General features: G+C 30.4%; 2 protein-coding genes across 2 annotated transcripts; both read right to left on the reverse strand.

The window, feature by feature from the left end:
* Window positions 1-8,608: 8,608 nt before the first annotated feature.
* On the reverse strand, window positions 8,609-30,261 carry LOC129988412 (pancreatic alpha-amylase-like). Its single transcript, XM_056096636.1, has 7 exons — window positions 30,035-30,261; window positions 20,382-20,551; window positions 19,305-19,494; window positions 15,749-16,067; window positions 13,258-13,636; window positions 10,251-10,569; window positions 8,609-8,977 (listed from the first exon to the last, which is right to left on the reverse strand). The coding sequence occupies exons 1-7, from the start codon at window positions 30,221-30,223 to the stop codon at window positions 8,966-8,968; spliced, it is 1,578 nt and encodes a 525-aa protein (XP_055952611.1). The 5' UTR covers window positions 30,224-30,261; the 3' UTR covers window positions 8,609-8,965.
* A 6,437-nt stretch (window positions 30,262-36,698) lies between these two features.
* On the reverse strand, window positions 36,699-50,293 carry LOC129989285 (uncharacterized). The gene is made up of 6 exons (XM_056097720.1): window positions 49,981-50,293; window positions 43,572-43,637; window positions 42,969-43,054; window positions 41,566-41,683; window positions 40,240-40,298; window positions 36,699-37,941 (listed from the first exon to the last, which is right to left on the reverse strand). The coding sequence occupies exons 1-6, from the start codon at window positions 50,188-50,190 to the stop codon at window positions 37,836-37,838; spliced, it is 645 nt and encodes a 214-aa protein (XP_055953695.1). The 5' UTR covers window positions 50,191-50,293; the 3' UTR covers window positions 36,699-37,835.
* Window positions 50,294-72,089: the final 21,796 nt, after the last annotated feature.

The following is a 72,089-nucleotide window of genomic DNA, read 5'->3' on the forward strand; positions in this document are numbered from 1 at the left end:
TGTCAACTCTTCAAAGTGTAAAAGTAATTAAATAGTGAATTATTTAGAAATAATAGAAATTTTGTCATCTTTTAGAGTAAATTCGGTGCAAATTATATTAAAGGAAATATTTTTATACATATAAAAATTCAAAAAATTTATGTTTTCAATTATATCAGTTGAATTTCAAAATTATTTTTCCTTTAATTTTTTTTTTTTTTTAATTTTTCAATGTTCAATAAATAATTAAATAAGCGCAGACGGTTTTGAAATAATACTCGTTCAGAAAGCTTAGACTTGACTTCAATCACTCTATTTTTATATTTTTAATTGCTTTTTGAAAAAAAAATAGAACTGTTGCCAGAATGTATCAACAGAATTCTATAAAAAAAATAAAAGAAAAATATAAAGGAAACAACATATCAAGAATAACTAATTATTTAATATATTTTAATTTGTTTATTTATGAAAAATTAACTATGGCAGTTAATTTTCTCAAAACATCCTTTAAAACCTTTTATTACACATGACTATTTCTGTACAAAATTTAAATTACTTATACCATATATTAATAGCAATGAAGAAAATTAACTATCAGCTTATTTAAAAATATTTTCTTCAATTCATATTTTCATTTTAATTTAAAAACCTTTCAGATGGTAAAATAATTTTGTATATTATAATATTGTATATAGAAGTAATTCTTGCATTAAAACTGTTAAACCTAGATGTTTAATACTTTTAACATTAAACGTTCATATTATGTTTCATTTTAAAAAAACGTTTTTTTCTCTTGAAGAATGCTTGGTACATCAGTTAGTTTACTATAGGGCTTGACATAACATGGATTTCTGGTAAATAAAATGTTGATTACGATGAATAATATAAATTGATAAAAAAAATTAACGGAAAAAAATGTTTATCTTAGAGAAAAACTAAATTTTATTTCAAAACAATATAAAAATTGGCTTTAATTTTCATCCTTTAGAATAGGATTTTTTTTCCCCCTTCTTCTTCTTTTCAATTGGAGGTAGAATTAAGGAAAAAATAATTTTGAGCGATAAATCGCCAATAAATGGTAGCCCTTCCCTGTCAATAGTTGTAAGTTTCTTCTTGATTAAACCGCATCATTCGGGTGAACGAATAAGATCACTTACAAAGGACTCTGCGGATCGAATTGACAGATTGAGCGGGCCCTTCGCAGACACAAACACACCCGCCGCAGACGATCCGTTCGGGGGCGGGTTGGTGGGGTAGAATTAGGACATCGCGTGCTACTTTGCAATAAATTAAAAAATTATCGTTTGCACGAGATAATAAAAAGATTTGTCAAACATGCTACGAAACAAGTGACAAGTAATTCATCATTATTCTGAAATATTTTTTCCCCTTCTTTTTATGACAGTAGTTGTTTCTTCTTATTTTGTTTGTTTTCTCCTCTGGTCCATTAGACTCATGTTAATTAATGACAGATTAATTTAACGTCAAATATTGACTGTGTCTAAGTTCATAAGTAACTGGCATTTCAGACTATTTTTCACTGGTATTGCCAGTGGCGTTACCAGAGGTGTTTTGATGGCAAGATCGATAGTAATTTTTTATTTTATTATTATTATTTTGCTTATGTTACATTAAAAAAACATTAAATATGAAGAAAAATTTTTGAAAAAAAAATTACTCTGCTCTTACCAATTGTGTTGAATTTTTTTTTTATATAAAAGTACAAAATGATTTCATTCCCTAAAGACTGCCTCAAGAATAGTTTTAACTCTTTTTAAAAGTCCGCTTTAAAGATTCTGTTAACCAGTTAGTTGTTTTTAACGAGTATACTCGTCATGGTAAAAGTAGAACATTTTGCGATATGACGAGTTTATTCGTCAGAAATAATAAGTAGTGACTATTTGCAGTTTGAATTAGAATTTTAGTAAACACTCTAACATATTCGTAAATTTCAAGATGTTTGAAATATTTTGAGGTCAAATCGAAATCAAAGGAACAAATAAAAGATTATTATATGCTGTACCATGCGTTGCTCAATACTATTCTTTAAAAGCAAATTGATTTAATAAATTAATTTTTTATGTTTCTTTTTGTTCACATACAAAAAATGTACGTTAGTTTAGTTAAATAAATAAATGTAATTATTGAATTAAAAAAAAGTCATTTCATTACAACATAATTTCATATTACACATACTCTGTGTTTGGCGAGTATACTTGTCATCGCTAAATTTTTAAAACACAATTTAGATCCGCATTTTTCGAAGAGGTCGGAACAGTTAACAGGTTAAAGACCATTTATACATCGTTAACATTTATTCATTTGAGGCTCATTGATTCGTAATATGGAAATATTAATGTATTTTATTTATACAACGAAAAGCTTCAGTTATATGTAGTTTTCAATACTGCAGATTAGAATCTCCTTAAATCTGAGAGATCACTTTTGAAGAGTATGTGAAATATCATACTCTGAAATCGTGACTTCAGAATTGTTAACAATCGTGGAGCAGAAAACAAATTAACTATTGTTAGTTTAAATGTTGAGGATGAAACGGTGTAGAAGTTATTCAATCGTACTTTAAAATACCAGGGAACTATTTATTTATTTATTTTTGTTCAAATATTTTTGAAAAAATATTCAAGGTTCTTAATAATAATCTACGCATCGGATGGCGTTTAAATATTTAACTAAACATCTATTTGCATGGACATAACTCATACAATATGTACAAATGGTACGCAATAAAGCCATGGTTTTTCTCAATTTTAAAATAAAATATTAAAATCAAATTGTTTTTAATATTATTGCAATAATATATTAGTATCATTTTCAAATGTTTATTATTTTTCATGAATGTTTATTAATATATAGCATTAAATTAATTAAAATTTTGATTTGCAGTTTTAGGTAGTTTCCTATAGCAAGACTAGCTATTGCAATGGTTCTCATGACAAGACTCCAGGAAAATTTCTTCAGTTCTTCATCGATCATGGTCTCTAAAACCACCCTTCGTTCAAAAGTTATATATACATAACATGGGCAAAGCGTTATACGCTTATTATCTTATGAACAGGGTTTAGTTTAGTTATATTAACATCCCGTTGTAAAGCTAGGGCTATTTTGGGACGAACTCGTATCAGATGACGAGGAAGACACCTGAGCTGGCAACCCCCTCTCAACACCACACCAAACCAGCAGGAAAACGTTTGGTACTGACGGATTTAACGTGTAACAGACCCCCTTACATGACGGTTTTTCGGTGGAATCGGGTCTCGAACCTGACACCCTACGGATCACGAGCCGAGACCTTACCACCAGGCCACCGCGGCTCTTATGAACAGGATAATTAGGTAAATTCTGTTTGTATTTTAACTGACTTGGAATATGTTGTTAGAAATATAAAATTCTCAGACGAATTCGTAAATGGCCCATCTAGCCACGACCTCCGTAATACAAGGCCTCACAACTCCCAACGCGTTCAGCCCGTGACGTCACGAGTTAGGATGAATTTTCAGGAAAATTCTAAAGGCAGCTGGTGTAAAAGAGTGCGGTTAGTCACGGTAGATGTTGGCGTAGCGAAGTGCGGGTATTGTGTTACTGGTTTTATTTAAAAGTTTTCTGATCTTTTTTTCATATTAATTTTAATTTATTGTAATAAAGATGCCTAGTGCGTGCTGTGTTCCTAATTGTAAAAGTAATTACACGAAAAATAGCCCCAATATTTCAGTACTTTCGTTTCCAAGAAATGAAAACACTAGAAGAGCATGGATCTCTGCAATAAAGCGGGACAATTTCGTGCCAACTAAATATAGTAAGGTAAGTTTCATTCTTTTTTGTACAATTTTTAGTTAATTAATTCTCTTGAACTGTGAAACATTTAAAATTATGTATAACTTCCATTTCTGTCATTTTGTTTTCTCTACATTTAGTTGCTTATGCTTCCAATTACTTTGGTATTGTTTGCTTGAGCTAAATAAAAAATTTCTTTGTTTTATTGTTACTTCTCATAGTCTTTTTTTTAATTTGTTCTTAATATTTAAAATGTTTTGTTTCTGTATCTTTTTAATTATACTTCATATATATTTTTTTAAAATTTGACTTAAGCCTAATATTTGTTTCATATATGTAGGTCTGTGCTAAACATTTTCCAGAAAATCTTTAGAATCGTTAGAGAAATCGTTAGAGAAGCATTTAATACCAGTACTTATTCAAGTACCAATGGAGTATAAAAGGTAAGTTTTTTTTAGAAATATGTAATAATTATCACCAAAATCTTACAAAGTACTTAAGTGATTTACTGTTATTATACTCTTATAAAAAAAGTTTAAAATCATCTAATGAATAATAAAACTTTATTATTTTTATCTTTATTATTTAAAACTTTATTATTTAGTTTTTTATTATATATATCATGACTATAGATTGTAGCAAATTAAATTTATATTTTGTTCTAAAATATTATGTAAAAAAGTTAGATATAGTTGTAAAACAATATGAATTGCATGCTCATATAGGTTTAGAAAATGGGGGTAAACTTTCTTTCTCGCAAGAACATATTTTAAATGCAGTGCTCTATAATTTTACAGTATTTAAAAAAATATGCGACGAATATGAGTCTGAATTCCTAAAACTTCACGATCAAAGAAAAATAGTTTCTTGCCTTACATATTCTATTCTAGAAGAAAATAAATTCTGTGATAGTGGAGCATGTGATGAAGGTCATCAGTTTAATTCCATTATCTGGAAAGTTTGGTGCTCCACAAATATATTTTTAAATAATTATGTTAAGAAAAAAAAATGATAATTTAGCTAAAGCTTTAGTTCAGAAAAAAAACCTAGCTGTAAAGAGAGCAGAAAAAAGAAAGGAAAAAAAATTAAAAATTACTAACTTGAAAAAGAGGAGGGATGATAAAAATATTTAATATTAAATTTTCAAGCATAACAAGTAATATCAGTATAAATTGTTAATTGACTTTTATCACAATTGTTTCTTTTAATATTGTTATTAACTTTTATTTATAAATTTGTATTTTAACTTTATTTAATATTATAATTATTTTCATTTGTCTGTGTGAAATTTATAATAAAGTTAAGAAACAAAATGTATTTTGTTATTGTCTCTGAAAATAAAATGTTATGAATCAAATAGTGTGTGATTTTTTATTTGTGTTATCCTTTACTGTTACTTCAGATTAAGTATAAGTGCATTGAAATGTGAAATCAGATGTAATAAAAGCTAGTTTATTAAATTGTATGAATTACTAATATATTAAATGAAAACAATTCTTAATGTGAAAAAACAAGGTGTGAAAGTAATTCTTTTTTATCAACAGAATTAGTTGGTGTAAAATTTAAATCTGATATTAAATACATTAATGTTTTATTTGAAAGCTTTAAAATCATTAAGCTTTAAAAAGTCTTAATGATTAATTTAATTTCAAGCTTTAAAAAATATTTTCAAGGAAAAAATAAAACAATTTTTAACAGCTTTTAATAAAATAAAATAAAAACTATTAAAACAAGAAAACTAACAATACCTCAATGTATATATCTAAAAAATTCACATCTTCGAAAGTTTGAATGTTATTAAATGGTCACTACGCTATAGAGGACTTTTAAGATTTTCTATCATGCCGTTTCTTTTATTCACACGGGAAAAAATAAATCTTGAATTTTATGCAAGATTCATGTCTTAATATTAGGAATAGTAAGTTATTTTTAAGTGAATTTAAAATATACCTACACATCAAGGAAGAAAGCAGGATTCTGCTCACGGCAGGCAATCATCCTAATTGTGTGACGTCACAAACTAGTTGTGAGGCCTTGTATTACGGAGGTCGTGATCTAGCTCAAAGCGGTTGGAAATGGTGAGTGGTTGAAATTTTCATTTTGCTATAACTTTCTTAGTACTGAAGATAGAAAAATAAATCCAATTAGCCAAATTAGCGTCTCATTAACATCTTTTGACGTACATTTAGAATAACTTTTGTATTTAAAGTTTTTCGATCTTAGTAGTTAGAGGCTGAAAAGTGATTTTCAAGTACTCATTTTGACTGTTTCTAACATCGTCAATTTATGTAGCCAGATATTAACTTAGATGTAAAGGAATCTACCTTTGCCTTCCCTCTTGCCGAGAGGACTTTTTCTTTCTTTATAAGTTGTTTTACGTCAGTCTTATGAAAGATGAATAAATAGTGCTTTATTATATGCTTGATAGAGCTTCATTCAGCTAGAATTCATTATGTTTCAATTCTTATAAGTATATCAAAGCAGCAAAGCTGAAAATGAATAGAATTCACTAGCTATAAATTTCCAGCCCGTGAAAATGCCTTATTATAAAATATTTCAAAAGATAAAAAGTTCTCAGCTTAGAGATCAGAATCGCTTGCCCGGGAAGATTCTTCATATATGTGTTCCAGATATAAGCAAATATCTAGTTTACCGAGTTTAAATTTTTGAGAACTAGTCAGTCCCATAAGCTGTCCTCTTCATCGGATCATGATCTAAAATTGCATTATGACAAACAACAATATACAAAGGTTAAACTTATTAACATTTAGTCCTGTAAAAACGACTATTAAATATATCAAATAAAAAGAAAGGATTAATTAGAAATTAAAAAAAAGGTTAAAATTAGAAATTAGTTTGATGACGTTTGAATAAAAAAAGACAAAAAATGTCATTCAACACTTTAACCCTTTCTAGGGCCATGGGAACTATGCTTCCCACCAAATTCGTCAATCTTTGCATGAAGTTATGTACGCTGCTATAACATCTAACAAATTTTTCAATAGAAAAGAAACTTGAATGCTTTAGTTCCTTATCTCACAAAAAATGGTATGCCTTTATTTGTTTCTTAACTATTAATTAACGAAATTAACTAATTAATCGAATTCAATTTATGTAATAAGCTAGATGAACCACTTTTCTTAAACAAATTTCAATCCTAAAATATATTTTAATGTACCATGACAAGATTAAAAAAAAAAAGTCTTTTAAGGGGTTAAAACACGACATAAAAGTCCGATTTGACAAAAAGAAAATATTTTTGAGATGTTTGTGAAATCTGAACAGTAGATTTAATTGAGATTACTTTAAAAATATTAATTTAACTACTTCTTTCCCAAATTCATCTTAGGCATTATATTATCAAATTGGTGGTAGTCTGCTTTCTTTAATCGCATTGGAGTTGATTTTTTTTCAAGATTTATGAACAGTTCCCAAAAGCGCGAAAATATTTTGAACATTCTTATGTGAATTCTTCATTGACGGTTTTATAAGATTTGAGTAAAGCATTTCTTATTCATTTATTATATCTTATAATGTATATCTCCTTTTTTTTTTAAGGAGTAAAACTCACGCAGCCTTATCCTATGCCATCCATCTTGTGCCAATTGCAGAATTTTCAATATTTGATAAGAAAAATTTCTCCGGTATCGAACGCAGTTCCCCCCTCCCATTTCGAAACAGGGCATACTTTATTATTCGAAACAAAATTAATTATCCTTTAAAAGTTGTCTTTAACTTACACAAAGAGCCGCCTTCCACTTTATCTTCATCTGGTCTCCAAAAGGGCCTTTCAAAGAGAGACAGAGAATCTTCAAGTTGATGAATTGCTTTTTAACGACCTGATTCACAGCTTTATTTAATTCAACGGTGAAAGGTTGGGATATCGCATACGTCTTCATTCATCCCACTTTAGCATTCTTTTCAGTTAAAAGAGCAATTAACTATTTGGTAATATGTTCCGTAAGGAAAATTTTTATTTAATAATAGCTTAACTACTTTTAATCAAGGGATTCTTTAATAGAGGGTTGCACAAAATGTTCTGCCATCTTTCGCCATAATTGGATTTAAAAAAATATCTTGACCTTTTGGCAATATCAATCCCTAAATAACCAAATTTTTAAATTAATTTTCTTATTATTAATTAAATTTAGATTAATCAATTTTCCGATTTTGGAATGCTTACTCTAAATTGGCATCATTTTCCTGTAATTCAGAATTATAAGACAGACCTGCATTACTTCCTTCATTCTTGAAGTTGTTTTAATTCAGTTTACTGTGATATCAGGTCTTACAGTCTGAGGCAATGATCTTTAAAGAATATTGCCTTCGCTTAATATGATTTTTTCCAGTCTCCATCCATATCTGGTGGTATAATAAATGCAAATGGCGCTGGGGTGTGACATTTTTCGCCCCCTCATCATATTTTGCTTTAAGAAAGGATGGTACTCATGTGCAGCTAAGATAAAGGACATAAGAGGCGACATCGAAAAGATCTTAATTTTTTGTAACATTTATTCATTTAAAAATAAAACTTCGTTTTATTTGCTTTATTAAGTGATTATTTTATTCATTTTAAAGAAAAATATGGAAAAAAAATCAAATTTCTATTACAAAATTTCAAATTTTAAGATAAAATTTTTAAAAATTGAATTATATTTTATAGAAATAAGAACAAATAAATATCTTAAATTTATAATGCAAATTATATTCTTAAATGAAATGGTCTTTTATTTGAAAATTGTACCACCCAAAACAATGTTCTATACCATTAGTGGTACATGTACTGTTATTTAAGAAATTCTAGTTTAATTGCATATAAAAAAAAGAAAGTATGGAATGCAGAGGCACATATTTTATTAATCTAAAAAAATAATAATAATTTTAAAAATAAAATTAATTTAATATAAATGTATGGAAATTCCAAGACAATATAATACAGACGATAAAATTTCATAAAGAATATATAAGACTTTTTTAAATGCTTATATGCCATCTTAAAACATATTTCAACACTAATTATTATTCAGTCATAAAGGTAAAATTGAAAATGTTTATTCAAAAAATATTATAAGATGTTTTTCAGTTCAATGTATTTAATACATAAGTGTGTTGCGTTCATATGTGTTGCACAAATACTGATCATTATCTCCTTCATTTGAAGCAGGTGGGAATTGTACATGATTTCCCAGAAGTCTCAAAGCTTTGCCTGCAACAGAAACAAAATTATTATATAACTCAAAGTTATACATAATTTTTTATCCAAAGAGAGCATCAAAATATTTGTACAGCTTTGTACATTGTACCTTTCTTTTGAAATGGTAATAGCCATTGTTATTCTGGAAGTCTTTGTAGAGTTTCTTTAAAAGTTTGAATATTTTAATGGAGAAATAGCTTTAATATAATTTATTGTAATCAATAGGAGAAGTCTCCCTTATACTTATACAAGTCGGATCGTTGAATCTAGACTACCAAATTAGGCATGTAGTTACTTCTTAATTAAGTTGTTCTTTAAGAAAAGATTTTTCAAAATTTTAGAATAAATTTTTAAGCAAAAATTTTTAAAATTTTAACTTCCTCTCTCAACTATTTCGAAGCATATTATTGCACAAAAACATTTTTACGCCCTTTTAAACTTTAAAAAAAAGTATCTTCCCCTTTTTAAACAATTTATCTGCTTTTTATTGATTTTTTTAAATGTATTTTAAGTATACTTTACAATAGTGTTTTAAAATGATTTTTTCTGCTTTTATGCAAATGTACGTTTCGACGATATTAAATACAATTTTTTAAAATGTTTTTATCAGTCTATGATTAAAAATAAAAGTTTTCATACCATTTTTAACCTAAAATTTTACTGTGCTATGATATTTTGGTTTATAGGCTAGAATTTCCTTTTAATATTTTTCAAAATGATGCTACCGCCGTGAAAGGAGTATAACTGAATGGTGAGAGCTTCGAGCAATTATTGTGAAGCAAACATACGCGCGTTCTGACAACGAATAAAATATCGACAAATAGAGATTTCATCTTTTTTGACTTGCTTGTTTCATCAGTTTATACGGATGGTGTTTCTAATCTTACATTTTCGTGCGGATTATGATTTGATTTTGCGCTTTCTTGTAAGGTGAATTTTGAAACTTTTTGAAAGAAATTAAACTTTTGCTTTAAATCTAGAATGTTATTCCAAAAATATACATTTATGGTAATTTCGTTTAGATCGCCATTACAATTTAAAATTACGTACAGAAGTATATAATAAATCATAATGATATATACCGCGTGACTTTGCTTTTAATTTCGTCTTGTCTTCGACAGTAAATAAAGCACCTTAATTTCTGAGCATGGCATTGCATTACTTTAGTCCTTATAATTTCATACCATAATAGTCCTTATAATTCCATACCATTTGACTATTAATACCATAATAGTCAAAGTAAGTTATTTGCAGACTAAATTTCTAAATAATTGAATTCAATTACCTCTATGTGAATTGCAATCATAGGATCTTCCCAAGAGTTGTCAACATGTATTTGTGCTCTGCCATCTCCGCCCACTTGTACTGATCTGCCAGTACATCGATTTCCATCCTTCTTACCGGATATGACGTCACAGTAGGTTCCTTGAGGAAGTCCTGTCTGCAAGGACTGATTCAACGTATGACCATCGTTATTGATAGCTATGAAGCCTTTGTTGCCCCGGCTGAAGGCTATTTGATTGTTGTCATTATCCCACCAATTTGCGACGCCATCGAATCCAACAACATTTCGGAACTTAACCATGTTGAAAATCTGCCGCCACCTGCAGTGAAAAGTTCTCTCAGCATCATTATAGAAGTACTTTTTTGAAGAAAATAAAGAAAAAAATAAGAAAAAAATTGAAATAATCTTTCATTAATTTCATGTTATCATGTGAGAACATTATTAAGTCATTGTTTTAATTAATTTAAGACATTTACCAGTTTAAACCGGTTTGAATCAATCATGTGACTATCAGATTACGCTTGCGTTAACTTTTAGAAAATCGATGGTGGGTCCCCCCCCCCACTCCCATTTCAAAATTGTTCGAGCTCCAAAACATTTTTTCCCAGCTAGAAAAATATAATTATTGTATAATTATTTTTTAAAATTCTAATTATATATTCTCGCCAAGTTGTAACTTTTTGTTCGCGATAGATTGCCAAATGTGATAGCCTTCTTTATCATTTTCTAATAACCTTAAATTCGAAAAATTGGTACCTCAAAAGTGATAAATAGTCAATTTTCTACCCGTGCACTTAGTGGGTTGAAAAAACCTCAAACCAAAACAACATCATATTCTCACATGAGAGCAAAAAATAAGTTTTGAATTTAAATTCGACAAGCTTATGGAAATGTTACTTTGAATAGTTTGAAGCTTCATGAGGAAATGATCATTTATTTATAAATCACGTTTATTGAATTGTCACATATGCAGAAAAGAAAACAATAACAAAAAGATGTCACAAATTTGAGCTGGATATGCAAACAGATTTGATCCTATTAAGGTAAGATATAATTTTTGGCAATAGAAAATTTTCCAATCGCTGCAGAACTACACTAATTTATGATCTGTAATTTGATCACAGATCAACCCGAAGTTTGAGTTTCCGTACTTTAGGTGGCTTTTCTACTCTCAAAAGCAAAAAATTATAGATTATTATCAATTCTAATTGAAAATTACAGATCAAATCATGAAGAAAGAAATTACAATCCCAAGAATTTGGAGATCTGTTAGAAATTCACACCTAATGCATGTCTGACGCTTCCATCGAATTACAGAATCCTTTATTGAATTTTAAAAAATAAATAAATAAAGACTAAAGTCAATTGGCCATATTAAAAATCTCGGGCATATATCAAATTCATTTATGGATTGAAGTAACAATATATTCGAAAACATGCGTCATCTAGTTAGGAAATTAAATATATTCTTAGATGAAGGAATTAAAATCAATAAAGCTAAATGAATGTAAAAAAAAATCATATTCATATTCCAATTTGAACGAAAGTGTCTTCAATATACACTGCCTATTCATCTATACGAAGATTTGAAAGATAGAGCGTGTTGAATTGATACCCCTAGTATTAGTCCTATATCATCATCAACGAATTAGAAAAGATCGATTAAGTTTTGGAAGAGCAAATAGCTCACATGATCTGTTGTTTATCGTTGCTCAGAAGTTTAAAAAACTAAAGCAGCTTAATGCAGTAAAGAAAGCTACTGAAAAACTCATAAACCTTGGAAACTGCATTCATTCTATCTCTGAAGCATTTACCTATCTACTGGTATGATGAAACCTTTAGAAGCTCCAAGAAGACAAAATATTCATGCGTTTATTTTAAGGTTTTACAGCTAAATATGATGGAGGAGGGCAAAATGCCTCAGAAGTTATATTAGGTGCTTGCATGCATTTTAATCAGCGACATCTATTGGCAAACATGCGAAGTATCGGTATAAATAACAATGATTTTGGGTTTTATCAATTTACTATTATTTTATAGTTATCGTTTTGAAAGTTTTCCATTTAGTATCATTGAGTTATTCAGTGAATAAAGACCCCAATCATGGAACCCTCTAAAGTGCATTTTCGACATTTATTGCTTTTTTTTGTTGTTGTTGTTTGATTTGAAGAAAATCTGCTGCCGAAGCCCATCAGACACTTTAAGAAACTTATGGCGATACTGCTCCGTCATATCCCAATTGGTTTCAACGATTTAAGAGTGGTGATTTCGATGTCAATGACAAAAAAACGGCCTGGATGACCAAAAAAACATTCAATGAATTTCAAGACATATTGGACGGAAATAGGAAAAAGTTCTAGGAAATGATTGAACACATTTTGATTGATATAGATTGTACCAATTTTTCACAATAAATACCTTTCTAAAGTAAAAAAAAAAAAAAAAAAAAAAAAAAAAAATGATCAAAATACATGCAAGTACTTAATACATTCTATGTGCGCTAATGTTTAAAACAGATTTTGAATTCTGAAATATATATATATGAAATGACATTTTAAACTCTTAATTTAAACCAAATTAATTTCCAAAGCTTTATCTTAATTTAGCCCATAGTAAAATATTCTCTTATTTCCTGATCGCATTCCAACTGAAACTGTGTACAAAGTACTACGCCATCAATATACGTATCGAGTGAAAGTGATACTTCCGTTGCCCTTCTCAAAGGTCAACACGTGTATTGAATTGGCGCGTGGCCGGAAATCCCATATTATATAAGACTAGTGATCATTTGTTTCGTCCCTTCTTCCCTTTTTGCCTTCTTTACTTCTCCTTTTGTTTCGTGATGTGGCGGACGTGCCTTGTCCGTGTCTCTGCTTGTAAATAATTATGCTTTCCAGGAATGGATATTAAAATTAAATTAAAAAATCCAAAGCGTCTTCTATGTCTTCAAACCTGCCTTCTACTTTTCCGAAATAACTTTACATATATACTTTCAACAAACACGAACCTGTGTTCACACACCCAGCCATCTCCACATGTCAAGTCAGGGTTTCTCTTCACACTTTTGATGTTGTAATTTCCATCATGCGGTGGTCCGATCCAGTCGTTGGCGTCCTTCCCATTGACGATGTGTTCTGTCCAGCTGAAGCTACTCATAACCCTAGTAACACCATAAGGCCAAGCAAGCATGAAAGCGACCGCCATTTTGTACATGCGAGATTGCCTGTGGGTGAGGATACTTCCATAACCCCCTGCTCCATGGCCTCGTTGATTGTCGTGGTTATCCACAAATGCAAGGGCGTTGTTTCCAGACTGGAAAGCCCAGCCTTCACCAAAATTGCGAAGATACTTCAGTTTCTGGTTGTTATTCTTCCTGATCACATTACCTGGAATTAAAGTGTTGCTATTATAAGACACAAAAATTCAGTTGCAAGTATCATTCACCGTTACGCATCAATTGCAGTTCATGAAAATTTTAGTTTAAATCAATATTACAAATTCAGATATCTACAGTCATGCCCATTGTAGATCATGTATCAAAGAAAAAGTCATTAACGTCGGCCTAGCTGAACATAAGTTTGGGTTTAACCTTATACTGTATTTCGTTAGGAATAATGTTAGGTCTGTTCATACTATCCAAACATTATGTGTCATTTAATCATACACTTTGCCCAGTTTAGTACTATACATCGTCTCCTACCAACTGGGCGCGGATTTCTTCGAGGCTAAATAGTACAAAAAATAGGCAAAATAGGCAATAGGCAAAATTTTAACACTGATTTAAGCACTATACGCGAAAATAGTTACACTAACAAATGTGACGGTTTGAGCCGTCCGTGCTAGTTAAGGAGGAATTATACAGATCATTTGGAATAAACACAACTTTTATTAGTGCATATTGTTACAAACCTGTAATTTTGCTTCCCAGTACGACTAGTGTCATCGTAGGAAAGACAGGATGTACGATCTGTCCTGTGCGTGCTGAGCGTCAATGAGCTCAGAGCTTGACGACTAACTTGGCGACTATTTGGCGACTTGGCGATGAATTTGGCGAGAAAATGGATTATACGGAAAGGTCGAGAAGTTTCACGATCCATCCAGTAGGAACCGAGATACACCCAGAGACGTCCTGATTAATCTGGAAGATTCTAGACCCGCCCCCCCCCGCAACTATAAAAGACAGGCACTCACCAGTTGCAAGGAGTGGTGTAAGTGAAGTCCTGTGAGAAGTAGCGAGTCGGAAGCTAAAGCGAGAAGTTCAGCCGTTGGAAAGACGGTAGAGCAAAGCTACCAGGAACCCCTCTCCTGCTGGATTCTGTCTATCCGATTCGTGTGCTGCTTTCTATTGAAGTGTGCTACTGTCATCTACTGTGTTCGTCTCTGCTGTATATAGTTGTCGTCTTTGTGCTGTCCTGTCATCGTGTAAATAAACGTCGGGTTTTTTTTTTTTTTTTTTTTTTTTTTTACTGCCGCCTGCTGCTTGAGCGTTCTCCACACCATATCACTTCCACTATCCAAACGAACCCGGAAATTTCGTAACAATATTCTCCTCTAATGTCAAATTCCGATCAATACCAGTATTTATGTCTGTTTAATTTCATGTTAATAAATATTCTTTATTTCAAATGCCAGTCTTTGATATTAAAGTTAACTATGCTACCCGCATCCAAAAAGCATTTTTAATTGAGTATCCTCCCAGTTTAGAAACATGAATTAGGATGCATCACAACACTTACAGGGATAGTGGTATCGCAAGAAATATCTGGTTTTAGTAGTCGGTTTGCCCTTAAGATTGTATGAATGAAAATTTGTTTTTTAGGTGCTGCTATATTTATATAAGAACACTATTTTGAATAGCAAACTCAACATCTTAAAATAGCAAATTTACTGTATGCTGTGCAATGGCTCTTCCTGAACCATCCCATACATGTTCAAAAGGATTCAGATCCGGAGACCTCGAAGTCTATCCAACACCGAATATTTTCTTTAAGGGAATCAATCAATTTTAGCTTTTTGCGGCCACGAATTATCGTCCATAAAATGACAGCCGGGCCAACAGCACCCCAGAACAACCTCACAAATGCATCAAGGACCTTATCTCTATAGCGATGTGCGGTGACAATACCCTCATTGAAGACGTGCAGTAATGTACAACTGCCCAACATTATACAAATCCTATCAATTTTACTGGTAGCAATTTAGAATTATTTTGAATATATTTAAGATTTTAATTTTGGATATGAATTTAGCATCATCCTATGTAGCCCAAACTTACCTGTAAAAATAGATAGAAGCAAAAATGATGCCTATACGTAGGTTTGTTTTTAATCTTGAGTTCGCATAAAAAACAAAAAACTGAGATATTAAAATAAATATCTCCATCAATATTGCTATTTTATTATTCATTTGATTCCCATCACGTCGTAAGAATATTGTAAAAATGTTCACTATAATTTAATTTCCTAAATATTAGACAATAACAGAAGTTAAAAGCATACCTAGATTCATGCCGTACTTGAACTCAGTGACTCTTCCAAATCCAACATACTCATCAGACTTAATGGCCTCCCCTCCTAAATCGATGACTTCTTGGTAAATGAAAGGTCTTTTGCCAGCCCCAAACGTTACTTCTTTCAAGTTGTTCAGCCTTCCATAAATGGCGGTCAGGTCTGCTGGCCACATGTGTTTTGCAGCGTCCACCCGAAAACCAGCCACACCGAAATCAATCAACTTGTTCATATATTCCACGATTTTGTTCCTCACGTGTTCATGGCCCAGGTCTAGATCAGCTAAACCCGATAGACGGCAGTTGCGCACCTGCAATAGTTAATAAATTAACGATCAGGTAAAACTATAATTTCAACAGAAAATGAATTTCAAATATGGATTATAATTTTAAAAAGTGCGTACGTAATACATCTTCTTCTGAAGCTGAGAGATTTATGTCATTACGATTCCAGCAACAATCTAAAGAAAACTAGAACTTCCACGGATAGAGAAGATATGTAATATCTATTAACCCTTTCTAAGGCCGTGGGAAGTATGCTTCCCACCAAATTTATCAATCTTTGTATGAATTTATGTAGGTTGGCATAAGTTCTGACAAATTTTTTTAGAAAGACAGAAACTCAAATGCTTGAGTTCTTTATCTTACACAAAATGATGCGTTTTGATTTGATACTTAATTATTAATTAACCAAATTAATTGATTAATCATATTAAATTTATCTAATAAGCTAAATAAATCCCTTTTCTTATTCTAATTTCAAGCCTAAAAATATTTTGACATAATATGATTTTTAAAAAATGACCCTTTAAAGGGTTAAAGTAAAAAAGTTGGTTTATATGATTCAAGTCCCAGTTTGAAGTTGCACGAGAATTACAGGGTCAAATTTTGTGATTTAAAATAATAATCAGATGCACTTAAATCGACATTTTGCTCTGAATAATGTGCTGATTTTTGTTGTTGTTGTTGTTTCTTCTGGCACTTGCCACGGACAAGCCCGCTGTTCAAAGACAGCCGATTTTAGCCTAAGGGGGAGCGCCTCTTGTTTTTATCGTAGAGCCAACTAGGGCCAAGAGTGCAACTTGACTACTCACGCATCACTCATTCGCTTGCACAACCCCTTTTTACAGGAGGGCACATTCATACATCTCACAGATAGAGCAGGAAGAACAACCATGCCCAAGCCGGGACTCGAACCCGGGATGCTCAGATCACGGGGAAGATGCGCTACCCCTATGCCAGGACGCCGGCTGATTTTTGTTAGTGTAATATAGAAGTCTTATGAAGACTTTCATGTCACATCAATCAAAGAACTAAGATTCAATGTGTAGCAAATGTACCGGATTTTCGTTTGAAGCAAGTCTTTAATTTTGACTCCCGAAATAAACCATCCATCGATACGGATGAGAAATCTCTTGTCCCAAAAATGCTAATCGCTAAAATTTGACTTGCATATTTATTCCTATAAGTTCGAAAAGTTAATAGAAATCCTCAAAATGCATTCACTTATTACTTTTTCGTATGCGAATTATAGAGATAAAATGCCGTTGTCCTGGTATAGGGATAGATTGTCTTCCCCTGATCTGGGCGTCCTGGGTTCGAGTCCCGGTTCGGGCATGGTTGTTCTTCATCTGTTCTATCTGCGAGATGTGTGAATGTGCCACCCTGTAAAAAGGGGTTGTGCAAGCGACTGTGATGCGTGAGTAGTAAAATCGTACTCTTGACCCCAGTTGGCGCTATTAAAAACAAGAGACGCTCTCTTCCGGCTTAAAATCACTGAATTCGAAATCAGCGGGCTTGCCCATGGCAAGTGCCATCAGAAACAACAACAAGAGATAAAATAATATCAAAAAATTCAAACTCGAGGTTTTGACCAATCTCAAACATTTCAAAGTTCTCTGAATCCGACAAATATTTTTGGCATTATGCCTGTCTGTGAACACTATAACTGAAAAATGCTCCAAACCAGACGGATGGGATTTGATATATGGGCTAAAAGCCAAATTTTTAGGTTTCTGTGAAATTCTGGATGAAATCCATTCACAGAAAATTTCACCATCTACTGTTCGTGTCAATAACCGTAGCCATCTTGGTAGATAAAATTTCGTACACAGGTTCGTACAGGTTTCGTACTCATCTAAAATACATATTCTTATCAACTTTTGTATCAAATCTGTCAAATGGTTGACTGTCTCTGTATTTTTGCATGCATCTAAACGCAGTGACTTAATTCAATGGAATCGAGTGTAATATCCTACGACTACAGCCATACTTCCGTCTCAAATAGGTCTCAAAAAGGCGTTCGAAATTCATATTCTCACTAAAGATTCAGTAAAAATGCTAGATTTAGGCAAAATATCTACATTTTATAACTATTGTTCACCAATGTCATGCGCCGGCGTCCTGGCATAGGGGTAGCGCATCTTCCCCGTGATCTGGGCGTCCCGGGTTCGAATCCTGGTTCGGGCATGGTTGTTCTTCTGTGACGTGTGTGAATGTGCCCTCCAGTAAAAAAGGGTTGTGCAAGCGAATGTGTGAGTTTCATCTTCTTCTGAGCTGGAAGTCAGACTTCTGTCCTCGGGTGCTCAGGGAGCTTTACTCTCAGAAGCTACTGCACCCCCTTTCCGTGATAAAGCGGATACGTCATCATCATCAATGCCATGCAAGGTAGTAGTGGTCTTATTGCAGGCCCATAATTTTATGCGGAAAGGAGGGAGATAAAAATTTTATTGGAGCGCATGCGCGATATTTTGGGGGAGATAACTTGTATTGATATATTATATGAATTATAAACAATGAGAATAATTACCGTTTTTTCTAGAACTTTCCTTTAATTCGTATATCACAGACAATGTGTTAGTCAAATTCTCCTAACGGGAACAAGTCTTTTAAAATAAATATCACAATTCCATTGTAAAGACAAGTGCGTAGTTGCAATATGGATCGCTTTTTTCATTTCATGATGTGTCCGCGTTACCACGGAAAGGGGGTGCAGTAGCTTCTGAGGGTAAAGAGCCCTGAGCACCCGAGGGCAGAAGTCTGACTTCTAGCTCATAAGAAGATGAAACTCACACATTCGCTTGCACAACCCCTTTTTACAGGGGGGCACATTCACACACCTCACAGAAGAAGAACAACCATGCCCGAACCAGGATTCGGGCCCGGAGCGCGCAGATCACGGGGAAGATGCTCTACCCCTATGCAAAGACGACGGCGCTATTTTCCTTTCTCGATTAGAATGGCATTGTTTTATCATTTTACTCCAAATATTTCTCTCGAAAAATATTTTATGATTGGCAGCATCGCAGAATTCACATCACCGGTAGGTATTGTGACAGGCTTAATAAACATTACACACAATTATTACAATCAATGATCCATCAAGCTGCTGACTAATTTCAACACTTTTTATGCTATTCTTATGAAAAATTCAGTTGCCTATCCACGTTGAAGATGCGTTTATTATCGATGGTTAAATTTAAAAAATGGGATACAGAAGAAAATATTACAAGATACAAAACAGAGAATCAACACATAAACGCACGTACTTGTATTTTGTTGTTATAGTCTTCAATGTCTCCGGATCCAGTAGGGCATTTCCCTTCTTTGTTGAAGTGTTCGGGACCGTAGGGAACACCGTCATACTTGGGAACGGAGGGGTCAAAATAACTTCCTGCTGTTCCATGACCTGCACCAATATGACCAGTCATGTGGTTTATGACAGCATCCACATAGATTCTGTACGAACAAAAAGATTCGTGAGACAAAATACAATTTCGTGAACTTAGGGAGAAATTTAAATTTAAAAAAATCCTTATCAATTAACAGGGCACCGATTATTAACCATTTCCTTGCGATTTCCAGAATAGATGGCATCCATGTGATTACATGGGTAGAAAGCACCGAATATAAACGGCATCCATTTGATAAAGCGTGTATGAGTGCCGGCTGCAGCCGACCGCATGATCGCCGACCCCACGATAGTGGGAGATTTTTTTTTGTTCGTATGTGTGCACATCTTGTTGGTGCATTCATACAAACATTGCACATTGGTGGTGGTCACCATCGTTTGTTTCTGTGATCATAAGCAAACATGCACACAATACGGTTTCGCAATGGGCACACTTCACGCTGTTGGATAAGTATCATTATCCAACAGTAAGCTCAAGATTGAGATCGGTATTCAAACTTTCAGTGGCTAAATTTAACCAAAGTCTAATAAACACATTTCTAGAAGCAATGGCACGTCTAGCATTACTCCACGGAGCGGACTACTATAACAAAAAGGACAACTAGATCACTCTGTAAGACTAATTGGCTAGATTATCGGTCTTCTAAGGTTCAAATATCGCATGAAAATTTAATTAATTTCCATAAATGAAGCATTGAGAATTAACAAGCGCCAATTTCAGGTAGACATATTATAAATATTAAAGGTATACCATTGGCGCATGTTATAATTCAGTATATCTCTGTACTGGCTCTTACTAAAGCTCTTCGGATTTAATCCGTCAGATTATTCATTTGTAATTATTGTGGAACCGAAGACAATTCATAAGAACAAAAAAAATTGCTATTTCTTTGTGAAATTTCATTGTGAAGAAGTTTTAAGTGTCAAGATTTACCTCACGCCAACATTGTTGCATCTTCTCACCATTTCCCTGAATTCATTCTCAGTTCCACTTCTGGTGAAGAGTTTGTAGCTCACCGGTTGGTAGCGCTCGAACCATGGCCTCTTCACGGCTTTGTTCCAAAACGGTTCCCAAACAACACCGTTCTCGTTTGGTGGCGAGATCTAAATAGTCGAAAGAAAAACTGTAGAGTTTTGTGCAATATAAAATGTTTTCACTATTAAACTGGAAGTCCATTTCTCTTCTGAAGAAGTTTACATGGAAAAAATACTGTAAACATCGAAAAATCAACTTCATATCACCATGTTTAAGACTTTTTTTTTATTTGTCAATTGATAATCGAAATGACCATAAGTGCAGAGATATTAATTCCAGTTTTGTCAGGGTATATGGACAGGATAATATAAAAACGCAAGTCCTACATGGTTAAAATTTGGCATAATGGTCTTCTACCAAAGTGTAGAACTCTATTCCGTTTTGGATGAAATAAATTCAAAGGGACAAATAGAGATGTATAATTTTAGTAGCTGTTTGTGTGTACTAAATCTTTTCTTAAATACATACTACAGATCCTTCACTATGCTTGATAAATAAATACTATTTTCCTAATCCAGATGGACTACAAGTGAAAAGTTCTTTACCAGGCTGAGCCATCCCGGAACATAGATCCTAGGAAATTCCACTAAAAACTGAGAAGAGTTCAGCCTATCCCGTGCAGTGAACAAATAAATGGATACTAAATAAATTTACTAATTCCATGGACTCGGATAACAAATGTTTATGAAAAAATATTTGAAAACAAATATAGGGTGGCCACTAACACGCTAGATGCCATTACTGGCATTTGATATTCGAGCCACGTATCTAATTAAATTATCCCTTTTTTACTGTTTCATTTCTATAACAGAGGAAAGATGATCTAATTAGATAGACGGTGCGACACCGTTCAGATAATACGAGATCATGCGGCAGTCAGTGTGTTAAATAATACGAGATGTTCTATTCGACCAAAAATTACCATATTCAATCTGTATAAGATTCTGTTCAACTAAATGGAATTATATTCTGTCTATTATTTAAAGCATGAAAATTCAATTCGTGCAAAGAAAAAAATTATTTGTTTTAATTTTTAGTACTAACTACTACATTGAAACTTGTAGCTCAATGAGTTAACCTTTCAAATGTTCAAAAGGAAAAGTCCTGTAATTGCATTTTTTTTATCACAAAGCACACTTCGACTTTGATTTGTCAAATTTGGAGTATTCTGCAATTCTTTAAAAGGGCAAATTAATGATGTTTCTCCTTTGTAAACAAACGTTTCATAACAAAAAAATCTAAGTGAATGAGATCCGGGGTGGTGGTTAACTGTGAGTGTATTAGGGTTAATTATTCTTTCGTTTGCAAAATATAGCACAGTTTATAAAAAATTCATTATGATCTTTCTTGGGCTTCTCTATATATGAAACGTTGACATACGTAGCACAGAAATCGATCTTATTATTTATTGCTGAATGGCAACAGTTATAATGTGAGCAAATCATTATATGAATGTTTCAGACTGCTTCATTGACTTGACGTTTCTACAGTTGCATTTCATTCAATATTTCGTTAATAAATGGAGCTGCTATATATTATAAGAAATGCTCTAAGAAAGCACGCCGTGCCACCAAAAACTCCATTCAGTCAGAGGAAGGAAGAAATCAAGAAACAGGCATCAAAGAAAAAGTTTATTTCAGCTCGAAAATAATCTTAACTGTAGCGAGATGGATAATCGTTTTGATTTATCGGCAGAAACTGATGGCCATATCTCCCAAATTTATTATTCCACAAAAAATGATTTTCACATTATCTTAAAACTAAAAAAATTAGCTTTTTAATGATAATCAATTTTATTTCTGTATAATTTTCTAAATTTTTATATGCAATACACAATCTGTAATTATAATAAATTGATAAGTTGAAACCAAATTTTACTGGTTTATGCTACTTAAAAAACAAGAACTTTCCCAGTAATCCACTACAAAGTAGGAAATCCAGTTTTCTGTTTATTCACTCATAATTGCGCTTCTTAAACGAAGCACCAAACATGATATATACGAGAATCTGTAACAGTTTTTAATTAACGTTTTGATGAAATTTAAATTCATCAATTATGACATTCAATCTCATTCTTTAAAGGTTAAGGTTTAAAAAAAAATACTTTCTGGTAAAAGTGAATTTTAGTGTGCACCCAGCTGCGCCAACAATGCCAAGTCGCCAATAAAGATGGCGGACAAAATAAACAAATACTTCCGCGGATTAGTTACGGTTACCATTTCCCGCCATCTAATTAGAAATTTTTACTGATAAGCATTTCTTTTCCATGCTGCCCGGTGCCTTCTACAGATACCTGCACCGGGCAGAATTTTTTAACTTAAAAAAACATCCTACGGCTTCGCTAGCAGCGGGAGCGGGAACCTAGTAGCTTCGCTAGCACATTGAACATAAAGACTGTGTGGACAACATAAACAGTACATAACCAAAAGAGAATAAAAAACGGAGAAATAAGCAATCGGAACATTCTCCATACAAAATTTCAAACAAACATATTTTTCCCAACTTCATCAACTCGTAAAAAAATATATTCCACTCACCCTTCATCCATTCTGCCGGTTCGATATCAAACCATTCTCAATACAAAATTTCAAAGCATCCTTTCCTAACTTCATCAACTCCTAATATATATATATATATATGCATATTTAACTCACCCTTCATCCTTTCTACAGGTTCGAAATACTCTAATAACATAACAAATTATGAAGGGAACCAACCGTTATAACACCAAAAGAATTACGAGAACTGCGAAGAATTCCATTGCAGCTGTCTTTTAAAGTGAGAATGCAGACGATTTTTTTAAAGCGCATACTGACAATTAAAAATTGCAAAAGAATAAATATTATCTGTTCGTATTCACATTAAAAAAAAGAAAGAAGAAAATAAATTTTAATTATAAGCTTAACTTTCTTTATTTAATAAATTTTAATTATAATAAAGAACAAAATTAAAATCTTTAATCGATATTTTTTTTAATATTTTTAATTTAACATTTTTCATAATGTAATTGTAGTTTATGTACAACTCAACCATTGCAAAAAGTAGTAAACAAAACAGAGTACGGTTGCTATAAGAGGGATCCGATGGGTTGCAATATTGGCGACAAACAGCTGGTGCACACTAATCTTCACTTAGGCCTACTTTCATTAGGCATTAACTCCGAAATAGGATTTTCACTTCCGCTTTTATTTTGTAGTCTGGCGCATGAGGCGATGGAAAGGCGAACCACTTTAAAACAAAGGCTTTTATGTCATGTCGATAAGAGGAATTGATACTCAAGGTTACAGCTAATATTGGCTTTTATATATGCACAGATAAAAACTGAAGTTACAACTTAATGGGTTAAAAAAGTTACAGTTAGAATGCTAGTGGATAAGAGATGGATAATCACCGAGATTCGAATCCAAGGTTTTATTGGTGGGGTTCGAATCCTTAGATCTCCACAGTAGTATATACACTTTTTAATTTGCATCCACAGTAAGTAGTTGCACAAGGATTCAATTAAATTCATTTTTAAGTAATATCAAATAACAAGGTAAAATTTAAGAAAAAAATACATTCCCTATTCATGGTTTAATGACCTAAAAAAAACTATAATCTCGGTAATCAACAAGCTGGTCGCTAGAAGCGGCTAGAATTGAATAATCCTAGTTCCTGTTATAAGCACCCAAACGAATTTCACTGTTCTGAGTGTAAGCTCATTAAACCACATGCATTAACTATGTTGAAGCAAAAATTTTAAAGAAAATTTAGTTAACTCTTTCGATTAAATGGCTAGGCCTATTTTATGTACATCACCTTAATGCACTTAATAGCAACTTTTTTTATATAAACCGAAAATTTATGCTTAGAATAGAGTGAAGTCTTGGTCTTCTTGTCTTCAAATCAGGTTATATTTGGAGGAGAAACGAATTTTTCACATTCGAACTCCATATACCTCACAATCAGCTTCTATAAAATTCATAACATAAAAAAACATTTCATAAAAGACAAGACGCTTAAAGATGCTGCCTTGAGTGAATACACCTTCATAGAACCCCTAATGCCATCAAGTGTAGATAAAAAACTCTATATAGATTTGGTACTGTTATGTGCCGATGGTATTCTAACCTCTCAATATATTTTATTCAATTTTGAATCTGATGATACTTTAAAGTACAGCAGTCGGTAAAAAAAGAAAAAAAAAGGGGGGGTTGGGTTAAAAAGGAATTACACAAGAAAGAAACTCAGAATAAATTTCCATAAAAATTAATATCTGGTATAACAGAAAACATATTCATATGTATAATTAATATATAAATTGCCACGCACTGAAAAAAATATTATAAAAACTTTAATTATTTTATTTATTTAAGTCACTCATATTTAAGGAAATTGTTATTTATAATTAAAGTAATCACATTTATTTTTACGCATTCCATTCTATGAAAATATTTTTTTTTATTTCTGCGTCATCGTACTATAAGTAAAAACATATTGCAAAATTTTACGTCATTGGATAAATAACATTAGTAAATGTAAAATGGTTTATTATTTATTTATTTATTATTTTACTTTCTAATGTATGAAATAAAAAAAATAATTTATAACAGTAAAAAAAATCGAATTCGAGATTTTAACGAATATCTATATTTTAGGACTCTCCGTGTTCAATACTTATGAAGCTCGTAAAATAAAAGCATTTTAATTAAAACTATTTGTAAAATGTTATTTTTAAATAATTACAAAGGGAAACAAAAGGAAAAATAAACTCAGAGTCGAACCCTGGTCTTGCGGATACGAAGCTAATGCTCTCCCGAGTGGGCCATCAGGACTTTCAGCAACATACGCAAATTATAAGTATATAAGCTATGCTCAAAGTTTGAGGGTCATTTTTCAAGAAACAGACTAGAAATATCCTAAAAGTACACTACTACTATCATACGAAATTTCACCTCGAGCTCAATTTTCCACAACACAAATTCGATTTTCGAATGCTTATTATGTCAGAAATTTATAGCTAAAATATCGCCAAAGATCACACAATGGATTCAATAAAAATTGTTAAATTCAATCTAAAGTTCAATAGATCAAAATTCTTACTCAAGATTCACAATTTTATACGGGGGAACAGGGAATAACACCTTTATTAGGGAGTAAAGAAATTACTAAAAGATCACGCATTGGTTTAAAATTATAGCAGGAAAAACATATTTACGAAAGCAATGACACTTATGAGCAACCTTTGTGGAAAAGCATATTTTGGAAATTTTTAGAAGCACAATATATACTATATACAACATTCAGACTAAATTATTTTGGTTCATAGGTTATAATCGATGTTTTTATATGGACAAGAACAGATCGTACATTTAATATAATCTTTTAATTCAAATAATTTGGTTCCTTAACTAGATCATAATCACTTATTACGGATATTTCGATAATGTGGACGTTAGCCAAGAGATTATCGGCAAGCAGTAAACAAAGCGAGCGATAGCTCACCAATGGCAGATAACAACTCGTTTTTTCTCTGAGTATTATGGTCCGTTAATTTGTTAGATGTGAAGCGGTTCTTGGCCATCCGCATTTTAGCAAATAGTTCTTCATTTTTTTTGCGCTCAGTGTAATGTGGTTTTGTGCTTCCGCTTTAATATAAAGTTCCATTCAATAATGATATTACTTTAAAAGATTGCTTATAAAATTGAGTAGCAAAACTTGAAATTACAAAAAAAAAAAAAAAAATGTGTGTGTGTGTGTGCTCGCGCGCGGCGATTCGATCAAAAGTTATGGTGGGAAAAATATTATCTCTTCATCTCTATTTCAATCCCGTTTAAAGAGTTGTATTAACGTCCCGTTTTAAAGCAACAATAAGGCTATTTTGGGACGGGCCTGGTAGAGCCGCGATCAGATGACGAGGACGACATCTAAGCTACGACCGCACTCTCCAAGCTTCCACATTACATTAGTGAGAGAACGTTTGGCCCCGACGGATTTAACATCCACCAGGGCCGCTCACACGACGGTTCTTCAGTGGAATCGAATCTCAAAACTGAAAACCTCCGATACTGAAGCCGAGACCTTACCACCAGGACCCCTAAGACTAAGAAATGTATGTGCCGAATTTCGTTCGAATTCTTCAAGGGGTATAAAATCGAATAAAGTTTAAAGTTTTTCAATATTACATATATAGAAAATATTAAAAAATGTCCCCAAAAAGTGGAATAAACTTTTATTTCCTTAAATTTTGCATCCTATGCATATACCTATAATTACGAAGTTTTATCAAATGAGGTTGGAAACTGTATGAAAATATTTTCGCTTCTAAGGAGGATGAAAGCAAAAAGCTAAAAAGAAAAAAAGAAGTACAATTTTTTTTTTTTATTTATTATTGATTTTTAGCTTTTGAATCTTTATTACAAAAATGTCCATAGAATGTTTCTCTTATTTTCATCTATACACAAATAAAGTCTCGTTTTTCTATCTACAAAATTTTCGGTGATAATCTTATTTCTAAATTAAGAGGAATCAGTCACAAATTTACATGAAAACATTTCTTTTAGAAATGAAAATTTATACAACGCAGAAAAACTACCAAATACAAATATTTGTTCTAGAAGCATAACCTTCAATGATCACGATATCAGAGAATTTTTCTAGTCACGTATAATTTGATTGATCAATATTTATTTGCAAAATCAACTTTATAAAGAGAATTGAAATGCAAGAAATTGATTTTTAAGACAGAAAAAGAGTAGAATACCAAAATAAATAAATAAATAAATTAGATTCTTTGTTCACAGTTGAATGCGTACTATTAAATTGATGCTTAATACCAATCAAGAGAAAAAATTACAAAATTCTTTATTCGTTCAGTGCAATTTCGGTATTGTCTATTTTATGTTTAGATAAATCACATATTGCACTTCATTATCTTCAGCTAAGAATCTTTCCAGGATCTGTCGTAATAAATGATATGAGAGGAGATTCTGAGAATTTCATTCTTTTTCAATACGGAATTACAAAATGATTCACTTTTCTTCAAGAAAAGAGAAACGGAACTCATAAAATTCAGATGTTTAATTCATTTTAATGGAATATTTCTTTAGTTTTCCTTGTAGTAATGCCCATACCAATGAATATACGAAATTAATATTTTTTCACTTAAATAAGAGTTGTGAAAGTGAAACTAATCGGTAAAATGAAATTACTAAAGATTATGTTAAGATTACAGGATTGTTTCAAAATAGGATTGAATAATATAGATTATTTTACGATTCCTAGAAAGAAAAACAGATAGTTGAAGAAAATAAATGTACTACTAAATATTAATAAATGATAATAAAGAGTAAGTAATATATTTTTTAATTTTTTGCTTTCTTTTCTGATGTTTTTAATTTTTCACAAATTATTATTATAATTTCGCATTTCCACTACTTTTTTTCCTTCATATTTCTCAGTTATTATTTTTTTTTCACTATTCATTCTTATAATTGCGTATTTTTATTCAAAATATTTCCAATTCGAAGTTCAGGAAATTACAGAAAAGAAAGCATTAAAGCGATAAATAAATTATGCATACCCTTTTTTCTCTTTAGTTTATTTCAATTCATAAATTTCTATTTGGCATAGACTATTTCTTGTTCTTAGCTTTTTAAAGCTATTTTTATTGTCACCTAGGGCCGAGACATAGCCTTAGAATTTGCCAATTTGAGGAATATGTCAAGGAATTCATGAACTCAAGGCTCTTAACCTCCGTACTGAACAGGTGATACGGATATTAGCATGGCATTGAGGTGACTTAATAAGTGGTTACGCTTAGTTAAGTGAAAGTTTTTCATAGAATAATACGCTGATTATAAACTATATTTCAAAAAAAATAAAAAAAAAATTAAAGAAGGCGCAGTTTTATATGGGTAATATAATCTGTCCAGAGTCAAATCGGTGTGGTAAAGTTATGATGAAAATGTAGACAGGAAAGAGATGATGAGATCTCTTGGCGTTCTTCGAAAACTTTGGATCTACTTCCTTAATGGGGATGTTGTCACTTATTTTTTTCGAAGAATCCTGTTAAAATTTCGGTAAAATCCTAGATGGGCCCACCTCTTGGCGACTTATTTGAAATCTCGCCAAGTTGACTACTAATTGAATATTTGTTATTATTTTTCAATTAAAAAACGATACTTGAAAGCCAGAAATAATAATAAATAAAACAAAATAAATAAATAATAATAAAATAAAAAATAAAATAAAATAAAAATAATAAAAAATAAAATAAAAATAAATTTTAAAAAAATCCGTCTAAAGACGTCTAAAAATCCGTTCAAAAAGACGCTAAGAGGTGGGATGTTCTAGGATCCACCCAAAATTTCTTGTAAAGTTCTCGCAGTTTTGCAAGGGTAAGATCTTTACAGATGTTATTACTCCTAACAAATCACGACATGTTACCGATTTACCAAACCGTCATATTTTGTAATCTTTCAAGTACAGTAACAAGAGACTTGGCAGCAGTCGCCAAAATAGGCGATGAATATGAGATTACAGGCTGGAGCATGGTTTTATAAAAAAGAAGCTTGTCATTTTGAGGGAATTTTGTCTTGAAATTTAGAATGGGTAAAGCCTGGCTTTAGCTCTTTGTAGTTGTTTTAAATTTTGGTAAAATACTTTAAATTAAAAGTTAAGTGCTTATCCAGGATGACACCCAGGTACATTGCATCAGTTCTCCATGGAATAACTTTTCGAAGCAATTTTAGTGTTGGTAGGAGGATTCTTTTTCAGGACATGTACACGGTAGTTTCAGAAGCAGAGACAAAAAACCACACATGTAAGGTAAAAATAGTCTGCTGTTAGTACTGCATAGTGATACATCTCATAACAGATGCATGTATCAGTATCCATAAAGAAGACGTTACTTCGCATACCGCATCATGCAAGGTTTACCAAAGAGAGCTGTGCGAAGAATAACAGTAGTTAGGTTTGGCGATAGGAAAAGTAAACAAATTGGCGAGATCCTGACCATCTACAGTAATGCAAGTATCCTCCACTTGTTTGACAAAAAAAATTTCAATTAATTTGAAACAACACAATGGTAAATATCGGAGCTAATTCATGATGACATGAAAAGCTACACAACAATTTTATTTCAGAATCTTTGCATATTGTCCTTTTTTTCTCTTGCGACACATCCAAGTCAATGCAATCAAGTCAATCTATTGTTGAATGTTAGATGACATGCGCATTTACACTTGTTATGTAACTAATGTAATCAAAGTGATTTGATAGCATTGCCAAACTCGATTAATCAAAATTGCTACCAATCATGTTACCGATGTACAGCTCCTATTTCCGATTCTTTCAGTACAATACTCATCTATCAAAAGTATAATTTTAATTCTCTAGCGTCATTTTAATGCCTTATACTAGCCTAATTAATATTTTTGAAATACAAAGTAATTATTCTAACTCAACCTATTAATATATAGCTAGAGAGACTGTATCGAATAATTGAGATTCTAAATTCTATGTTACGGGAACAAAAGAGTTAATTACTTTCTTTTTAATACTTTACTTACTTGTACACCACCATATCCAAATGGTCCAAGAAATTGCTCGCATTCATCAGCTATATCATTCCATTTCCACTCAAAAAGATGAACAATAGTTGTTCGTCCAGGCTGAAAATGCGGTTCATGATGAGAACTTTTGGCACTCTTCCCTAAAAACGAAAACACTAGAAGGAAGGCCACAAAATGAACCGCCATATTGCATCAACAAACGACGAATCATTGCCAAGGCGCATCTTAGGTACGATTTTGTAGTTTCATTTGAAAGGAAGTGACGTTCGATTTGGCGATCTTTAGTTGATATAAACAAGTGTGAATAGAAACTCTCAAACTGCTTCCATGCCAATTCTAGAACAGATGATACCCTTTTGGTTCAAGGTCAATATAAACACATGCCAATTTATTTTTGTGATTAAAACCATTTAAAAAGAGATCAAATGATTAGAAGTGAGCTTTGTTTGAATTTTGTTTCTAAACATCTTTATTGATTATATAAGATGAACTTATTAAAAAATCGATAATCGATCGCTGATATTTTATGTACTTAGTACAAATATCTTGATGACGACGATAAGAACTTTCATGTTTCAAAGTATGTTCATTCTCCCACAATAAGCTGTGCATCTGTTAGCTGATAAATTGTTTAGAATAAACTAGAAAATAAAAAACTTTTTTGAATATTGTTTGGCGTTTCGATAAATTTTGAAGCAGAACCATGAAACACTAAGAAGATAAAGAATACAAAAGTCAGCAAAAAAAAAAAAAAAAAAAAAGAGGATGAAAAAAAATGATAAAAAAAATTTTAACGGCGTGAAATAGTAGTACATTTGAGGAAAAAAAGGTGTCGAACTTTCCGTTGCCTTATGCATTATAGAACAAAAAAATGGTCCTTTTTATTATATATTATTCGTATATGAGAAAATATTAATATTCTGAGTTTAATATCGCATAAATAAAATCAGAAAAAAGGCGCATCGAATGCATTATGGAACTATAATCAATTAAATAGATTACATTTTTAAGACGAGATACTAATAAAGGTGCACCAAATGCATTATGAAACTATAATCAATGAAATAGATTATATTTTTAAGATGAGAAATCAGAAAAAAGGCGCATCGAATGCATTATGAAACTATAATCAATGAAATAGATTACATTTTTAAGATGAGAAATCAGAAAAAAGGCGCATCGAATGCATTATGAAACTATAATCAATTAAATAGATTACATTTTTAAGATGAGATACTAATAAAGGCGCATCGAATGCATTATGAAACTATAATCAATGAAATAGATTACATTTTTAAGATGAGATACTTACATGTTATAATTTCTTAATTGACCTGCTGTCATCTTGCACCATAAATTGTTTATCACAATTGAAATTTTTGTTTTCTTTTTTATGATGTGAGAACATGATGTTGTTTTGGTTTGGGGGGGGGGGAGGTTGGAGCCTTAAAATACGTAGGCAGAATAATAAAGAGTATGATTTGTTGGAACTCATAAATTATAGGATTTTTTTTTTCAGGATTATAAATATGAGAAAATATACCAAATCTCGAATATGTCCTATCAATTTCTGAATCAAAACCGCGTAACAGTTATATTTTTAAAAAAAACATCGTTGCAGAGTGATCATGGCGTGAAGTTCAATCCCTTTTTTTAAAAAATGATTTCAATCTTTCAATTTATCAAATGTATTTCATGGAAGGATCGATGATTTAAACATTCAATTTTTGCTCTCAGAACTCATATTGTGAAATAAAATTGTTCACACATGATAATTTGAAACTTGCGACAGCAGATTTCAATTTTTATTTATTCTTTGTCTTTTGTTTTTCAGATTTTATAATTCAATTTCTCAATTTTAAATATTATTTTATGTCGATTCAACGCATTATTACGTAAATAATAATAATAAAAAAACAGTAATGTTCTATAATTGTGTAATTCAATGATCGTCTGTGAAGTTCATTAGCAGTTTGAAAAACTGGCTCTCATCGAATTACGTGCATCTTTTATAATGTCGTGAAAAAAGATGAATACATACTCCGTAATAAACTAGACAATATAAACCGTTTGGTAGCCACACCAAGGCTATCTCAGTGCAGACCTCGTATATTTAAGGTATGATCAAATTAAGAGGTACTTACTACCAGAGCTTCCGAAATAGATCATTGCTAGATCCTTTGACCTGTAACAGCATATTTAACATACACTGCGACGAATCTTCATTGGAATTTCAGTACTCATTATTTTAATACTCCATTGTAAAGTTACGCCAAATCCATCATCAGATCCATTCACTGAGGCCAATCGAGAAAGCAGATGGGTTAGCAGCCAACTCACAAAACTGCAATAAATGCCATGTTCCTCTAAAATTAAGACCAATAATATTTTTTTTTCCTTCCAAAATATGGGTTTCAGGTTTTTCATAGGATGTTCAATTTTTTTTAAATTCAAAATTTATATTTGCTTATCCAAATATAAATTTCATTCATACAGCTGAAGAAAATAATCTATCCACTGTTGTGAAGATTCGAATTCTCCTGGCGATGTGTTTATAAGTGATTTTTACAAGGGAAAATGTTTGAATATGTTTTGTCAAAATCCATTCGCAGTCCCTCCCCTCCCCAACACAAGAAATAGAGGTTCCATACTTCATACTATTTAACTGAAATTTCTCTCGTCCACTGATGAGTTTAGTTTAGTTATATTAACGTCCCGTTTTAAAGCAACATTAGGACTATTTTGGACGGACCTCGTCATTTCGAACCGCGGTCAAATGACGAGGACGACACCTGAGATGGCACCCCCCTCTCCACACCAGCAGGAGGATGTTTGGCCCTGACGGATTTATCGTGCAACAGACCCCCTTACACGGCGGTTCTTCGGTGGAGTATTGTCTCGAACCTGAAACCCTACGGCTCACAAGCCGAGACCTTACCACCAGGCCACCACGGCCCCTCGTCCTCTGAATTATTGTACTAAAATCGGCATATTCATACTAGCTCACTTAGGGTCATTCGAAGATCCGATTTCCTCTTTTTGCAAATAGCTCTGAAATTCTAATCCAATAAATGTTCTATACAATTAAATTCGATGAAATATATTTTTTTAATTTTTTTTTTATTCATCTTTCCCGAGGATCAATATGTTAATTCTTTTTGAATATATCGAACACTGAAAATTATATTTAGAATCATCTGCCTCTGTTATTTATCAAATATGTACTACGCATTTAGATTGGTCATTGGGCAATAACTATTGCGTTCATTTATCTATTAATCTCAACTAGGACTTGTTTTGAGAATAAAGCTCATACTGTAAGCATCCTGAAAAATCGTGCTAGCACTGCTTTTTCGATAAGGCCTAATTTTTACAAAACCCCAGAATGTAGGATGTTTCGCCCCGATGGATTCATTGTACATCACACCCGATGTTTGGTGGAATCGAGTCTCGAACTCAACACCCGACCAGTCCTCACAAATACCATAAAGCTGTTTCGATCTTCTCTCGAATTTTCATTGATATATTACAAATCATCAGGATTAGAGAGTCGACACTCCCTAGGCAAACAATTGCATGCATCTTTTAAAACAATACAAAAAACAAGATATAATTATTCAAAATAATTTTTTTTAAATGATCTAAAATTTTTCAACTTAGGAAAAAAAATATATAGATTTGATATACAAGGTCTGCCTAAAAGTCATAAGACCTTTACTTATAAAAATATTCATATCAAGATATACCAATTTTAACAACACTTTTCTTCAAAATCTCCCCCGGTTCAGTTCAATTATATTAGCGCCCCGTTTTAAAGCAATAGGATTATTTTGAGACGGGCATCATAATTTTGAACCGTGGTCAGATGACGATGACACCTGAGCTGGCATCACCCATTCCTAACTTCCGCACCACACCGGCGGGAGCACGTTTAGTCTCGATAATTTAACAATTTAACGTGGACCAGACCCATTTACACGACGGTTCTTCGGTGGAATCGGATTTCGAAGTCGAGACCTTACCATCAGGCCACCATGGCCTCAAAATCTCCTTCGTACTATAGGGCTGTTATGCATTTCTCTCAAGGATTCTGCTGCTGTCGGGACCAGCGCTAGAATCTCAGTTTCAAATGCCGCGCAGTTTATCCGTCATATTTTATATAAGCAAATTACAGAAATTAATCTGAAAATAAGATAAATATTTTCTTATTGAAAGAAATCGACTTTTTAATTATGAAGTTATCAAAATAATTTAATTAAAAATATAGTAATAAGCTAGTAATAATAATTTTAAAATATCTTTAAAGTTAAAAATAAATCATCCGAAGTCATACGAATGAAGCCAATATACAATGAATAAAAATTAATTAAGAAAATTTAATTAAGTTTTTCAAAACATTGAAGTATTTAAGATAATGTTTGCTTTACGTATGTCTTTATTTTTGACGATATCCCTACCGATCTGAAATGTTGTTCCTTTTCAGGGGTATTTTTTAGCTAGAGGAAAGGCCAGACATCACACGAAATCATGTCGGAAAAAAAAAAATGTCGGGAACCAAACAAAGCACAGGTATCTTGTGTTTCGCAAAAACAAAAAAAAAAGTCAGCGTCAAATAAGAGGAATGGGCGGATGACTTATTACAATGGATTTGCCAATTGCCCAAAAATATGATCATTGTGTCTTAATACCACGGAGGTAATCCAGGGTTTCTTGAGTACTTCTTGGCGATGATTGTGCCAAATAGTGCATACCTACGACGAATCACACCACTGGAGTTAAAGATGATAGGCATGACTTTGACATTGCTGTAAACTTGATTCCCCCCCCTTCATATCTTGAGAACTTGAATACTTACATTGTGATAACTATAACATTGTTTCTGGATCGTATCCGTAAACCCAGAATTCATCGCCAATGATCACAGCGCTGAGGAAGTTAGAATCAGTGCCGACAGTTTCCAGAGTGTCTTGTGAGATTTCCAAATGGAGTTTCTTCTGCTCGATCATTAGCAGAATTTCGCTATGAAACTTCTGATGATCAAATCTCCTGATAAAATGGAGTGTGCGAATCCAGAGTTGATGTTCGAATCCAAAATTTGGTACAGAGCTCTAATGTCAAATTTCATTTAAGTCACTGCAGTTTTTAAATTACCACGTTTGCATGATTAAGGTCAACACTTGGATAGATTTGGTTCAAATTTTTATAAGGAATCTATGTTTAAGACACTAAATCTATGCAACCAAATTTTAACAATTTAGTTTTTCATGTTTTGTAGTTATTGAGTTCAATTCTATCCGAACAGCCAGAAAGTCGGTCTTTTTCTGAATAGATTTCATTCAAAATTTGAAAGCAATCTAGGAACTTGGCATAAAGACCATCTACCAAACTTCATCTGTCTAGATTCAAACGGTTTTGAATTATGTTCACAGATAGCTAGACGAATATAACTGTAAAAATGTTTTCAGAATTTAAAAATTCGTCAATCTCGCTTCCTTTTTTTTGATAATTATAACACTTTCCTTTACATATATAGTATCTGAAGGAGTAAAACGAGGGATATCAATGCACTCAGCAGGGTTTCACACATTATATGCGAAGACAAAATGTTATAGTCTCCATTCTTGTACTGCCTGGATATCCATGTATTTTAAAGTTTGTTAAATGAGAATAAAGTATTATTTCTATTTTCTACAAACACAGAAAAAATGCCAACCTCTTAATTTATTTAATAAAAATGCAATGTATACAGTTTTTTCATTATCATATTTTTTCTGTATTTTTATAAAAATTGAGTTAAGGGCTTTGTATGCATTTTAATTGTTTAGGCACAAAAGCAATGAAATTCTTGATTCAAATTTTCTCAAACATTAAAATTTTCATATGATTTTTATATTTTAAAAAGATATGAATGATTATATAAGTAAATTATCTTAAGCTTAATAACTCCTAGCATAAAGTTCACATAAAAGTAGAAATTCAGACTGCAGTTTCAAAGAATAGGAGAGAAGGCACTTTTCATTTTGTTCCTGGGCACCATTTTATGTAGGTACGCTTTTGTGTTTGATTCTATTGCAGTTAGAGGAATAATTATTATAAGTTTTAATACTTGCTGAAAATATAAAAACATTCATAGCCATATTCAGCCATTTCTCAACTAAAACTGCCAATGACAAATATAAGGGAACTTAAAAGACTGATATTTTATTTTCTATTTGTCAAGCAGCCTTTGCAAGGCTCATAAATGTATACAAAATAATCACAGTTAACCATACATGTTAAAAATAGAAATCAACTAATAAAATAGCATGCTAAAAACAGAATATCAAATATATATGCTTTACAAGTGGTATTGTTGGTTAATTTACATAATATTAACTATTTCTCTCCTTTATACATAATTTTATTTATTTAGTTATATTAATATTTAAGAAATTGCAATTCTATAATCTATCAAGTATTGCCATTTTATAAATAACTCTCCAACTTTTAAGGCATTCTTGCTAGTTATATAATTTTGTTGCATAAATTAATGTTATGTTCTTTTGTTGTCTCACAAGTTTCAAATTAATTAAAAAAATAATTGCAATATTATCAGATATTTTTCATCATTATTTATTCATAAATAAACAATAAATGCAAATAAATAAATAAATAAATTTTATCACAAAAGGACATTAAATATACAAGAAAATTATATTTTTCTAGGAGTCATATAACAAAACAATTTATGAAGTTTAACAAATTATCACTGTTTTGTTCGAACATGAGGAAAAGGAATAATTAATGACTTTTCAAGTAATATTGTAGTAACACATAATATGAAAATATAATTCAACTGTTTTACAGTCTTGTTAACATTAATATTAAAAATAATAAAAAAATTACAATAATTGCCGTTCGATTCAAGCAAATAATGTACAGCTGCTCATGTTTTATAATTTGATCAACTACAAAGGTAGAAATGTGAACAATTTGCACAAGAGAGATCTGCATAAAAATATGGATGCTTTAACAAATGGATTCTAGTAAAACACTTGAAATTTCATTTCTTAAAATATAAATATAGTAATCACAAAATATTAGAATATTCTGTTTAGGAGAATACAAACTTTGATTAAACAAAATATGAAAAGCTATAAAATATTAAGTTGCCGTTTTTTTTAAATTCATTCAGACTAAATTAACACTAGAATATTAGATGTCAAAATGTCAGGTCGATCTTTGATCATTTTAGAGTTAATCAAAAATGCATTGCATTATATATGAATAATATCCATAATCTTTCAATTGTCACAATTCCCTGTAATAAAAGAAATGCTAATTTCACAGAGAAAATAAAATAATTTAAAACATAAGAATTCAATAAGTTAAACAAAGTAAAAAAAATTCAAAATTCAATGCCAACTATAAAAATACAAAAATAATGTAGCATTGCTATAAAAATTGCACATCATCTTTTATTTAAAAATACTGTAGCCAAATAGCTATAATCAAAGGCATGTTGAGGTTAAGATAGAATAGCATTTTATAATTCAAGAGATGTATAAAAAAATATTTTTCATTAATTAATTCCCAGTTAGAACAAAAAAAATTAAAAATCGATTACAAATTATCATAAATTTTAGCCTAAATATTTATTAAATAGTTATTTGTTACATTATAAAAATTAAATATTTATAATATAACAAAAAAACAAATTTTCTGACTTTGAGAAGCTTATATATCTACAGGATAGTTACAAAAGAAAAAAAAAATCTTTGGAATAGCTAACAAGTTAATAATGGAAGCCATTATTATTTTACACAGGCAATATTCTACTTGATGTTCTTGTGACTGCAGAAGTGCATATTCTAGTAAAAAATTTCAAGCCAGTTTGACCTCCTGGAATATAACTGATCACATACCTACAAAAAAAAAAAAAAAAAATGCATTTACTGCTTATTTGACACACTAATTTAGAAAAAAAAATTTCACTGTTAAAAATAATAGCACCTTAGAATGTCAACCTATTAACAAATACTTTCAGGTTTGATGAGAAATGCAGTTTTTTTTTAATAGTGATGTGTTAATATTATTATTAAATTGCACAATTTAATGGTAATTTATTTTGAATGACGGAGAAAAGAAAAAAAAGCACCAGAAAATATAATCTGACTTTATGAGTTTTCCAAGACCATTTTCATTAATAATTAATCATTCGTGTATAGTTTTCAATATGTAATTTTTTTTTTATTCCTTACAAATGGAATAAACTAAAAAAGACATACTTGACATGTACCATTTTATAGATATTTACATTCTATCAGTAGCAGAAAAGATAAAAACCAAGAATCATTATGAATATCATTTTAAAAAAATAACTGAAAAAAAAAAGACATGAACTGAATTTATGAAGACAATTTTTTTAAAAAATAACTGAAGTCATGAATTAAAAAAATCAATAAAATGCAACCATATGAGAAGATAAAATCAGTTTGTTACATTCCCTTAGACAAATTCTCAATTAAAAAAATCAGTTACATGACAAGTTCCTAAAAATGTTTTTTATTATGCAAAATTTTCTCTCTCATAAACTAATAAATAATTTTTTTATAATTTGACTTTTGTATTAGTTACAAATAAAACCAATCACATAAAAACAAATAGTATTTAAATTAATGTCTGTCTAAAATATTAAGGATTTGTAAGAGCTGCTAGTGTTTTAAGCTGCATCTTTAACTTCAAGGCAGCAGTTTTGGGAACTATCATAAATTCTAAATATTTCTTTCTACAAGATAGATGAAAAATAATTAAATGAGCTCAATTTATGATCTACATATATCTTAATATAGATAAAAGACACTGCAGCTATATATATGTATATACATTTCTGATTTTGTATATGCATTTCTGATTTTAACCAAACTTTGCATAGTTATTTTGTAGGACAAGAGAAAGAATGCCATCAATTTTTCAAAGTGCAAAAATCAATTAAATATTGATTACAAATTAATTGAAATTTTGTCATCTTTCTGTCATAACTTTGGTCATTTTTCTTTTTGTCATAACTTTGGTCTTTCATGCAGCAAGATCCACTTCATAATAAATCATATTCATAAATACCAAGACCTCTTCAAGAATACACAATAACTGAAACCAAACTGCCACTTGTCAAAATCAATTAAATTATTCATTCAGAAATGCAGTTCTCACGAAGGAAATCAAAACACAGGATCCAGATGGACTATTAATATTCCATATTTTTCTTTTATTTATTTTCCCCTTCTTTCCATCATGTGCTCATCCAACTGGTTAGATAACTTAGTGTTACAGGCGCCGGGGCACAGAATGGTGTTATGTCATAACTTTGAAGTAAATTATTTTATAATAAATACATAAATACAACCATAAAAAAATTTCGGTGTACTAAATTCCTTCTTCTGCAATTTTTTCCCCCATTTTTTATTAATTATTTTAAAATTTAACATAGGTGATTTTGTAATACATTCACGATAAAATCTATATTTCTGATCTACATTTTTTTTTTTAATTTTTGCTTTATATCTTTTGTATCTTTTTTTTATATTGGTTTCAGATAATTATTTAAAAGCAACTAAAAGAACTATAAGAAAGAACTGATAAACACTTAATTTTGAGGAGATTACAAGAGACCAAGGACAGATAATCAAGCACTGTGATATAATACAGTTATTTATATAAAATTAATACTTAGATTAAAATATCATTCATGAAAGTATTTCCATTCTGTGCAACAATGGATATATCACAAAGTTAATATTAAAAAAGAGCACAGGCAATATGCCTTTGCTTAAAAATTTGGCTGCTCTTTCACTTTTACTGACCTGATGTTTTCACGTGACTGTACAGCCTGTTCAAATCTTTGTATTAATTCATTTCATAAACTACTATGTGAAAATAAAGGTGGGAATTTCAAAAATTGAAAAATAATTTTAGACAAAGGTATTAATACACACACATATTCAAACAAGCCTTTTTTTAAAAATACAATCAGTGCAAAATGTTAGAATTCTTTGTATATACTAAAAATATTTTGCATAATTAGCTTAAATTAAGCTAAATGTAAACTTAATTAAGAGAGTTCTATTAATTATTAAAATATCTTAACCACCTTCCCCTAGTTGACATCTAAGAAAATTGGCAAGCCACAGTGACACCACTTATAAAATTAAGAAAATATTTACCAGAGTAATGCGATAACTTGAGCAATGGCAAAAATAGAAGTGAGAATGGTACTTTTCATCTGCAATGAAAAAAAATAAAGAACATCAATAACAGAATTGACATTTTACCCATGCCAGATCATTCGATTATTTAATATCTTAAAGAAAGTTAAAATTACAGTTAAATTAAATTTTAAATATTAAGAACACTTAGAAAACATTCTAAATACAAACAATATTAATAAATATCAACATAAGAAAATCTAGAATTGTTCAGATAATGAGGAAATAATTTACTTAAATTTTTTTTCCCAAATCAAGAAAAACATACATACAGCTAATATGAAACAAGTGCATCAAATTTAAATGTCCAAATAAGCAAGGAATGAATGTTAGTAGGAGAAACTTTTTACAGAAATACAGCTATTTGAAAAAACACAGTAAAAATTGAACAACGATAAAAAGTTTTTCCTACACTAAGTATTTTTTTTCAGCTATTATTCTTTCTTACTTTAAGGATAACTAATATAGTTTCTGTGCATTAACCACATGCCAGCAATTAATCACAAGAAAAAAATGGCCAAAAATAAAATACTATAGAATCTTGATTAACAAACTTTTTTTCATTCATGTGATTAATACATAAATATCTACAAAAAGAGGGAGGATGATGAATCAATGTAATAAGATTAAGTCATGAAGAATGTTCTGATTCAATATTGATAATTATGTAAAATTAGAAAATTTAAAAATTAAGCTACGAAATTCTTATTATATTTTAAAATACTGTTATTTTTGTTGGTATTGCACAAAGTTAATAATAAAATTGATAAGCTTAGTAGAATAAATTACAATAACATATGCACAAATTGAACTCCTCACTTTTTAAAAATTTTTGAACTAAAAAATACAAACAATCAAACAATGCAATAAAAAAAAGCATGAATCTGTCAATAAATATTTTTAATCTACATCAAAAATAGTAAAATATAATAAATCAATAAAATATGTCTAAAAGAAAAGAAAAAAGCTTTTTATAACCCCCCCCCCAAAAAAAACCCTTGTAACAAACTTTATTTAAAAAAAAAAAAAAAAAAAAAAAAAACACCCTAAGCATAAATTTGCTTAGAAATATGAGAAAAAAGAATAGTTCTATTCTACAATAATAAAAAAGCGGGTTTAAAAAGAGGGAAAGCAAATATATATACAATATTTAGTTTCCATTTATTCACAAAAAACACTAAAAAATCCAAGCCACAAAACATTAGGAAATAAGCATTTTTCTTATAAAATAAAAAAAATGCAGAATGTTTATTTTTTTCAATATGTGATAAAAGAATGCCTTACCCATAAAGCTGAATATAAGGTTAAAAACATAGTTCCAAAATATATTGCAGTGAATGGCAATCTTTCATATGAAAATAAATGTTTGATATGATTACATGGACCCCAAAGTATCGAAAAACTGAAATAAAAAATAGGTATAAATACTGTAATAAGGAGGTAAAAAAATGCCTTTTATGAAATTTTACAAAAAAAAAAAAAAAAGACCAATGCTGTATTAATTTAAAAATTACAAAGTACATGAAAAATAATGATAAAAAGAGAGAATAATTATAAAAATATTATTACTAAAATATTAAACGGAATTCTGTATAATATTTAACAAAATTACAATAGCTACCTACATATTGTTTATAAAAATACTATGTATTTTAAATAATATTTTCTATTAACCATATTTGTAATCAATTGCTTAAGATTCTATATTCAGATATTTTCTTTGATCTTTTTGATTCTTGCAATTTTAGCAGTAATTATAAAAACATAAATTAATATTATAGAGAAGTAGGAATTCTGGAATGTAAATGCACAAATATGCAATACCCCAATCATTTTAAAAAAAAATACTTCAAACTAAATCTAGAACACTGGTTGACTTATAGTTTCTAAAAAAATAATCATTTTGAAATTCTTGGTTTCCAACATATTCACACATTTTTACCATTCATATTCACATGCTGACTATAATAATTTACCACGTAATATCATGGCATTTATCATAACAATTTTTCTTACATTATATATGAAAATAAAACAAAAGATATAAAAATTACAAAATTACTGATCATTAAATTAGATCCAAGTTTAAATATCACAACTGAAACAATAATGCATTTGAAATGTGTTTAATAATTAGACAAAAATAATTCCTAACATGAATATAAATTCATGCTTGATATTATACTGACATATAAAATTAAAATAAGTATATATATTATAACGCAAATTTACATAAAGCACTGAAATCAGATTTATTAAAATACTGCGATTATAACTTATTTCACCTGTAATGCATGACCAATGAAGCATAAGTTTCTGAACTCAGTTAACTTTCTGCCCTAGCATCCTTATTAAGTTTTATAACATCATAAATATGTAAATCTATAAAAAAAATATACATACAGAATCCATAAATTTCCAAAAAACTTTAGACTCTTAGTTAAATATGGAAAATAACAGTCTTAAAATAGATCATGGTGTCTACTAAAATATTAAACATAATTAACAGTAAAAAGTAATGAAATTAGTTCTGGTACTGAATGGAATTTAATATGAAATAATAAACAGAAAATTAACAGCAAACAGGAATATAATTATATTTTTAATAAAATCTAATAAACACACTCCAATTCAGCAAAAAATTAATTTACTAAAAGTTTGAAATTTTGTAAATTACAAAACTTTACCTTCCAATAATAAAAAGACTTCCCATTGAATACAGAAGGCAAAACTTTCTTGCTTTTAGAAATAAAACAGGTGTATATAGACCCGCCTGCAAAATTTAACATAAATGGTTATAAAGAGCAAGTTCTAAATTGAATGGAATACAACATTCAGCCAACTTTCTGAAAAATAATTCAAAATGTATATAATATGTTTACTTTGTTGAAACAATATCATAAAAAAGTATAATAAACACAGTTTGCCACAGATTCAAGAGCATTATTTAGTATTCAACTTTTTGTTTTGGTATTAAAAAAATATTAAAAGTATGGGTTCAACAATATATATACAAGTGATGATGAAATAAAAATACTTATTTTATAAAATTCCACTATACTACTGTACATAACATTTATCATAAGGGCAATCTTCTAATTAATATTATTACTTTCAACTATAATCATATAATTCAGGATATTAAATTAATTCTTTTTAATCATATTAGTGCTTTTAAAATTTAATCTTTAATAGTTAGATTAGCAAAAGAATCATATAAAATATGAAACAAAAGAAAACAACTGAAATTGATTGATATATTGCACAAACTAATATAAACAATTACTCACCAGAGTAAAGCAGAAGAAACCCATTAGGATGCATCCCATGAAACCAATTATTCTCTGCTTCTTACTCTGAAAGAAAAGAAAGAAATTATTACTGATAAACTTTATAAAAGCATATTCAGCAGTTACAATCCCTTACTTGCACCACTCACAGCCCCCAAGAGTCACTTGGTGATTCTTTTGGAATCACTAAGTGATCAAAGCACACTTTACTTGCTCACCATATACGTAATTATATGCATTTTTGCTGTTAATAATAAATCATAAATACATTCATTATTAAAAGTACATTGAAATTCTTTCAAATACATGAACTATTAATATTAATTTTTCATCAATTACTACAAACTAAATTCTCAATTTCTAAAATTAAAATTTTTCCAGTAGATAAGAGATGAATATGATAATAAAAAAATACAAATTCTAAAAAGTTTAAAAATCAAAATTATTTACATTAATCCCATATGTCATTTAAAATTTACCTCAATAAGGAAATTATTGATTTCCAAGAAGTTTCCCTCTTGATTTGTTTTCATAAAAAAAAAAAAAAAAAAAAAAAAAAACATTTCCAAAGAGGTTTACATTGCTCATTGAATAGTTAGTAAATTCATCAATATTTTTGGCAGATTAAATAGATTTTTCCAAAAATTTATTTTACCATGGCACTATTTCATATATTTTTCACCTAAATTTAATTTCCTTTTTCTCATAAACATGTTATGCAGAAAGAAGAGTATTGTCATAGCCTACAACAAAGTTCCTGTAGTTTGGAAACTTAAACCCATATACAAAAAAAAAGAAAAAAAGAATAAAAAATCTATATTTTCCTTTCTATTTTATTCATTCAGAGTGGATCTTCTTATAATTGATTCTTCATTTCTCATTTTCAATCATTTTAATTTATAATTGAAACTGTTTGACCTACACTCAATTTTTCATATTATATAACTGGAAAAAAATAGCATTGTCTCAAATTTTCTGCTGAAGCAAGTATGGAAACAATCTGAACATATGAATTGTTTTCAAAGGGTAATTAACAAATTCAGACTAATTTTGTCTCCATGTACGTGCCATAATTAGGATTGCATGTATTTGTTGCGCCTCCAATTATTGAGATGTTTAAAAAAATAATTTTATTTACATTTTAACTAAAGAAATTAAACATTTGATTCTTACTACAAACTTCACCAACACAGTGTATGAGAGAGCATTCCGAAGAGAAGGTGAGAATAGCTTTTTTAGAATCATACCCGGATGATGAGTGGTGTGTCAATTACAGCACACACAGCTAGTAGTTTACAGATATTTGATATGTTATATGATTAATAATAGATACATATGATTTATGATAGGCAACACCACATAAGCATTATATAGAGAGAGACAGAGACAAATTTTATAAATTAACTCTAAAAAAATAGTAAGCAATACTTTAAATATGTATACAGAGTTTTATACAGTATGAATAGAAATACAGTTCTCATCAGATTAAAATTATTAAAAAAATTAGTCTAAAAATATTTTTAATTATCCCAAATTTTCAGAACAAGGAAAAAAAAGACTTTCATTTGAAATTTTTTTTTTTATATATACTTGACCAAATTAAAATATTTGATATTCATTTACTTAGGTACATTATAATCAATATTCTATATTTTGGTTCATCGTGAAAGCCATCTTCCCTAGTTAATATTAAATAAGAAGATCCAAAAAAAAAAAAAAAAATGATGCTTATGTTTTTTATTATGATAATTCACCTTTCTAACAAAAATTACTTATACAATAATTTAAATTAAATAATTGCTTACCTTACCTTAAATAAAATTAAAAATCATTCTGTAAATAGGAAGACACAGGGAAAACGATGCACCATTTAAGATAAAATGATTGGATTAATCAAAATTACATTATTTAATTTTACCCTATAAGGATTTTCATTCAACTTTGAGTTAAATAACAATATAGTATATATTTTATTCATTTATCAACAAAAATATCAATTCATGAATTTGATTTTATCATATTATAAATTACAAAAGGGCAGGTAATAAAAATTAATAAATTCAAATATAAAGTCTGGCAAGTTGTAAAAAAGTTAATGAGTTCAAATCTAAAGTGTGTTCTTTAAATACATATAGAATTTTCAAAAGGAAGAATTTCAATATTTTGAATAAAGAGCAATAACTTTCAACCAGTGTATTAAAACTTAAACACAATTAACACTAGTATTAAAGCATTTTTGATATACCTAAAACTATTATCAGTGGTTATTTTGACCTCTTGTCCCAATTACAAAATCATGCTTTTTGTCAATATCATGAAAACTAAACGGGTAAAAGTGAATTTTAGTGTGTACCCAGCTGCGCCAACAATGCCAAGTCGCCAATAAAGTTGGCGGACAAAATAAACAAATACTTCTGCGGAACAGTTACGGTTACTATTTCCCACCATCTAATTAGAACTTTTTACTGATAAGCATTTTTTTTTTTTCATACTGAATTTTCACAGAATTTTTTAACTTAAAAAAAAACATCTTACGGCTTCGCTAGCAGCGGGAGCGGGAACCTAGTAGCTTCGCTAGCACATTGAACATAAGGACTGTGTGGATAACATGAACTGTACATAATCAATTGAAAAGAAAGAATGAAGGATGTTGTACGAACGGATTTCAGAGGGAATCCTGCCCGGTGCCTTCTACAGATGCCTTTAACTTAAAAAAACATCCTACGGCTTCGCTAGCAGCGGGAACCTAGTAGCTTCGCTAGCACATTGAACATAAAGACTGTGTGGAAAACAGAAACAGTACATAACCAAAAGAAAAGAAAAACGGAGAAATAAGCAATCGGAACATTCACCATACAAAATTTCAAACAAACATACTTTCCCCACCTTCATCAACTTGTAAAAAATATATATTCCACTCACCCTCCATCCATTCTGCCGGTTCGATATCAAACCATTCTCAATACAAAATTTCAAACAAGCATCCTTTCCTAATTTCATTAACTCGTAAAATATATATGTATGCATATTTAACTCGCCCTTCATCCATTCTACAGGTTCGAAATAATCCCGACATAATAAATTATGAAGGGAACCAACCGTTATAACACCAAAAGAATTACGAGAACTGCGAAGAATTCCATTTGCAGCTGTCTTTGAAAGTGAGAATGCAGACGATTTTTTTTAAAGCGAATACTGACAATTAAAAATTGCAAAAGAATAAATATTTTCTGTTCGTATTCACATTAAAAAAAGAAAGAAGAAAATAACTTTTAATTATAAGCTTAAATTTCTTTATTTAATAAATTTTAATTATAATAAAGAACAAAAGTAAAATCTTTAATCGATATTTTTTTAATATTTTTAATTCAACATTTTTCATAATTTAATTGTAGTTTAAGTACAACTCAACCATTGCAAAAAGTAGTAAACAAAACAGCAGTAAGGTTGCTATAAGAGGGATCTGATGGGTTGCAATATTGGCGACAATCGGCTGGTGCACACTAATCTTCACTTAGGCCAATAAAAGTTTATAGACTTTATTTGTTTATTTGTAAATAAATATAATTAAACATATAAAAAGCTAAAAATCATCAAAAACTATTCTATAAATACAATAAAAATATTCAAACTATGTAAACAGAAAGTAAGCAAACATAAAAAAGAAGCTTAAATAATCAAAAATTATACTAGTTGTTTCTAAATTCGCTAACATTTTATAAATTGTCTCACAATGGCTTTCATGTTGAAATAAATTTATTAAAAAGTATATAAATGAATTACTTGATTATTTGGTTTGGCAGTTTACGCAGATAGCTTCTTAATTTTAGCTGAACAAGTACCACAAATATATGTTTTTACAATTTTAACAAATGTCCAGTTTTGTTGCTCTTGTATATATTTATTTAGTGGTATTTACATTTATGGAAAAAGGTCCAATAAGCATAAATTTTTTCTGTATTTGGAGAAATTTGATGAAATATACATCTTTCAAATCTCCTCAGTTATGTTCAAAATAAAATCATGGCAGCTGATGTTTTCATTCTCGCTGTCTCTTTGTAAACTATCAAAACATTTATCGGAGCCAAATCGAGAATGTTAAAAGAAAAGAAAAAGAAGTAAAAAAAAAAAGGGGGGGAAGAAGAAAAACCTTGCAATGACCCACATCTGAATGAAGAGTTGAATTTGGATTGAGTTTTTCACATAATCTGGTCAAAGCATCAACTCTTCAAATTTCACTGATACAAAACTTCGGATATGGTTCATTCCTCCCTTTCCATTATATAGGAAGAGAAGAATGTTGGGTTCCAGGATTTTGATCATACGCTCAAAACAAATAATCCTTTTGAAGCCCAAGTTTTATGAGCAAACAACGAGCCCCAATTTGGATTCTGTGATAACTTATGGGCAATATTTTAGTAATATATACTATCTTGAAACTTAATCTAATCTTGAAACTTGAATCTAACTATAATACTATCTTGAAACCTCAGTAGTTTAATTATCACTGAAAAATAAATTGAAAACTAAGAATAAATATTTAAAAAATCAGCAAATGCCTCTTTTGATTTTACCATTTCATAATGTCAGTGAAATTTTGAAACATTACATTTGTAAATTTTCATGAATACTTTTACAGCGCAGGGTTTCTGAAAGTTAGTGTCACATATAAAAATCTAACAATTTTAGTAATTTCAAATTCAATACTGAAACTTTACCATTAACCTTTAATTATAACATTCAATTATTCAAAAAGCTAATGCATGAACCTGTTAATCTCATACTGATTCTGTAGATCTTATTCATATAAACAAAAATAAATAAATAAAATAAATCTTTTTTTAATTAATATAAAAACAAAATTTAATCTTATTAGCAAATTTAATATATATATATATATATATATATATATATATATATATATATCTTAAGAATATCCAAAACAAAATTTTAAAAGGCTGTTACTTCCAATACAAGTTAAGAAAGCACTTAAACTTATTCATTCAATGTAAGCAATTTCAACAATTTGTTCTAACAAAAAAAGTACTGCACAGAGATGAATGCAGCTACAATCAAAAGAACAATACTTTGAAGGGTGAATTTCTTTGAAATTAAAGCAATGTTCCTCTTAAAAAAACACTGAAATCTCCATCTACCCCGTCCTTTTTTTCCCAAAATTGTTTTTAAAAAAGGGAAAGAAAAAAAAAGAAGGGGGAAAGTTTGTTTCCATGTTTCAATCAAAGTTTGGGGGTAATGATTTTTTTAAAAAAATTTATCCCAAATTTTATTGATGTATTCATTTTCTTGTAATAGCTGAAAGACGAGAAACAGATATAACTCATACAATATTTTAAAATTGGATTTGATAATATAATAGTTTAAAATCATTATATATTGTTTATATATAAAATATATAGCTTTTATAATTTCAAACGTTTTTATTTAGAGAGAATCTAAGAGAAAAATAAAATATTTTGCAACAAAAGATACTATTAAAAATATCGTCAAAATAAAAACTGATAGATTCATGAATCTGCTTATTACACATGGCCATGTTTTAAGACTGGTATTTTACATCAGTTAAGCAGAAAATAAATAATTATGGACAAAAAATTCATCAGTCAAGAAATTAACTTTTCATAAACAAATACTAAGAGTTGCATATATCATTGCCGAATTTCAGGAGTCAAGGAGTAATTTAGTTATAAACTATACTTAAAAGTTAAATAAAACCATTTAAAAAATTTCCAAAAATGATTTGAATATACATTTAACAAAATCAAATTAGTTTATCTTCAAAAAGATCATAATATATACACTTCTGAAATTTTACATAACTATTTTTTACCACAATTTATCACTTTTTATTTATTATTTTTTTGTCTAAAAAATCATTTAAAAATATAATAGTTGGTAAAAATGCAAATCATTGTTTATTGCATTTTCAAACAAATATTTTTCACCGATAAAGAGAGGGGAGGGGGGGGAGAGAAAAAAAAACTTCGTATTATTTGGAGATAGAGCTTTTACAAATATTGACACATCCTTTCCTAATCAATTTTCCTGAGAGAATAGTTTATTGATTACATTACCAACAGACTTCGGACTAGCTTCTGTGATAAGCGGCATGTATGACTCATCTATTTTAATATGACATCATGTATTTTTTAAATACCATATTGTAGGATTTTAAATATCAAATACTTTAAACTGCTTGCAACTTTACTCATTAGCGAGGAAAAGATTAACATTACAGAGTAAATACGCATATCCAATATACAAAAACAATTTGTGCAATATTGCGTGCATTTTTGACAGCTAGTTTCAGCTTACCAATTCAAATTGATTCCCGAAAATGTAATTTATTAAATTAATGTACATAAAAATTATTAAAAATGTAAAAACTTACTAATGATGAACAGTAACTATCTTTTTCAGCCCTGCTAAACCAGGTATTTTCTTCTTCATCATTTAGACTAGTTGTTGATTTACTGAACCATGAATCAAAACTCCAAGATAAAAGCAAATTACTTTTCTCTTCGCTTGATCCATTCTCATTTCTTTTTAAATATTCTTTCAGACTTTTGCTGATATCAACTGTATTGCTATCAGGAGCCATGAACCGCCATTCAAATCAAAACTTAATTTTAAAAACACGACAGCACTTAGTTTTTTTTTCTAATTCGATTATTTACGTCTTTCAAAATTGCAATTCACTTCCCTTCATTTGTATAGTTTCAATTTTTATCCTATGCTGTGTTGTGAAGCCCGCTGACAGTTATCTGTCAGCGATTTAAGCCAAGTGTATCTATCTCTTATGTTGGATTTACCTTGCATATACGAAGAGAAAGAAAAACTTAAATAACAAATTAAAGTTTCATCATACTAAAACTCTTTTATATTATCTAAACATGCACTGAGATTCAATGTGTTAAAAGGAGAACATGACCAATAATGTACTCTAGAGCGACATCGATTCAATGGACCATGCGCCGTTTCGTTTCGATTCAAGGGTAAACAAAACAACAACAAAAAAAAATGCAAAATTAAAACAAATCACCAGATTATTTCCATTATAATTATTATACTATTATCATTAATAAAGGTAACATTTTCAACAACAAAAAAAAAAACATTCATAAATACTACTAATTAGTTACATTGTCTAATTCTAAATCTGACTCATTTTAATTCTAGATTTATGAGATTTCAAATTTGATATAAATTCTGATCTAATAGATAGACTATAAACTCTGCCTTCAAAAATTCAAAAACTATCGTAAAATTTTACCTCAAAAATCAAAAACCCTCAAATTTTGAATCTTATGTGCGAAGTCTGTTTTTATACTTTCATTTGTTTAGAGTCTAAACTTTAGACAGTGGCGGATTTTGACAATATGAGGCCACAGGCGCTAAATTATTTTGCGGTTCCTTCTAGGTAAATTCTATTTTCAACAAGAAAGTAATATGAATGAAGCTTATTTTAGCTTTTAGTTTTAACTTCGAGCTTACATTTCAGCAATTCCTACATTATATGTATATATCAAATAGATAAAAAAAATTGCACCTTTTTCACAAAAAAAAAAAAAAAAAAAAAAAAACTTAAAATGATAAAATGACAGTTCTATTCAGTAACTATTAGGAGAAAATATTCCTATTTACATCCCTTCCAAACTTTGAACTGGTATAAACTGTGACAATATCCTTTGATAGAAGGATTGAGTGGTATTTTTGACTTTGTTTGTTTCGATGTTTGCATACTAATAACAAAAAAAAAAAAAAAAAAAAAAAAAAAAATTATACATTTTTTTTCCGAAGATTTTTTTAAATAATACTTGGAGAAATTTTAAAATAGTTTTTAAAATATGATCTAGTTGAAACTCTACAAAACAGAGAATTAAAAACATTTTTACCTTTTCTTCTAAAATGTTCAGTTCTTAAAAAGTTATGATATAAATTATTAAAAAAAAAGAAAAAAAAAAAGGCATTGAGCTCTAAAATAATATAACGAAAGAAAAATACATCACAAAAATGCACTGATATCTAAATCTAGTTTATTCACATATTTTCTGACATAGAAAGTAAAATTAGGTTTATATTTTTGGACGGTGATGATAAAAATTATAATGCTAAATGATAACAAGAAATTACATTTTTCTAAGAAGGACATAAATATATATTAAGTAGTATTAAAATGATAAATGGTAATAAAAGAAACAGACTTTGAAAATAATGGAAACAAAATTTCTTCAAATATAGAAGCAAGTATTGAAAGCCATAAAAAATATAAAATATCGCTTTTCTTACTATCATTTAGCATTATAATTTTCAGTTGGGGAATTTATGGAGCGCTTTTAATTTGGAGAATATGTCGATACGTTTTTCATAGTCTAATTCCTGTCCTGCCTCATTTTCAATGAATAGTAGTGAAAACTCATTTAAATGCAGTTGACTCATTGTATTTCGTAAATAGTTCTTGATGGTTTTTAAAACCGAAAATAATCTCTCTCCGCTTGCATTGCAAATTAGCATGGTGAGGAAAATTCTAAAAATTGTTCCCACGTTGCGAAATGTTAATTTGATTGTAAGCCATCCACAATCAATTTATACATATCAGTTGGATTTCAAATTTTTTCGTTTTTTACATAGTTAATAAAATGTTGTATTTTACTTTTGAAATAATGTATTTCAATATCATCACCATATTTTGTAATAAAGCTCGTTATGCAAATGTCAAAAGCTTTTTCTTGTAAGTTGCCGTCAAAAAAGATTCGAAAATCATTAATTATACTGTTATTTATAGGGTTCCATTGAGAAATTTCTGAAATAAGAATATCACATATAGCCTTATGAGTATTAATTCTGAATGATTGTTTTTCTTCCACGCAAGCTTCTCTTTTCTTTTCATCAAAGTGGTACTTTCTCTTCCTTTTTCTAGTTTATTTATATTTCCTTTTATAAATCATTTGATTTCCTTCAGTTTCAATATATTGGAAGTTTTTCCTAACTTCCAATATGAAATCTGATATGAATTTCAGGAGAGAGAAGCATTGCAACATAGGATCCGATGGGAGATGGAATTGAAAGCCACATATTTATTTATTTGTGTATATTCTATGTTGGTGCAAATCCCTGCATGAATCTTTGAAATCCCTGCATTTAAATATTTGTAAATTCTGTTCAACATTTTACAGCCTGAAAAGAAAAATAATAATTTTCACTATATGTAAAATTGAAAAAAAAAAATTAAATGGAATGACAAAAAGTGAAAATAAAATGAATGCCAAATGCGCGGACCGAACCTAAGGCCACTGGTTGTTAGCTTGACATTCGGACCACAAGGTAACATACGAACCGGTAGAAGATGGAATTTAAAGACACATGTTTAGTTATTTGTGTATATTCTATATTGGGGCAAATCCCTGCATGAAAGCGATTTGTATATCAGAAGGAATAAGTCTGCGCATGCTCAGAATCTCTGATCGAATTCAAACTTTTATTTCTTCAATTTCTTTATTTTGGAAGTATTTTTAAATAAAAGATTTAAATCTTTGTAAATTCTGGTTAACATTTTACAGCCTGAAAAGAAAAATAATAATTTTTACGATATGTAAAATTGAAAAAAAAAATTAATAAATAAAATGACAAAAAGTGAAAATAAAACGAATGCCAAATGCGTGGACCGAAACTAAGGCCACCAGTTAGTAGCTTGACACTCGGACCACAAGGCAACATACGATTCGTTGGGAGGTGGAATTGAAAGCCAGATGTTTAATTATTTGTGTATATTCTATAATGGTTCAAATTCCTGCATGAAAGCCATGTGTATATCAGAAGGAATAAGTCTGCGCATGCTCAGAATCTCTGATCGAATTTATACTTTTATTTATTCAATTTCTTTATTTTGGAAGTAATTTTAAATAAAATATTGATATCTTTGCAAATTCTGGTCAAAATATTGCAACCTGAAAAGAAAAATAATAATTTTCACTATATGTAAAATTAATAAAAGTTAAATAAAATGAAAAATTCAAAGTAAAACGAAAGCCGAGAATGCCGGATCGAACATACGGCCACAGGTTGGAAGCTTGATACTCGTACCACAGGGCAACATGCATCTTAAATATTCTGTTCAATGCATAATTTGTGATTTAATTAATTAAATAACATCTAACATTGCGATTGTAAATCAACATTTTTCTGATATTTTTTCTCTATAAATACTGAAATGCAGACCTTAATTATTTTAAAAAGGTCATTGCTGCTTCATAAGCTTAATAAGGTGGACAACTGAATTAAAAATTTTTATAATAAAGTGACGTTTTCTGCTATCAGAACTTAAGAAATATCAATATAAACAAAAGTTTAACTTGTTTCATTGTTGTGTGTTTTCAATAAAAATTTCTACTCGGCAAGATTTTTTTTTTTTTTTTTTTTGTACTTAGTACTTACCAATATAAATAATTTAGAATATCGATATTAATTTTGTAAATGCTACTAGAATGATAAAACTACTTTTGAATATCTTAGTCCAAGTCATCCAATGTTAAATTTTAACGTCGAACATACACTACGATTATTAATTTCATTGATTATTAAATTTATTGATTAAATGTATTCATATATGTGTATTGAGAAAATTTTTGAAATACAAGTGAAAATCGATAAAGTTACATAACATAACTAAATACAGCATTAACTCGAAATCTATATCTATTGCATTATTGTGCAGCTGTTTGAGACTAGCCGCCTTTAAATATGTTGATAACACGTATAAAATCTATTGACTAGTGAAATTTAGTACATATATTTATCATCTAAAGTATAAATTTGCACATATTTGAACCAAATTCGTCAAGAGGTTGGGCGCTGTCGGTCAGTACATTCACGGGTATGTAGATGCTGTCACTCAAAAACGCAATGATTTAAATGTATGACATTTTGTACGTGATTTTGTGACTGCAACTGTAGTTCTACGTTTAAAATTTGGTTTCAATTAGATAAAAAAAGTCGTCTGACACAGAATTCGATTTTCAGTTCATACGTTTCTTACGGCACTTGCCACGGACAAGCCCGCTATTCGAAAACAGCCGATTTAAGCCTAATGGGGCTTGTTTTTATAGTAGAGCCAACTAGGGCCAAGAGTATGACTTGACAACTCACGCATTACTCATTCGATTGCACAACCCCTTTTTACAGAAGGGAACATTCACACACCTCACATATAGAACACGAAAGTAGGAGAACAACTATGCCAAACCTGGACTCGAACCCGGGACGACCAGATCACGGGGAAGACGCGCTAACCCTATGCCAGGATGCCGGCATTTTTCAGTTATTATTAATTGCATGCCAGAAATTAATCGACACCAAAATCCACACGATAGATTTAGAAAAAATGCTAAATTCACCCCCAAAGATCAATGTTTCATAACTACTAATCACCAATCACCATCCTCATGCACGGATTTCTTGGTCGTACTCAAGGCCACACAATTTTTTGCGGGTTCAGAGGAAAGACATTCTTGTTAGAATGTGCGAGAAGTTTTGGAAATACCACTGTCTATACAAGATAAAAAAAAAAGAAAAGAAAAAGATTAAATTTTTAAAAAAATCTTTATTTGTGATACAAATAAATAAGACTAACTGTTTGCTAATAATTTTTTCGAGTCAGTAAAAACAGCTGAACTATTTCTTTTCGAATTTTTTTAGTAAAAAAATTGCCCTCAATGACAATTTCGAAATTTTGAATCAAAAGACTATATCCACTGAACTGAGAATTCCATTCGCGTCGAAGGCAACTGAACTAGCATTTGATTCAACAATGACTCAGATCAATATTGATTCATTTGAAGTTATTTCAAATTCAAACAATAAAAGCGTTCTTTAAATATATCGAATCCCGAATCTAATCCAAAACTAACATTTCCTCCTACCTTCAGTTTCTTGTTAAATCTTTGCACGCATTCTTATCTAATGTATTGCTCTACATTTACCATGTTAGTTTCAATGGCTTTATTTCTTTCAGAGATACTGAAATTGCAATATATAATTTTTACACAAAAACTACTGAGGTACATGATTTTAAATGTTTAAAGATCCAATATTTAAACAATAATATTGCAAAATAGTTTTCGAATTTTGAACTTTTCAGGTTTGTTGGAAACATCTCCTATCCAACAACAAAACATCACAGATTTTTGCTTTGAAATTCAAATTTTGTGAGAAATATTTCGAGGAGATTTGAATTATCAATGAGAATTTCAGGCATGGTGATATTTTGATTGAAGTTTATATTTAAATTTTTAAGAATATAAAAGCAGATTTTTTTTTAAAAATTTATGTATTTTAGAAGAATAACTATGAGAAAGAAATACTTTAAATTAATGTACTTTTTCCTATCCTTTTTGTTGTTTTTATGTAAGTTCTCTTTGAAACCACAGAAGAATTCATTGATTCAATATTTTTATTTCGATAGCTATATTTCTTTTACCAACAAAGATTATGATTATGAACGTATGATTAAAAAATACTATGAAAAACACATTTTAGTAGTACATTTACTGGAAGATGGATAAAATTTAATTGCTTATTTTTAAAAAAATAACTACGCTTTCAATATTTTATAAAGCGGAATTTCTTTACATAAAATTAATCAATAAAATTTCTTGCGATTAATTTATCAAAAAAAAAAAAAAAAAAAACTGAATTGCACTCAAAAACTTTGAACTCTCAAAAAGAAAAATGGTCTTAAAATGTCGCTTAAGGTCCTAGACCTAAAAATCTGAATAAGAGCATAGTAACATTTTCTATAACATATGTAGCCAGCGATAAATTTTCCAACAAGATTAATTATAATGCAAAATAATAGTTCAAACTTATAATATTATTGAACTCACGTCTCTAAGAATTGCTCTAATTCATGGCTTTTAGATCTGTTTTTAAGTCTCTCTGAATGGATTCCAAGTATTGTTTTACTTAAAATTGCTTTCTCAAAATATTATATCTACCAAAAAAAAATCAAGTGTTGAAAGTTTCAATTCTTTATCAAACAAAGAACTACCTTTATTCTATTCCAACTTGAAAAGTACATCCATAGTAATCGGGAAATTTATTAAATTAACAAAGATTTTTTGAAAGTCTGCTTTTATTATTCTTTAAAAAATTAAACATCAGCTTCAATAAAAATATCAACTTTCTTATGATTCTCAATGGCAAATGAAAATCTTGCGAACTCCTTCTCACTAAATTGGAATTTCAAAACAAAAATCTCTCATCAACAGAGGTAAACAATTATAGAGATGCATAATCCACTATTTTTTGAATAACAAATAATTTTGCTATTGCTATTTTTAAATATTTCTTCCAAATATCTGTTATTTCAATCATATTATTAATTAAAAATTATTACTTAGTATTAAATATAAAATTTATTAATTGTAATTAATACTTAATTTGCTAATTTAACTAACGTGTGATTGAATTAATTTATCTATTTAAGCTTACTTCTTAAAATTGATTTTTTCAAAACTATTTATTTAATTTCTTTATTACAGTAAACCATTTTCTGAAAAATATGAACTAAATATATATGTTATTTCTTTAAAATGTTTACTTTAGTTCTATATTCTATCAATAGATGGCGCCAGCAGTAAAGAATATATGCAATCAAAGTCATGTCACAAGCAATTAAAAATGATCTTTATGGAATAGTGCATCGTCAAATGCGAATATCGGAAAGTCAAGGTCACTCCCATGAAGGGCCGCGGTGGCCTGGTGGTAAGGTATCGGCTTCGGAACCGGAGGGTTTCAGGTTCGAGGCCCGAATCCACCGAAGAACCGTCGTGTAAGGGGGTCTGTTGCACGTTAAATCCGTTCTGACCAAACGTCCTCCCGCTGGTGTGGTGTAGAGAGGGGGGTGTCAGCTCAGGTGTCGTCCTTGTCATCTGACCGTGGTTCAAAATTACGAGGTTCGTCCCAAAATAGCCCAAGTGTTGCTTCAAACGGGACGTTAATATAACTAAACCAAACCACTCCCATGAAGTGGAGCGGTGACTTCGCACTTGCCAGTGAAGTCACCGCTCCGATAAATTTCAGTGATATGAAATTCAATGATACGATAATTCCAAGAACAACCGGTTCACTTTTCAACCCATTCACATATTTCCCCTTTACTGTTTTGTTCGAGAGCTTCCATTGGACAGATCGTATCGATTGTTACCTTTTATCGTGATCTAAGACGTGTAATCGAAATATCATCAGTAAGATCGTATCAAGGATTTGAATCACACCCCTCTTTGAAAAGTATTGATCACTGGTATTTGTGACTTTTTGATATTGGTTACGTAATAACCGTTCGTAAAATATTCGTCATCCCTAAACAATTACTTTAAAGAAAGCATTTAGAATTCTTTCCCAAACCATTTGATCATCACTACCAATGCATCTAAAACGCATCAATTCACCTGTTTATCATATCGCTTAAGTGACCACATGAATTCGCCTGATTTCTGAAATAAAAATATCGTTTTTAGAAGCCATTCAATCAATTCCATTTTTTTACTGTGGAAAACATCAATTTTCCAATTGAATCGTTGTCCAAGCAATGGATTCCTGGAATAGATTGTTTAATTATTTGATATAGTTACTCAGCGAAAAAATATTTGAATATATTTCTCAGAAAGAATACTCTTCCAAAGTACATACATTGATGAGATTAAGCCAGAAAATCACTCTCACATGGCTGCCTGGTCCCTTGAATCTCATTGAATAGAAAGAATTAATGGATCGGTTGGAAAAAAAAGTTATAAAAATTATTCCTTCCAACTTTTGAATCTTTCCAGAAGACACTATTCGAAAGAGCAGTTATTTCATTTCTTTGACATATAATTCATGGATTGATATTGTTACGAATCTGTGATGCGGCTTCCCAGCATAGTTGGTTCTATAGGAGGTCCCAGAGCTTGGCGACCATTTGGCGACTTGGCGACGAATTTGGCTACTTCAGTGCCAAAATAGATTTTACCCGAAACATCGAAAATTTTCCCGATCCGTCCTTTAAGAACCGAGTTACGCCTCGAACGTTCCTGATTGGTTGAGAGGCTTCTAGCCCCGTCTCCTGAGACCTATAAAAGGAGCAGCCTGCAGCTGCCGCGGTGGTCGTGAACCAGAGTCGTCGTGAATTGTGTAATCGTGAACCAGTGGAGTGCGAGAATAGTCGGAAGCGATAGAGAAGAGAGTAGTCGTAATCGACGATAAAGAACTAGCCTTCCAGAGATAAGCGGAGCAGCGACGGAGTGAAGCTAGTGCTGAACTAAGCTGTCCACCACTGGCTGCTGTGTATGCTGTTGTATGCTGCACGTCTCGGCTGAAGATAATCGTCTTCTGTGCTGTATATAGTTGTCGTCTTTGTGCTGCCCTGTGTGTCTTCGTGTAAATAAACGTCGTTGTTTTATTTTCTACTGCCGTCTGGTGATTGAGCGTTCTTCACACCATATAACTTCCACTATCCAAACGAACCCCGAAAATTTCGTAACAGTATAATCTTTCTCTGAACCAGAAATGAAGGTTGGAGGAGGAGGAGCATTGGATACACGTATTAGTCTTCGAATCAGTTACACACTTTCTAACTCTTTGTAAGTCACTCTAATGTGAAAATGCTTGACCTGTTGAACATTTTCTATGTTCAACATTCTGGATAAATATAATGAAGAAAATTGCATTAGACCTCAGTCATTTGAATTCACTAGTTCCGGATTAAACAATGTAGGAGTCCATAGACAATACAGACTTCAGAGCCACCTTTTTAACTTTGCATCTTCCTATAACAAGATATCTTTTTTACTTCTAAGAAGCTTTTATCACATCCTAAATATTCTAATGCAAAGTTTACCAAAGCCATTGTTTTGTAGAATTATTAGGCAATCTCGAATTGGGAAAAAAGAGAAAAAAAATGGTCAAAATGAAATCCTAAAATTAATGTTCTGAAATTTAATATTTGATCATTGTACTGCAATTTGAATAAATTCACGTACATAGTCTTTGTAAATCAAATTAAGTTGCACTAAAACCCCTACTGAGTTCACCAAAAGTTACGTGGCCATTAGAAGTTGATTATTAGATAATTTGGTCATATCCTTCTTCAGTTAGTACATTTTTTTTTCGAATGTTCTGAAAGAATACTGTCGTTCTTTTAAAAATAATTTATTTGGCATCATTACCCCCAAACCATACACCCTGTAAATCTGTAAATAAAATTAAATTACACTAAAACACACAGCGGGTTCCCCGAAAGTGGCGTGACCCATAAAGAATTGCCTATTTGATAATTAAATTCTACCCTTCTTGAATCAATGCATTTTTTTTTTCGAATTCTCTAAAAGAATACAGATATTTTTTTCAAAAGAGTTTGACACTGTTGCTCCTAAACCGCATGCCTTTTAAGTCTGATCGCTTCTCTGAAGAACTTATATGATAGTTCCGTAAAAAGTAGGTTTCTCTTTAAATGTTTTCAATACTTTTTGAAATTAGCTCTTCTTCTGATAATGGTTTGATTTCATAAAGATGCAATAATGAAGATTTTTTTAAATTATAGTGTTGTCGAAATTAAATTTCCGTTGCTCCAAGGGCCCTGGAGGCCATTCTACTAGGCCGAAGGGAAAGGTACTTCGACAACAGACACTTTAGAGGATGCGAGCGTAATTACTGAAATAAAAAAAAAAAATTAAAAAATTCTCTAAAAGATGGCACTGCGGGTCAATTGATTTCAGCAATTTATGAAAATGTCACACTGGATAAAAGGAAGATATTACTCGTGCCCGATCTCATGCCTTGTGATTTCTTGTTATTGGTTTTTTTTAAAGACTACATTTATTAGGGACTTTTAACAAATGTTGGATTTGAAGAACAGTATTCATCATCCATGTTGATACTATGATCAACATTAGAAAGCGCTATTTTCAGAACTTAGTGCGTTTTCGAACATGATGATTGTATATTGAATATGTTTAAGTAAAGCACTGATATGCATGTTTAGTACAATACGTCATTTAGAGAGATATATTTTTTTAATGAACTACAATTGTATATTATAATGTTAATATACAATATTGCAATTGTATATTATCATTGTTGCGTACCTTTTGTGCAAGACCGCTTCTTCTTCAATGTTCGGGATACCAGTTTGCCTTTTCTCCGCCTGATAACTCGTAACGCCATCTAGTGGTAATTCTTAACTTTTTTTATTTCAAAATTTCTAGCGCATTCTTTAAAGTGTCTGTTGTCTAATTATTTTTCTCATCGGTCTTGAAGAGCGGCCTCCAGATGACTCCTCTACTCTTTCCTGTGAGTCGCGGAAGTTTAATTTCGACAAACATGTACATAAATTTTTATTAATGCTGGTATTTAATGTAATGTAATTGGATATATCAAATATATTTTTTTGGCTTAAAAACTATTATGATTTACTGAATTATTTTATACAATGAGAGAAATTTTCATTGATTAATTTTCAGAATTATTACATGAATTATGAAACTTATATTCTAGTACACATAAAACTTCAATATTGAATAATTTTACTTTTAGCTCTTAAATAATAGAAATTTTTAGTCGAAATTTAAACGCTTCCGTTTTTCCCACGAAAGCTCAAATTTTAGACAAGAAGATAAAAGAAAATTAGGGTAATACATTACACAATGAACAGACCAATGTAAAATTTTTAAAATTGCACACGTTACATATATTCCAAAATTTAAAAAATCATTTTGTTGAGAAAACTATTAAAAACAAGCTACATAAAAAATGTAATTGAAAATGTTATTCTAACTTATCCTGGTAAACCAGCCGGTCCCCAAAAGTGGCTAGACGAAAATAATGGGGAATATGTGTGTGTTGCCGCTCTAAAGGAAAGTCCGTTAGACGTTGAAATACAAATTCGGCACTTAATGTACTTTGGAGGAAGAGATGCGAGCACCAGAGCGAATTTTTTAAATTTTAGTTAGAGTTTTAATTAGTTCAAAATTAAGTAAAATGTTGATATATTCCCCTATAATTGCCGAAAATATTATAGCACAAGAATAATATTTACACCATCTTAGAAAAAAACTGTCTTTTTAATGATATCGATTTATCTGCTTTGCAAATTTTTCCTAAATTTTGGAAACCTTTTTAAAATTATTTTTTTGTGTAATTAATAACAATGCGTATCATTGTTGTATTGAAATTCAAACCGTTTTCATTGTTTCATCAATCACGCGGGTTTCTTCCATTTTTGAAAGTTAATAAAAAAGAAATCTTGTTTACATTTGTGTAATGTGCATAAGAAATAAGAATATGATGTTATAAAGGGTGTCCCACAACTAACGCAAGATTTGAATTTGCCATAATTCGCGCAGTAAAATGTTGGAAACCCTATTAAAAAGCCTTTGAGAGTTGATTGTTTAGGGTTAATAAAAATGGAGCGTTATATGATAGAACGGCATGCTTTCATTGTTGAACAATATTTAAAAAATAATGAACGTTTGGCGGTGGCAGTTCAAAAATTTGAGAATTGGCCCCCTAGATCGTGTGATTTATCACCAATGGATTTCTTTTTATGGGTCACAGTCTATAAAGTCACAGGTCTATGCCAAGAGGCCCACAAGCACTCGTGCATTGAAAAGGAAATTAAACGCTGCATCAACGAAATTCAACCACATTTATGTAAAATGGTCACGGAAAATTTCGATAAAAGAGTGCGTATCTGCCAGCAAAGCCATTGTAGCCATTTGTACTATGTGTTATTCCATACATAATACTATTCTATGCACTTTACGATTCAATAAAAATCAATTTACGATTCAATTTAAAGGGAAAAAAAACTGCGTTCTTTATTTTATTCAAACCTTGTGCTAACACTTTGTTCCATCATGTTACACTCTATGGTTTAGGGTTAATAAAATGTTTTTAATAGGGTTACCTACACTTTTTTACACAAATAGTAGCAAATTCAAATTTTGCGTTAATTTTGGGACACCCTCTATAATAAATTAATTATTAATAATATCGTGAAAATTAATAATAATATTGTGATACAATGGGACTTGATTCTATTAGAATGGTTCATATAAATAATGGTTAGAATAGGTGCAAGACTATAAAAGTAATGCGGTGTTCATTTCTTTTAATAAGACAAAAATAATATTTCCAGTAAACCAGCTGATAGGTGCAAGACTATAAAAGTAATATGGTGTTCATTTCTTTTAATAAGATACAAATAATATTTTCGGTAAACCAGCTGATCGGCAAAAGCGGTTAGTTTTTACATAAAGAATTTGACGTATCTATTAAAGATTAAGAGCATAAAGACGCCCCGATGATGTACGATAAAATATCTGTTATTTGCATCAGCTATAAATCAACTCAAAGAGCATTCCCGATGATTTATTAAGCATTTAAATTTAAATCTCTCAGAGACATTGTCCATCTTCTTTTATATTTTCTTTTTCTTTTTGGATGGATCTAACTTTCGGTTCGATCAATCAAGTCCGACAGACAACTGAAACAACAAAGATCCAGCCTGCGCTTGTATGACGAGAAAGACATCATATGGAGTTCCTCTTCCAAAAGATTTGTTGCCATGACGACCAAGGAGGATTTTCCACTCGCATGCCGACAGGAAAATGATACGGACTGGGGGAAAAGGACAAAGAAAAAAAAAAGAAGAAAAAGACGATTATCCGCCTTCTTGTAATCCTGCTTCAGACCACTTTTCAAGTTTATAATGGAAAAAGAACGAAAAAGGAGAAAAAGAAGAAGAAAAAAAAAAAAAAAAAAATGTGATGTCATTCTCTTCTATTTTACAAAGCTGCTTTTTGAAAGTTTGCCCGGTCTTTTAAAACGGACCTACGAAATGGAATTGAAATTTTTTATTTATTTTTTATTTTATGTTGACTTTGCTGTAAAGAAGATTCTGTTTCTTTTTATACTTATAAAAAAAAGAGAGAATGGGTTTTGAAATATAATAATAATAATAGTAGTAATGTCAATGGCAGACAATAAACAGATCATTCAAAGAAAATAGTTAAGTTTGTTTGTTTTTTAATATTCAATAAAATGAAAGACATTTAATACATTAAAACTAGCTGAACCATCAGTTTTGCTACCATTTAAATGATGGATAACTTGGTTGGGTTATTTCTCTGTGACGCCAGATCTCCCCTCCCCCTCCTCCTTTTTTTGAATTAAAACCTTGTGTAAAACCAGCAAGGGAATAAGGTTGTATAAAAACATTGAAATAATATTGTTTCGTTGAAAGGATATTCCTCATATTCTAATAAAATAATACATATAATAATATAAAATATTTATTTTATTTGTTTATATAGTACACTGCAATTTATGTCTTTCTTAGGCTTATTTTGGAGTTTGTCTTCTTTCAGAACCCAGGGGATTAAAATTTCAAGTTAATTCATCCACTGTCCGAAAAATTTCTGACATTTTCCACCTAATGCATGGGATGAATTAAAGCGAATGGTGTAGCTAGCATAAATGGTCCCCGGCACATGGTATTATTTTTCCTAAAATGATATAAACGTACAAATGTTTTATCCCGATGGCAGCCCTTAAGATTGATGGGGGTTAAAACAGTATATCCTTCCTGCAGGGAATGTATAATTTGTTTGAGACATAAAAAGTGGGTAACATATTTCAAAGGACTATCTTGGACACCATTATAACACCCCTTGGTTATGCTCTATATGTTTGTTAAAATTTCTTATCTATAATCTCCCGAAAAAAAAATATCCTCATGTAATTTTCTTTTTGGCACCGATATACTTCAGGGAAGATCTTAAACACAAATATAGGACCATAGGGCGATAATTTTGAGCTCGGACCCTTAGCTATGAGCTGTATATTTGTTGAAATTTCTAATCAATAATCTCCCCCTCTCCCGACCCAAAATTTTCTTCATGTAATTTTTTTAGGCATTTCCTATATCATAATTTTGCACGTATGCTTTTGTAAAAATAATATATTCTTGAAGAATAATACTTCAGTGAAACAACATGAATGCAAAATGCTGTGCAAACCAAAATAAAATGATCATTGCATCGAATGATTTAGAAATTGTATTTATTTCTTAAAAGATTTTATAAATTTTAATCAACTTCATAAGTTCTTTTCTTCAATTCTTTTATATTTATGCAACAAATCAAATACCATCTTTTAAATCATTCATCTTTTATTTCCGGAATTTAAACACTATTCTAATTCTCAAATTATTTTTATGATCATTTCTGAGCCTCTCACCTCCACTGCCCTCTAGTGTGCCCAGACCATTTTCGCCACCCGTCGTTATGACCCTGCGCTTGTGTGTAGACAAAATATTGCAAGCATTTTACGTTTTTGAAGAGAAATATAAATGAACAAAACGGAACGGGGTTTGGATTGAATACTCGTCAAAGGAACCGCTTGTCTCTACTGCATTGTTTTAAGTACAGTAAGTTAGTTCTTTCATGGCGAATGACGAGATAACTCGGCTTCCAGGAATATTCGCTATGCGCGAGTAACGAGATAACTCGTCCTCTACTCAAGGTTTTTCTAAATTGTCCCGCTACTTATTTCATCGACATTTTTGCTTATAGCAGACCCTATTATTTTGTCTTTACAACATTACTACAAGGTGGCGCCAGGAGTCATTGCCGAGATGAAAGTGTTAAATAGTACTACAGAAAGAAGTAAGGGATGTAAAGGCAACCACACAAGGCTACTCCACCCTGCCTAATTAAATGCATTCGGAGTAAATTTGAATGGCCGCACCACCATCACAGCATTGGCGGGAACTAAGGCTGAGTTCTGAAGGCCATCACCGGCCACGACACAACCCTTCCCAAGGGAAGCACGTTCTGTCATTGGAATAGGTAGCCGACCTCCACAACTTCTGTACCCACTCAGGTGGCGAGAACCAACCACCATGCCCGATTCTTCTCATCCTCAAATCTGAGGTGCTCACCCGTGGGGAGGCATGTAAAGGTAATCATCGACTGACTACTCCGACCCCTCCCCCCTCGAAGGCACTCGGAAAAACTTAAATGACCGAATCGCAGTTACAGCAACACTGGCAAGAACTGTGGTTTAATCCTAAGGACCATCAACAGTCACGGTACAATCTTTCCTGTAGGAAGTACGTCCCATCATCGTTGGGAGGTAGCCAACCCCCACCTTTTCGTATACCCATAAGGTTGAAGAACCAACCACCATACAGGAAGCTTCTCATCCTCAATTACGAGATATCCCCCCCCCCCCCTAGAATGATGGTATGTAAAAGTAAAGTAATGAATAAGTCTGTATGTAACAGCTTTGTAAGAGGATTCAAAAGTTGCTTTTCAGCAATTTTTAGTTCTCAAAATAAAGGAAAATTTCATTTTTTTAAATTACAAGTGCCTAATTAATCAATATTTAGAAGGGAAAAAATACTGCAAAGCAGAATTATCGATTTTTTTATTAACTTTTTAAATGGGATCTAACCATATAGCTAAGCCGAGGGAAAAAAATTATTCTTTCGATAGAAAATTTTTTGCCTCTTTGAGAAGTAATATAAAGGATTGTTGGTTATATTTGCATGTAGCTTTCATCATTTCGTGCTGAACTGCTTAAAAAAATATTTCAATATCAAAAACAAAAGTAAGACGGAAAAAAGAAAATCCTGTGAAATGCCCGTACATTTAAAGAAGTCTTTTCCTTCGATTTTTAAAAATATTCTAGATTCAAGGATATTCTGTAAAGCGAAGATGCATTTCTTTCAGTTCAAATGTATAGTATCCTCCTTTTATTTTTATTTTTTGTTGAAATTCAAACTAATAAAGAGACGAAACTGCAGAAGGCCTCAAAAATATCTTCTCTGAAAGAAAAGATATAGTACTTTCATCTTTGCCAGAGCAAATCTCAGTTTCAGAGTAATAATGTAATATGCATACTGCCTTTTCATATAAAAAATCCTGTTTTTTAAAAGTATGTTTTAGTAAAAGAATATCTAGTACCAATTTGACTAAAAGGAAAAAGGAAAACGCGGATTATCTTTGAAGCAAAGAAGCAGAAAGACTACACTGGAAATCTATCTGCCAGTTGTGCGATATGGGAACATAATATGCTCTGGCTTATGTTTACGAGTATAAAAAAGAAATAACCATTTGGGAATTAGAGAACAAGGCTACACAAGAGAAATCGTATTCCCATTTTGATGACAGATAAATTGCAAGTTTTGAATAAATACGTTCGTTTTATGATTTCATTGCCATTTTACGATTGCGATGAATTATTTTATTGGTTGATGAGTCATATATTTTAAGAGGCACAATCATTAGCGAGTCGATAGAGAAATGAGTTTCGAAGTATTTACTAAAAGTGATTAAGGTTTCACCCACTGTTTGTATTTTATTTATTATATTTCCTAATTTGATATGGAAAGCAGTTATATCTTATATTATTTATCTCTTTCAAATATCTTTGGTTTGGTTTGGTTATATTAACGTCCCGTTTGAATCAACACTAGGGCTATTTTGGGACCAGCTCAGGTGTCGTCCTCGTCATCTGACCATGGTTCAAAATTACGAGGTCCGTCCCAAAAAATATCTTTGTGGATAAAATATTTAAAGGTGTTTTTTTACATGAAACAACAGTATTGGACCGTATATTTAGCATATTACAGTATTATGTAGCTTTATCAGCCCAGCTAGTGTTAGAATTACAATGCCTTAAAACTCGGGGTGATTTTTGGTACATGCAAACAAATTGGAATCACCCATTCCATATGAGGGGTTGGAATTCTTTTACAACCCTAGATTTCAGATATGCGTCCTAAAACCCCGAGTCAGGGCTTTGTCTGACAAGGCGATTAGAGGCAATTAAAGTCAGATTAAGGCAATTTAGTTTATATGTTGGCGAAATATAATTTAAAAACTTTTCCCAATGTTCGAAAAAATGGAATTTTGTAAACGATTATACCCTCACTGTGTGATCTGCTAGAGTGCTGACATTTTGTATTTATGTGTTCTCGATGATAATACTCTATTTTATTATTTTCATAGTTTAGGTTAATCAGTTAATCAATTAATTTACTTAAATTTATATTCATATATATGGCGCTACCTGGTGGTGATTTAGAGAAAAGATTTTTAGATTTTTGGTCTCAATATTCTTTAATAATTATAATGAAGAATTAAAAATAAAAGACTAAAAAATTATCGTTTGAGAGTGCATTTTTGTGGAAAGATTTTTGTTAAATTTAATTTAAATTTTTTTATATATAGGAACTATAAAAGTTAATTACATAAATAAAAATCTAATGTGATTTCAGTTTTTTTAACAAAGCATATCAGTTTTTCTTATTGTAATTGAATAATATTGAAAATATTTCTATCGTCAAAAACTCATACAAACTTCTTTCGAATCGTATCTGTCTGTGAACACGATAATGCACAGATAAAATACCTTAGACGCCAAAATTTTAGATTTGAATGAAATTTTTGAAATCAGTCAATCACGAGGAAGAAATTCAAAATAAATCTCAATTTCCTCCTTTATTCTATGAAACAAGGCATAAAGTGCACCATTTTGCATAAATATACGAATAAGGGAAGAGTTGCCTTTGATTTTTTGTTATATATATTTTCACATTCAAGGAAATTTAATTTCAGAAAACAAAACCAACTTTATTTCATTTAAACTGAAATTTTTAATGTAGAATAAGTTATATAAAATTTTATATTCAGTTTTATTCAGCAGAAATATGATCTGCTTCTCTGAACAAACCATATTCACCAAGAAAGAAAAATGAGAAAGGGAAAAGAATGAAAGAAAGAAAAAGAAAAAAAAAACCCGAATATAAAAAAAATAATGATTAAGAGCATATAAGATATTTTTTTTTGTTTGAAATATTTTTACCAATGAATAAATATATAAATTATTTTAATTATATATTATAATTGCATATTTGTAAATAATAGAAACATAACAGATGATAATTTGCATAAAAGATTTTATTTCACTGTGATTAAGAAATGTTTCTAAAAGATAACTTTCAGTTGGTGCTCATTAAATCAAAGACAGAAAAAAGCAATAAAAAAATCTAGAATTTTGAGTATTTGCAAGAGTACTCCTGATTTATTAATGCTGAGCTGAACGAAAAAAAAAAAAAAAAAAAAAAAGAGAGAGAGAGAGAGAGAACTTCCAGGATTTGAAGCTGTTCATTAATGAAATTACCAGCGTGTCAACATCTGAAGTATTGCAAGCTTGCTTCTGATGCTGACATGTGCATGGAAAAGTAAATAAAGTTGTTAATTTATTATAGTCTAGTCATTACCGAATTTGTTTTATTTTATTTTTCTAGAACTTACAAAAATTTAATAGAATAAGAGCATAAATAGTACGGCGTTTACTCAAAAGATGGCAGCACGTTATCAAATTATTAAAATCATTTGCAGAAGAAATTTTTCTATCAGAAGAATTCAACATATCAGAAACAACAACAAAAGTGTAGAATTTAAATGGCAACAATTGATTTGGAATTGATGCGACAAATCTTGAAGCCTCGAGATATAAATATATATAATAATAAATTTTAGATAAAAGTGACGTAATATTTATATTTCATTCCTTAAGAAGTATTTTTCTTTTAATGAGTTTGAGAGCGATTTAGTATTAGAAATGAAAACTTTTTTTTTAGGAACTATATATTATTTAGAGATAATTTTTTTACCAGAGTCATGGTGGCGTGTAAGTTATTGTGATTAAATTCAGAAACTAAGTCATTCTCGATAAAAATGTCTTTTGTTTTTAATAGTCTAAAACTATCAGTTTCATTGCCAGATATTATTATTATTATTTTACAGTTAAACAGCACTAAATTAGAGACATCTGACATTTGCTTAATTCATTTTAAGCAAAAGTTATATATTCATCATTTAAAAATTCTAAATAAACATTTTTTAAAAATCTCGTTATGGAAATTTTTTTCTGGTTTTAATGTAAAGACCTGTAAAATGTAAATTAAACGATAAAAGTTAGAATTCCTATAATTTGCGAATTATAAAAATCCCTGCTTTGTACGTGGCTGATATACTCAATGTTGAAAGAACTGTAAAAATTAGTATCAATTTTCGTCCTATTTTATTAATTAAGCTTGATCTGCATTCTGGTGCATATTACTATCCCTTGGGGTTTTGGTTTTTTAAAATTAATTTTGAAATATTAAAAAAGTTGTTAATAAAATAATTTACTACGATTTTGAACTGAAGTGGTAAAGTTTTTAAGAAAGAAAATTTCGTTAAATAATAAGTTTTTTTAATTAATTGAATTTAGTTAAAAGTGTAAATTGAAAATCAGACGATAATTTATTATTTCTAGATTCTTTAAACTCATTTGTAGATAACTCGAATGCATTTGAAAATAAAATTTTGTGCAACGCAGAGTTAAATTGATGAGCTTGCTTTCTTAATCGTTTTATTTCTATATTTATTAATTTGTTTTTCTAGTTGGATGTAATTACACAAGAAAATTTACAAAACAAACATTTATGTGTGTCTGCTTTTATCTGTCATAAACGCAGACACATATAAATTAAATATATGTGTCATATTTTCGAGCCAAGGGAGTGTAAAATTATAAAACAAACTGACTCATCCATAGATAAAGCATTCATTAATTCTATAGAAATTGTTTGTTATTATTTAGTTAATTCATAGAAATTTTCTGTTAGTAATTTTTTTAAAGAAATTTATCATTAGTCATTTAATTCATAGAAGTTTACAATTATTTATTGAATTCCCAGAAATTGTTATCTTTTGAATTGTATTCTCTAAAAAAACATTACAGACATCAATCTTTCAATATATTGGAACTCATTAATTTGAAAGAACACAGAATAAAAAGAAAAAAAGATTTGTAATCTTGCCTAATTCTTCGACTATGAAAACTCTGAGTCAACTTTCTTCAAATTCAAGATTTTATCAGACTATAACTCTTTTTCTGAGACAACTGTCAAGGCATCTGGTCTTCGCAGAACTTAATCCGAAATTCACAACACTTCATAACTTCAACCGCGAGTCAGATAACGGGGCGCGTAGGAGGTTGCAATATCCTGTACGAGGAATCAGTGTCACACAAAACTGAAATGAATGGCGGAAGTTAATACTGAATTTGGAGCGATGAAGATTTTGATACTTTCAATATTTAATTGAAACGGAGAAATAAATTTCCAAGTGCAACTTTTGAAGTTATGAATTCGGATTTATAACTGCAGGTGTTTAAATGTCCATCATTACGAAGGACATGTATTAGTCTCGAAATTAAGCTAAAGTTGATAAGCAGTCGGCAGCTAAATAAAACTTGCAATGCCATTTTTCCTCGATTTACTTTTAATAAATATATGTGTTTATTTATTGCACCCTTTAAAGAACACTATCAAATTAAAAATCAGCAGGATAAGTATCCACTCTAGTTTCCTGCATTATTGAAAATATGGTACGATAAAATCAGCCGGACTTTTTCTACGACTTCATTTTTTTTATAATTGTATAGTATGGTGCAAATAAAAATTCAGTGAGAATAATTTCCACTCGATTTTCTTGTATTATGGTAAAATTATGGTAAACCACATTATGGTAAAAAGAAAAAAAATCATCGAGAATAGTTTCCACTCTATTTTATTGTATTATTGCCCAATATGGTAAAAAGAAAAATTCAGTGAGAAGAGTTTCCACTCGATTTTATTGTATTATTGCTCAATATGGCAAAAAGAAAAATTCAGTGAGAATAGTTTCCACTCGATTTTCTTGTATTATTGATGGTGCATATAAAAATTCAGGGTGAATCATTTCTACTCGATTTTCTTGTATTATTGCACAATATGGTAAAAAGAAAAATTAAGTGAGAATAAATAGTTCCCACTCGATTTTCTTGTATTATTTCGCACAATGGTAAAAAGAAAAATCCAGCTGGAGTATTTACCTTTTGATTTTCTTGTATTATTGCACGATATGATGTCAATTAAAACTCATCAGCAGTATTTTCCACTTGGTTTTCTTGTATTACTGCACAATATAGTACGTTTTCAGTTAAACTTCGTAGTATTCCAAAAAAAAAATCACATGTACATTTTGGACCTCTTACCTTTAATCGATTGATACATATCTTCACATACCTATTTTCGCTTCACATACCTAATTTCATTTATGTGGCCTCTTGGACTTTTGTATCATCACATTGCCATGTAGAAAGTTCACACAAAGGCAGTAAAATCTTTAGAGATTTAGGTCTAAAATTTGGTGCTGATCTTTGATGCTGGTGATAAAATCACCTGCTGAACATCACCCATCTAACTAGCAGGCTTTTGGAGTTATGTCGTTCACCTTCATACGAGCGACAGCCAGAGAATCTCAGTAAATAATCTAAATATGTTAGCAACCTAAAATTATAGTTTAAGAAAGACAGCATATTAAATGTCCCTGGTTTAATTCTTGCCATTTTTTTAGTTATCAT

This window comes from Argiope bruennichi, chromosome 10, assembly GCF_947563725.1.
Source record: "Argiope bruennichi chromosome 10, qqArgBrue1.1, whole genome shotgun sequence".
Classification (NCBI taxonomy): Eukaryota; Metazoa; Arthropoda; class Arachnida; order Araneae; family Araneidae; genus Argiope; species Argiope bruennichi.

Bases quoted from the DNA above. Each gene is read 5' to 3' on its own strand.
- LOC129989285 (XM_056097720.1), bottom strand. From the start codon at position 50,190: ATGGCTCCTGATAGCAATACAGTTGATATCAGCAAAAGTCTGAAAGAA. The intron at 43,638-49,980 runs GTAAGTTTTTAC...CTTTTCTTTCAG, and splicing joins ATAGTTACTGTTCATCATTA to AGTAAGAAGCAGAGAATAAT. The intron at 37,942-40,239 runs GTAAATATTTTC...TTTTTTTTGTAG, and splicing joins CAAGTTATCGCATTACTCTG to GTATGTGATCAGTTATATTC.
- LOC129988412 (XM_056096636.1), bottom strand. From the start codon at position 30,223: ATGGCGGTTCATTTTGTGGCCTTCCTTCTAGTGTTTTCGTTTTTAGGG. The intron at 19,495-20,381 runs GTAAATCTTGAC...TTGTTCGTACAG, and splicing joins TGCAACAATGTTGGCGTGAG to AATCTATGTGGATGCTGTCA. The intron at 13,637-15,748 runs GTATGCTTTTAA...CTTTAATTCCAG, and splicing joins CAAGTACGGCATGAATCTAG to GTAATGTGATCAGGAAGAAT.